The sequence below is a fragment of the Polyodon spathula genome, chromosome 24 (genome assembly GCF_017654505.1).
Source record: "Polyodon spathula isolate WHYD16114869_AA chromosome 24, ASM1765450v1, whole genome shotgun sequence".
Taxonomy (NCBI): Eukaryota; Metazoa; Chordata; class Actinopteri; order Acipenseriformes; family Polyodontidae; genus Polyodon; species Polyodon spathula.
In genome coordinates this window covers 7,008,013-7,078,510 of record NC_054557.1, presented here as the reverse complement: position 1 = coordinate 7,078,510, position 70,498 = coordinate 7,008,013, and the positions used below count along the sequence as shown (strand labels likewise).

The following is a 70,498-nucleotide window of genomic DNA, read 5'->3' as shown; positions in this document are numbered from 1 at the left end:
ATTTCTCTCCTTTTTTTTTTTTTAAAATACAGTATTTCAAGTCTCTATAAAAAGGCAAAAATCTAATTGTGGCCAGCTGTTGTATTAGTCCAGGCACACAGTATATGTTCGTAATGAGATTTACTCTGCCTCGTGAACAGGATGTGGAGATGATGTTAGCACTATCCTCTATCCCTGCCATGGCATTAGAGGAATCAGGAGTACTTGTGGTCTTGTCAATTAAATCAATGGGGCTCAGTCATCTCACAATGCAGGTTCTCAATGTTTTCCCGTAATGTGCTTTGTCAGTTTATCTTAGTGAATCTTGCTCTCTGTTTTGGTTACTAGTTGCTGCTTTGTGTCTTTCTTGTATATCTTGTATGTTTGTTTGCAAATCAATCTTGATTATTATTTCTGTCACACTGTCTTTTTTTAATGGGACTTTTAGTCACACAAAAACATTTGAACTCTGAATTCTGTGCTTCTTTAAAAAATGTATTGTTTTTATATGAATTGGAGCTAAAGCTCCCAATGGAGCTACATATTATACAATATAATGGAAAGAATTTCTGTAGCACTGATTTATAATCCTATGCATAGTATGCATGTATGATAACAGATTCACTATTATTATTGTTGTTGTTATTGCAGTCAAACAAGCTTGCACACACTATAACCTTAATAGGCGATTTTAAAATGGGAAAGTATATCTCTATGTAGTTGTCACTATAGCCTGGTATTGTTTCCTTTGGTTGTTTTCTTATATTGCTACAGTGCCTGGACTCTCTCTTGGCCTCTGCCAACCCCAGCCTGCTTCTCACCCTCGGCTCCAAGCCGCTGAGTGAGGACGGGGATCCCCACCCTGTTCCCCTGCTGTCCTGGACTTCAAAATCCAACGAAGAGGAGGAGGGATCCCCAGCCTCCTACTGACTGGAGCACCCAGCCCCAGCCCCAGCCCCAGCACCAGCACCCATTCCAACTCGAGGTGAGACTATCTGATACCATTAGCTTGTTCTGTGCTAACAGTGAAGGTTGTAGCATACAGCAAATATTGTGACAAAGACAAAAGACCACATTAAAGCACACTACGATTACATAAGCGTATGCGTCTGTTTGTGAGGTATATAACATAGAAGGTGGGGCCGGTAGAGTTGAAAGGTCATTTTGTTATGTGACTTGAATAGAATGAGGAAGGCTGGTCATTGCAGGTTAGTTAGGATCTCCAGCGCAGCTCAAATCAAAGAGGGAAATTTCGATTTGCTAATTCAATATTGGAGCAGCAGAACCTCTTGGGACAATTTGCAAACATCATAATACAACACTATAGATAAACTTCTTCTTCCTGGTTCCTTTTGCTGTAGGTTTCATGGTCTGATTGCCATCAGCTTGAGTTAGAAGTACAGCACATGAAGTGATTAGGCAGTAACTATATGGTCCATAGCATTGTATTAAAATCTGCATACTCCAAATGAAAGAATAAAAAGACAAAAGCGAAAAGCAAACAACCAAAATATTTTTAATACAAGGAAAGGGGGTAGTGAAAATTGAGTTAGTGTTAATAAGAGATTTTAAATCCTTTCATTTAATAAAAATAGACCTTTTTTAAAAAAAAAATGTTAAATTAATTTGGGGGTGGGTGGGGTTGGGTGGGGGTTGTATTTCAACCATGTTTTTTAAATCAAGGCAAATCCAGACCTGTCAAAATTAATTTCATGTAACCCCCACAAAAAGCCATCAGAATGAAATTGCTTTTGATCTATACTCACCACTGCTTCAATCACGGCAGAGATAAAAGGTTCAATATCTGTTCTCATTGCTAATCCCCTAAGCCCCCTCCCCAGTACTTTATTGATTCTCTTCCTGAAACCCTAGAAGGATCTGATTGTGCTGTTTTACAGTAAGGACACTGCAAAAAAGTGACACCGTGTCTCTACAGCGATTTCACACTGGCAGGGCAATTATACAATTATAATTCCATGCTTGGCAATAAAAAAACACTTTTAAAATGGATTTGTCTAATGCTCTTTTGCTTAGACGGTTTTACGTCTCTCTGTTGCTAATCTCAGTGTCTCCATTGAATACACCTATTAGCACATAGCTAATCTTCTTGCACATGCATAACAAGCCACATCGCAATCTGCTGCTAATCTTCATGTGAATACGCTTTCAGGGAAGCTTAGAGTAAACATCTTGCTAGAACTGATGGGGAAATAAAAGCCCTCATGAACATGGCTTAGTGAATGCCTTGGAAGGTCAGATTTTAAATGGTGGTGGAATATTTTATAAGTATACTGACTGGCAAAACAAAATGGGAATGGCCGTAACAGCCCACAATGATCCCAGGGCACTGTTTTAGTGGGTGGGTCTTGTCCAGTGCTGAAGGATTCTGTCATGTGGGCCACTGTACGCAGCACTATGTTGCATTCATGAAAACGATCCATCGTGCCTTGTTTGTGACTGGATCTTCCGGTCTCGGTTTTCAGTAAATGTTGCCGTTCCATTCCAGTGCAGTCACTGTGTTGAGGGACAAGGCAGTTGCACCGACACCCTCTATCATGACCATTGTGAAGCTGCTTTCCTATACAACTGTTGATTATTAGTTGTGGTGGTGGGAGGAGTAAGGGTTGAGATGGCATGGGTAAGGTTTGCCACCTTGGACAGCTCTGAAACTGGATTCCAATGGCAGGGGTTGGTCTGTTTTCTGTCACTTTTTCATATTACAAATTGCCTGCTCACTATATGGCCCTGCTACTGCTTGTGGCAGTTAGAGGTGTATCAATGAATCATGATATTTTCTTTTCATGATATATCGCATTGTAATAGAGGTATATATTGTTTGTCTCATGATACAAGACCTGAAGCTCAGCATCTCTCATGGTAATTCAACTGTATATCGCAACATTGTATCGTATTGTGATATTAGAGCATTGTTACAACCCAAGTAGCAGTATAGTAATACTCAAAGAAAAATGGTAGACATGTGTTTTGACTAGAAATCTTTCTCAATGTCTTGAATGCCTTGAGGAACATGATCATCAAATTGTTTTATGCCTTAGGAAGTAAACCAGAAATTAATTTTCAACATGGGCTTGTAAGATAACTACCTAAATATGTACAAACGAATATAACCATATAGAACAACTTTAAGCAAGGCCTACAGGCCTAAGAAAGATAGCTCAAAATAGCAGACCAGTAAATTAACCTAACCTAATACGTATAACTATGCCCATTTAATTTTTTTTTTTCTGATAAAGACAATGAAATGATTGAATACATTATCCTAGGGTAGTGTTTCTGTAGAAATTACTTAACTCTGTCATTTGTAAAGAGTCAGGACCTGTTGAAACAGTTAACAACAGACCCACGGCTGCTTTCTGTACTGCACTGGCTGTGCACTTGTTCACAGTACCTCCTAGTGGTCAACATTCAACTAAACAACTGCAATGCTCTGAAACTAACAAGCTTTTTCTGTGGCTTGACACAATCTTTGGGACAAAAATTTGACACACTGTATAGAGAACATCAAAGGAGGCATAAGCAAATTAATGATGTTAACTAGATTTCTGAAATCCAATCTATTAAACCCTTTATTTAAGAGTACCATATATTTAGCTGAGTTTACAGGTCTTTCCACACCCCATATGAGTTACTGTTTCCTGTGTTGCAACAAAGACACATTTTAATTATTATTTCATTGTACAGCTGCACAGCGTTCCATGGAACTCCGTAAAGGTCACATGTGTTCCTGTAATGTTATTTTCACACAGTATGTAGACATGGATTAAAGGGGAAGAGAAAAGTGGAACATGGAGGTGCAATGGAAGTCATAGCTGCCCTCTGTTTTACCGGCACCAGAAGCTGTCAGATTTTATGGTTTTGAGATAAAAAAAAAAAAAAAAAACTGTGATGTAGCATGGAGGAAGGGGGTTGGGGGGGGGGGGGGGGGGGGGCACACATTTCACGCTACTGATTCTTTCAAGTACCTGACAGACAAGGTCAGATTAGCTTCTCTCCATTTTCTCTCCTGGGCCTCCATTTGAAATCATGTTTTCCCTCCTGCCCAGAGCGATTTATCAGAGTTATTAAGGAAAGGCTTTTTTTTTTTTTTTTTTTTATGAAATGCCTGGCTCTTTGTAATTTGGAGTTTGGTGCAAGTAATAAACCCTGTAGGCACTGAGAGTCTGGAGCTTCACTCAGTAGCAACAGTCTGAAAAATACAAGGTAAATGTTGCAAGAACTGAAGAACAGAACAAGAACAGAACTGCTCCTTTATTGCAAACCCGCAGCCAGGAATCTCACCATGATATCAGACAGGAGAAACATTGTTAAGGTAACCAAACAACACTACAGCGTGAAGGCACTGAATGAGTTTACTGCAGAAGAATTTTACTTGTGTTATCATTTGTTATTGTGACCGTCATTAAAGTTAAATATTGAGTTTGAACTGGTTGTAGATTAGGAGGTCTGCCCCAGGAAAATGACTGTTATACACAAATTCAACTATAACTAACGCTACAGTACAGTACCTGCCTGTTGGTACAGTACACACCTATGAAGTTGATTAACCTTACACAAGCTATAAGAACACCACAGCTTCTTTATAATGTAAGATGAAGGACTGAAGGTATACTAGAAGAAGGTCTAGTTCAAGAGGCAGTAAAGGGTACATTGTCCATGTTATCAAGAAGTTAATCAACCACCAAGATGTATGAATTTCATGCCTCTCAGTTCTCACCTCTAAACTCAAGGCTCCTTAATCACAGTTATCACTATTTTAGTGCCGTACATTTTTGTCTTGTTTTTTCGACGCCTTCTGTTTTTCACAGATAAGACCTGAAAACAGCAATTAAAAGGGGATGGATTTAGGAACATCGAAGATCCCTCCACGCTTGTTTTATACACTGGTCACCCCAGGGTTTAGATGTTGCAGTGAGGCTGCAGTATCTGTGTGGTGCAGCTGGGTCAGGGAGGGAAGAGGAGAGATTTAAACTACCCTCTGCTGAGTCGACAGCATTCTCTCTCTCTCTCTCTCTCTCTCTCTCTCTCTCTCTCTCTCTCTCTCTCTCTCTCTCTCTCTCTCTCTCGCTCTCTCTTTCTCACCCTGGACTCAGATTAACTGTTTTTCAATAAAGCTAGCAAAGGGTTTAATTCAATTGTCTACTGGTGCTTCTATTAGCTTAGACACCATTTCCACAGCTCTATCTCTGACCAGAAATATATTGGAGGCTGTAAATTGGATCAGAGCCATAAACAGAGATAACAACCCATAGTTAAAGCTTCTTTTTAATTGACTACACACTCCAAACCTACACCAAATAAAGAAAAGGTTATTTTGGGTATATTTGAAGGTCAAATTAATATACAGTTTTGTAAAAGTCCACTAATTTTAATTAAGCAGTAGTGCTTGTCGATTAAGTCTCTACCGTGTGGTCGTTGACCATAATGGGAGTTATGCATCTGGAGCCCAAGGTGAGGATCGAAATTCTAGGTCAACTTCCACACAGAAGAACCTTCATCGAGAGGGCACTACCGCTATTAGAGACTGCTTTTTTCTCATTATTTTCTTTAAAACAACACTTTAAAACCTAGATTTACCTTGAATTATTTGTCAGACACCCTTCCACTAAGAAGTTATAGGAAATTAATACCAAAAATGTTTATAAAGGATCACATATATAATAACGTTATTAAACAAATGACTTTGTATTTTCAGAGTTACTTATATTTGATCTGGACAGTGCAAGATACCTGTAAGGAACATTATTACTGAACTGTCCATGTCTCCGTTTGTTGTTGAAAGACGCTGCGATCCAGTCAAGCTGAAAGACCAATTGTGTCTTTGTTTAGTATTAGCTGTCCAATAGAAGTGAAGGAATATTTCAATACAGCAAGTTAAACTGATAGACAGCACTGGATTGATGCTGTGAATTAGCAGCGGGCGTCTACTGTCTGACAGAAGTCCACTAGAGCTGGAAGCTGATTGGCTGAGAGTTACTGAATCATGTTGGTCACACACCCACAGTTTCAGTTTGCATTTTGTGTGAACGAACATTTTCATAAGTTATTGCCTATAAACAATGATGGCCCCCCTTGCAAAAATGACACAAGCTACACCAGCTTGCTTTTTAATGTAAAGTATGGTGTTGAATAAGAAACTTGTCCAAACATTTGGCTACAAGACTAAGATGTTTCTTTAGCTTTGCCCAGATTAAATGTTGTTTTCATTCACAAAAAAAAAGTGTTCCGGTTACTACAGTCCCTGGAAAAATACAACCTTGTTACTTCCACAGAAACATGTTTAGTGGCTTTTAAAGCTGTTCCATAATCACCAGGAATCAATGGGTTAGCAATGTACAGTACATAATTACAGCTGGCAGCTCAAGTATTTCTTAAATATTGGCACTATGCACTTCTGCAATTGCCTTGGCATATTCTATGGCAGAGGGCAGACAATGCAGTAGCTGTGTGTTGGCTGTCTATTAGATGGACGTAATATACTTGTACAGTTTAGTTCTACATATTCCATTGGTTGGATGACCTTGTTAATGAAGCGGTTGCAGTATCAGTTAAGTTGTCTGCAGGCTTCTTGGTAATGAAATGCATGTGGATTTAAAATTATACCAAGGCAGCCTATTTAAAAAAATGTCACACAGGGTGGATGGGTGTTGTGTGTGTGTGTGTGTGTGTGTGTGTGTGTGTAAAATACTGAGGAAAAAAAACCAATTGGCAAGGAAAAAATGCAAGCGTTTTACTTTGAGAATTATTTTGAAACTCTTGTTACTTGGAAGCATTCTCCCTATAGTATATCCCTTACCTAGTGAGGCTGAATTGAATGTGCGTTCATTTTCTATAGTGGCCCTGCCAGTGAAGACTGAGGTGGAATGGTAGAGCTGGTTTGTGGTCCTGTCATAGCTTTGTGCAGCTCTATGCCTGACTGAGCTGTGAACCCACACTGTTCATTAGCACAATGCAATGATAGATTTGTACGGATTTGTATAGATTTTCATTCAATCATTGCAAGGCACTGAGCAGAAAATTAAATACGGAAAAAGAAAGAAAATTCATAAGCACAATTCAAAACAGAGATGGATTTGTACAGTATAGATTTTCATTAAATCAACTAAGACAAGAAGAAAGAAGAAAGAAATAATTTTAACAAGGTAAACAAAATCAGTTTTTATCCCCTGTAACATGGATGTAGTGGAGGCAGCCAGATGTTTTGCATGTTTTCATCTATCATGTTTTCATTCTGTAAAACCGCTTATTAAATTACTATGGCACTTGGTATTAAGATTGGCAATGTTTGACAGTAGGGATGTAGGAAGTGCCTTGCTATATGTGCATCCATTTTTACATGCCTCTTGAGAACACAAGACGTTATTTCACACACTGTAAATTGCTCCTTTAATTATAAGGGACCATGATACTGACACATCACCTGCTTACCTAATGACATCTAGTTCTTAAATATATTTTTTTAATTAAAATGTGCCTTTCCATTTCTTATGTAATACAATTCTGTTCGTGCCACTGACATACGTCAGAGTTATCACCTTTTTCTCCATACTGGTAGCTCTAGTTTTGAACTAACAGTCATGGAGGGGGAAGGATGTTACTGACTTACTTCTTCAAATCATTTTCTTCAGATTGTATGATTTAGTATTGAGACTATATTTATGCCATTTGGAGTGCTCATATATGAAATTAAATGGAATGAAGGAACAAGTCAAGAGCATGGTTTGATCCTGTGGTCCACTCAGTTTAGAGGTGCTTTCTCTCTTTTACCCTGACCGGAGAGAAGAGGCTGCTGGGAGTTATCTCAATCCCACGGCTCTCAAAGCTACAGTAATACCGCAGTTACGCTACTGATTAGATTTTGCCCTTTTGGGAAAAGCCTGTTTCCTGTAAATAATGTTAACTCAGAAGGGGCTTCTCCTCCTCGGCAGACTAATCAAGCACCCAGACCCCCACCTGCCTGCCAGATTGACACTGTCTGGAGAGTCCAAGCCCAAGCAAGCATAATTTACTGCCGCTATTAGAACCGGAGATTGAAGACCATTCTCTGATTTAAATCCAATTCCCATGGCGCCCCTTCTTAAAATCTAGCTATGAATCAAAACTAGACTATAAATAAGCCCACGCCTCCATCCATCTTCATGCTGCCAAAAGCATACCATCTCCTATTGATATAATGTCCATAATGTACATTTCCATAAAGATTCTTGGGCACGCATTGATTTAAATTCAGTGGTTAAGTGTCACATAATTCATGATGTCCTCAGAGCTGCAGTGTTCTGCAGTTATGTTACGTTTTCCTCTAAAATATCATTCCTTGTTGGTGGTTTACAATATTCTATTAACACTTTTGCCATCAGTGCTGTATCAGAAAGAACATGTATCGCCTATTGGTTTGAGCTATACGGGCACTACTCTATACAGGTTGATAAATTGCATTATTGCAGAACACTTTGTATTTCCACATGCTAGCTTGTGAGTCCATGGCATAATTTGTGCCTGCGCCACTTTACTTCCACAGCGCCCATCCCACTATTGTGTGCATCTGGCAAAGGGCTGAAAACATGGCAGACCTTGGTAGCTTCTGGCTGTGTTTCAGCACTTTTATTACAGAAAATGGTCAAAGAGAAAAGGCATTAATGTATGACATTCTACATAAATGTAATTAATCACAGTTTAAGTTCACTTCACCCCCTTATAATAGAATAAAGAATAGCACTATCGCAATGATTTCCTTAATCCTACTCCCTAATCAAATCACTAGGGCCGTCAATAGTTTTCTGTCCAAATTTGAATTCAAACTGCACTTGGAATTCATTGGCCTTAATCCATGTTTGGCCCCATGGAGCCACCATCTTTTTTTCATGCTTCTAGCAAATGGTTCAGTCCCATTCTCTGTCTGATCTAGCGGGACTCAGTCATGTGTTTCAAGTGCCAGAGCAGTCCCAGTGCTTTCATGTGGAAAGCTGTGTTGCTTTTATTTTATTTTTATTGGCTGGTACTTGCTATTAATGTACTTTTATTTGTTTTGCTTTTAGTAGCTAGAAAGCTGCTCCCAGAAATTCTTGCTGCCAGGCAACTTGGTCTAAATAATTCAAGGGAACAAAGAGCATTTCTGTCTTTTACCACCAATTCAACTTCACATACACCATGGCTTTCATACACAATTCCTATGCACATGTGTGCAAATTAAAACATTTAATTCAGACTGCTATGTTTGTGACTAGGCTTTCAGGGAGGTACTAGGAAAACTAAGGCTGTAAGTCTAGTTTGAACTGATTAAACACTTAAACCTTCAGTGTAAACTTGTGTTTATCGCTTAACCATCATACAAATTTCCTATGAATAAATAACCTTTTGTATTTATGCTCATCTTTATATTTTACTTTTGTATTTATTTCAAATCTCATTGTTTTAGGATTGCTGTTTTTTCGTTTTCGATTAAACTTTTACATCCCTATCAACGCAATTGATTGAAACTATTCTGTAGTGGTTTTTATCGTTTTGTTGCGTTAGCTGATTTGTGCTTCTCTGTGAATTAGCCACAGCACTTTAGTTTACTGTATTTAATGTACACGCTTGCATGTACCTGTAAACATTACTTTTTCCCATGGATTTGTTAGAATGGGCATGTTTTATTATATATATATATATATATATATATATATATATATATATATATATATATATATATATATATATATATAGTAAAAGACTCCGCCACTCACAAGGTTCGTTGCCCCTTTAATTCAGACCCAGGACACAAGAAATGGAGTTTAAGTGCTTACGCGCTATTTTTAATACACGAAATACAAACAAAATAAACAAAACAAAACACCTAGCTCATATTCAGAGCACTAACTAACACAGGACCGGACAGCTAACCTGTTTACCTGTTCACAAAAAGACATATACACACACGCCCACGTACCCTTTCGGCACCACGACAGTTTACGGTCGCTTTGCCGCAACCGGGCTCTTCACTCACAGCAGCCCTGAACAAACTGGTTGCTCTCTATAAATACCCTGCACCTGGGTTTAATTTAACAATAGCAACCAGATGCAGGGGATAATTATTAATAATACAATTAACAAAATGTGCATACGCACATGTTTTCTGCAGGGAGGATATTAACCCCCTCCCTGCTGTATTACAATATATATATATATATATATATATATATATATTTTTTTTTTTTTAAATTAGCCAATAAGAAAATAAGCTGGTTTGGGTCATTTCATTCAGCAGTTTCATTAAATTGTTTCACACTGTTAATGTTTTTGTTACCTGGTATTTTTGAAAAATTAGATGATTTAATTAAACTGTTGGTCCTTTATACAGTAAACATTATCTATTACAGCTTTGACTGTAATCATTTTCCTTTAATAATACATTAAAGTAAAGGGGCTTGTTACCAGGAGGTTCCTGGTTCAATCAAGGTCCAAGTGACTCTGCAGCAGCAGTTGTCATGCATAGTTTGCCCCCTAATCTCTGTAAGTCACTTTGGATAAAAGCATCTGCTAAATTACAAATTATTATTATTATTACTGTATTATTATTAATGTCCTCTCGAAATAGCCCAGGTTCTTTGTTCAGTTTTTGATGTATAGAAGGCTGATGATCACAATAAAGTAGAATATAATAAAACCCTAGATGAGGGGTACTGATTTAATGAGTGTATCGGTAACGCTTTAAATTAAGGTGCTACTTATTAATGTTTTATAAGTATATAATATACACTTAACTATGTTATAGAGTGTTAATGAAGCATTATAGATGGTATATAACCATCTTGGCCCTTGGCCCTGCTGTGTGCAAGGAGTGTCCTTTCTTGCGATCTCTTATCAGACTCGTTTCTGTATTGCGTTGCTTCCAGGGATTTTTGTTTAACTATCTCGACCTCAGGAGTGACACGCTGCCTCTATCCACGCACCTCAGTCAGCCCTAATCGCTGTGCCTATTCTGAGGATTAGTGTCTTTCCCCGAACCCTGGATCACTGGAATATCACTTAATGCTGGGTTCAGTTCTGATGCAGTAGCAAGGTAATGCACAGATGGTGGTGCCCTGTACTTTTTATATATGAGTGTATCATGTAATGTGTAGTCCAATAGACGTTTTTTATATTATTTATATAAATGTAAATACATCACTAAGCCTCTTCTATAATATAACTGATACTATTCACAGTGTGTGTCTTCTTGTGATCTGAGTTCTATATTCTGTTTATGGCAGTCATGTTCTTTTTTGATAACTCTAGAAATTGTATCTAATAAACGAGAAGCATGTCATAAAACAATGGCTAGCTCACCGTGAGAATTGTTTTAACGGAATCTATTTACACTAAACAGAAAGATAGTAATGGAAGTAAACTTATGTTTGTATTTCTGTTGGCTTTAGTAGTAGCACAGGCTCCTTCCATGCAACTTTCTTCCCCAGCTCCTGCCCATCAGTGAGAACCAGGCGGTTGCTAAATTATAGTTAATCATAATGGCTAATCATAAAGTGCGCATGGTATAAATAATAATCCACCATCACTGGCATAGCCCTGGCTGACATCCCTTATTAGATAAATACCTCAGCTAATAGCTTGTAATCAGCTGTCCTATACTTGCAGTATGCTCATATATAGATGTAAAATACCATGAAGAATCTTTGTAAATCAATGGTCCTCAATCTTTTCCATTTGTTTTAGGTGAAAGCCCCTGGTCCATGTAATGCAGCCCATTCTTTAAAAAAAATAATTTAAAAAAATCAGTAATTGCAACAATTTTAAAAAAAAGGGGACAATTCAATTTAAAGCTACCTTTCTGATTTCACAGTCTCTGATTTAACCTTAATCTTTGATATCCTGATGTTGCTTTAGGTGAGGTAGTCTGTCAAATCAGCCGCTAATATTGTAGCAGGTTTAACACATCAGTATGCCGTGTTGGGCATATGTTCAAATTCAAATGAAAAAAGAATTTGTTTTTCAATGTTTTTTGTTTCTTAAATAGAAGCAGACTAAGTACTACGATTCAGAGTTTTTTTCGTGAATAAGGACACAGGTGTGTCTGAGTACAATGCTATACAGCAGCGGCCTTCACACTGTACATGTCCTTCACCAGACTGGCTTGTGTCCTTGTCGCACAAATGTGCGACTGCTAATTCACTCTCAAACTGCTGACAGAGTTTAATTAAAATTATACAGTGACCAGACGGCTTTCCTACGGGGAGCTTTGTAATTAGATAACAGGGATGTTGCATAGCAATTTTAAGCAGGGTCAATGGGTGCAAATTGATTTAGAGCATGTAATGTTATTTCAGTATAATGCAGACACATGAACATTGCAATTGTGAACGATTTGAAAGTAACAATAACCTCAGCTAATGAAGAAGGCAGAGTTACTTAAATGGGGGATACAGCTGAACAGGTCTTGGATGTGATTAGCAAAGACAGTTGAATCACAAAGCAACTCTGAGAATGCATTATATGAATGAAAGCCTCGCCCATCGGCAATGGAAGGTCAAGGGGTTAAGTTCAGATCCCATTTGTGGAAGCCAAAATGTGAAATTGGGTTGGCAGAAATGATTTGAAAAAGAATAATGCTACAATTTAGAATCATTTAATTGTAATGAGGTAGATGCTGGTTTAAAAATCTGGAATTGGGTAGTGGTCCTGAAATACAAATTTCCCAGTTAAGTTTCTGTTAGTATTTCTAATTTCAAACTCAGTTTTGGTAGTCCGTCTTTAAATGATATCTATAATATTGAAAATTATGAACAAGCTCCTTTTAACCAGACCTGCAGCAGAACTTTAAATAACAAAAGGTGACCACTTCTGCAAACTGGCTGTTAAACAGTAGTTGATAGCATCACATTATATTTTCATATATGTTTGTACTGTCCTCTTTCCTGGGTGGTTTTATTGCATTCACTCAAATAAAGTTTTGTTCCATTGTCAGTATGCTCTGAGTTAAGATGTTTGACCTGAATTCAGGATCAGCTCTCCAGCTCCAGCTCCCCAGAATGTCTTTCACCACAGACAGAATCAGCAGTGTGTCCGTATAGCGCCATCTAGTGTACAGGTATTGGGTACAGCAGGGCTACTCAACCCTGGTCCTGGAGGGCCGCTTGTCCATCCTGGTTTTTGTTCTGTGCACTAAATTGATTAATTTGATAAATTGAGCTTTTAGTAAGCACTTACTTGGTCCAATTAAGTCATTTAGGGTACAGTTGGAACAAAAACCAGGAGGGACAGTGGCCCTCCAGGACCAGAATTGAGTAACCCCGGTGTACAGGGTCAGTGTATTGACAGCAATACAAAATGAAACATGGTTTACTAGATGGCGCTGACTCTTAACCCTAAGCTGGAAACGTTGCTGGTGTAGCCTGGGTTGTATACGGTATGTCTAGAGCAAAAGAGAATGTGACCACTAGAATTCATGGAACTTAGGTCAAATAAGCTCATAATGTATAAAAAATAATAATAATATTTGAGTTACTGCAATAAGAACCAATATTGCTTACCCTTTAATAATGTATAACTGGGTTGGAAATTACCATTCCAGCAGTAATATTTATTCAATGATTTTCCAGGCCTCAAACCCTTTAATCTTTAATGCTTCTTTCTGGAATCGCTGCACAGGCATTCGTGTTTGATTCAAGCAACTTCATCTGTAGTAGCTTTCTTTCCTGTGGTAGGACTGCTGTTGTCGTTTGCCTAGCCACTGTACGGCGCACAAATGGGTTTGCTACAGTATAAGGCAGGGATATAGGCTGGCGGCTGGGTCTCGTGTGGAAATGCATTTCTTGCCGTTGCACGCACTTGCTGCTGAGTGAATGGACTGATCAAATCGTACATGTTATGTCTCAGCTCTCCAGCAGTGCGTGTGGATTTCAGCAAGCCTGAGCTCTTCTGAAGTGAATATTCAAACCTGTTTAAGCAGTCAGCAATGGACAGTCCTGTTGAGTACTAGCAATGTCTCTCACTCCTATACTGCCTGTAAAAACTGATACCACCTTGTATAGAACCCCACAGAGGCAGCACGCAAATTGGTCTCATTCATACACATTCTCGAGATATTTTATTTCCTCGATTATCATATATCCTTTTTTATCCTTCACTTTTATACATTGACAGCTATTAAATACAAAATAAAATAGCCATTATACTCGAGTCTAGAGAGCAGCATTCAAAATTACTAAATTTAAAGCGTCAGACTTCGCGCTGCTGCAGCGTCTCTCAGCCTCTCCCATGAAGCAAACTTTCCTCCTGCCACCAAATAAATTTCCTGTAATATATCAGTTACTTTAACAAAATTGTGTCAGCAACACAAATGCACAGAAATAGTATTATCTGTACATATCTGTCTTGATCAGGACCCTCCCGTTTTCAAGACCAATCTCCTAGTCAGAAACTCATGTTCAGTTCAGATCCTCCAATCGCTGTTTTTCTTAAGGCAGGTTTTCAACAAGATGCGTTGAACATGTGAAAGGAGTGCCTGGTAAATGTTTCAGTAATATAAACTAAAAAGTACCTTTAAAATATGTTTCATACAGGAACAAATGGGACCTATAAAGTGATGATTATACATATATAGTAATAATAATAATAATAATTTGTTAGATCTATGTCTAACCATGCAATTAATCCTTTTCTTGGTGGTGAGAGGTCTTTTGACAGGTCAGCTGGCATTGAGCCAAACTTTCATACAAGTTCAAAGATATTCTAAGACACCACCATATTTTCAGTCTGCATCCTGACAGTAAATAGGGGCAACATTCATCCTTAAATTGACCCATCGTTGCACCAAAGCCATCCCTTTCTAGATTGATTCTCGTGAAACAGTGATAGTGTGCTGTCTAGGATACAGAAGAATGTGGCTGCTATTGTGATTTATATTGGCTTGATTGAAATGTCAAAATGCAACATTTTTTTATAATGCATGTCAGGTTGCCATTTGCCAAAAAAAAAAAAAATCACTCTGTGAGATTTGGCTCGTTTATGTGCTACATGTAGCAGGTGTTCTTCTTTTGCTGTGTTAGGTAGAGAGGGAGGCTAGATTGTGATGCTGCATTATACCACATCAGCCTGGCCTAATGGCTTCTAAAGCTTGCTGTCTCAGCCTGTGCTGTCTGCTTGTTTTACAGATAAAACAAGCATCCCACCTCCCCATCCCCTCCCCCCTCCAACTACCTGTACCTTCCATTAGCACCGACTGCCAAGCTACTCTGCTCTTGCAGTTGAGAGCAAGAGAGAAAGAGTGTGGCACAGGGGAGCAGCCCAGTCATGCAGGCTAATTGCAGAGTCCTGTATCGACAGACACTTTCCCATCACTTAACTTGAAAGAGCCCATTTACTCCAGTTTGCTGGCTGTGCACTGAATCTAGATAAGGCTGGAGCAAGGCGCTGTGTGTCGCTCTGCAGCAGTGTCTCTGTACTAGATTGCACACAGGGACAGGAGAGAGAGAGAGAGGAGGGATAGGGGCTAATGGAATGTTAAATAGCTGAAGGCAAAGCAGAATCTCATTCTGCAACTCGAGTAATGAGGTTTTGCACACTGTTTGTTTTGCATGAAGAGGACACTTAGCTGAATGCTCCTCCTGAGGGAGGGAACTGAAAGGAATTAAAATGTGGTAAAAAGGTTGGCCACAATGAGCATTAGGAGTTCATCTTATAAGTCATTTTTATAGACTGAAGACAATTCTGGCATAGTGTTAATTTGGTTTACTCTGCCAATAAAACAAAAATCTGTTCTATTTGTTTAGTAATATTAAGTCCTTCTTTAGGTTAAGAGATAGACATTAGCATTGCGTTAACTTTCTGCCTGACGAAATCCAATTTATTAGGTTTAATAAGTGAAATCAAACTACACATCCACGGTGATTCAGTCAGCGTTCAGGGCTCGGGGCAAAGGTCTCTGTCACTGCACTGGGGTCAAGTGTTTGATCCAGGGAAATCGGATACGCTTCTCCAGTAATGGCATCTAGTTTATTTCCATTAGAGGCGGGACAGAGCATGCCCTGCCAGGGTCCCAGTAGTAGACAGAAGTTCAAAGGTGTTGAAGCATAGGCAGCCTACATTAGTGCTGGGCTGTAGTGTGGGCACAATACTTTCCTAGGAATTAGATCAAGGGGTCGTCTACAAATTCTGAGCTTTTGCAAGCAGAAGGAAGGCATCTACTGCCATAAAATAAAAATGAAAGGGGGGTGGGGGGGAGCACTAGCCATATTTTACTATTCTAGCCTATTATTGTTCTTAAAACCCAGTGCAAATACATGATAGGGTGCTGTACCTTTAAATAACATTGACGGTTCCTTTAGCGCCCCCTGTTGTTGTGTCGAGGAAGGACAGCCTGTTTAACTAGAGGGCTAAATAACAGGAGCACCTGACTCTGTGTCATTTGCATGTTATAGAATGGACCTGAGCTAGGCTGTGTATTGTTTGAATAAATAATGTGCACTATGCATGTAGTTGTCAGAATATACTGTGCCTAATTTATATATATATTATACAGTGTGTTTACTTATTATAAATCACAGAACAGGTCTTGTACTCAGGATCACAGCTGTACGCAAGATAAGATGTACTGGAATGTTTACAGATCCTTAACTGTGATTGGTTGATTTCTCATCCATGATTTATAATGAATAATAATATGCTTAGTACTTGTACACATATAGTGTAGCTTTCAAATATGGTAGACCTCTTCTGAAATAACCAAGATTTGCCATGGCATGTCATAAATCTGGTCTGGGGATATCTATTTCCAAGCTTCTCAAAAGGCTGGTTTTAACTGCTCTGCTATTCAGCAACCACTTTAACTTGATCTAGCAATGCTCAACTCGATCCAGAACTAGATATATAATGCATGGAGATTTTACTTATGGGCCACCCAGTTGCTAAGGGGAGTTTGAGTTGTAGCAACAGCAGCAGACAATACACACAGAACAATGTCTCTTTCTGAGCACTTTACCCAGTCACTTCGCCCAGCAAGTAGAGAAGCTGCAGGAAAGTCTGTAAAATAAAAACAGAATTTCTTTCTGTAGATGCACACTTCTATAAAGAATATTAATCGTCCAGCTACTGCAAAGGTAAGGTCTGTTTGGTTTCAGTTTCTAGACAACCCTCATTAAGTAGTTTTCAGCATGGAGTTTGTTTGTTTAGCCGGGAGCAGCTGTTTGCTTTAGCCAGGGTCAAGTCTTCCATGGTGCTTGGCTATAAGCCCCTGGCAAATGAGTGTGCTGCGAGACAGGACTGCATGGTGTTATATGAAGAGAATATAGGCGACATGTGAGCTGTATGGTTTTCTATAGACTTGTGAATGAGGGTCAGTGAAATAAATGGCTGGTTACTACAGGCCTCACACAACCACAGTAAGTACTTGAAACTGAGGGAAACTATTACAAAAATGACATTTAACAATCTGATTTAAAATAACAGTGACTTGCAGCCTTGCATTTGCAGTATATCAAGTATGTAGGAGATATTTGCACTGAAAAATTCTGTTTTGTTGAAAAAGTTGTTTATCTGATGTGTTTGCAATTAATGGAGAAGCAAAAGTATCGACCTGCCTGTGGTGCTGGATTTCTAGAAACAAGCAACACATTTTTCTTTTTTTTTTAATACCATTATCTTCCTTAGTTTGATATGGGCAGGTTGTGGTTTTATATCTCTTGTGTGCACTCTGAGTGAGCGAGTACCTTGTACAAGAACACACTCATATACCATTGTACATAATAACTTATAAATCATCGAAGTTAAAATGAAAGCAGGAAATATAGATTTTGTTGTTGAATTTAAGACTGTTTTACCATGGCAAAGTAACAAGCAATGTTTGATCAGCTTTTACAGTGCTGTAAAATGGTATAGGTTGCTCCAACTAGCCCCTTAGTCAAGTAGACAAATAATTCAGCTAGTTTCTTCATCAGTGTAATAACAGTCATGTCACATAATTTTTTAGACCATTTTACAGGCTGGGGAATCACAAAAATATCTTGTTATCTCCGGATTAAAAATCCAGGTAGTTTTCCTGCTACTGTAAAATGATATGATAAGAATCCAGCTGTGGATAACGGGTGAGTGTACACAGATGAAGGAACTTGCCAAAAGGCTTGTCTACCTTTTTGAAGTATTTAGAAGTTACGGATGAACCCTATCATTTACACGCCTGACTAACAGGCTGGTTGATTGGCTGGCAGCTCAGATTCACACTCTTTGTTCTCCCCAGTTGCAAAGAGATGAGCTCAACCTTCCCTCCTATGACGCCCTGACAGAGATCCTCCCCGAGTATGAGTACCTGTTCAGGGCACCCATCTCCACCAAGGAGGGGCAAGGCCAGAAGGAAGGGTACAAACCCCACAGACAGGATCGCTCTCTCAAGCAGGATCAGGACCACACAAACAGGCAGGCGCCACATACACAACACAAAGCTCAGGACCCCGATCAAGACCCCCTCTCACCGTTTCACAGCCTCCGCTCTCCACACAAAAAGTGAGCAGCAATTTTCCAGATGTTCCCCACAAAATAGTGCTTACTACATTTCATTGTGTATCTACATACACATTCTTTAATCTTAAACTAAATGTCAAAATGAGAAAAGAAGAGTGTTGCTTATTGTTTCTAGCGTCCGATTGCTATGTGTAATGTTTTTGATAAATACAGTATATGCTGTATATTCCAACGAACATAGGATTCTATATTACAAAAAACTGTAATGCTGTCAGTGTACTTATTAAGGGATGGAAATAAGAATCCCCTTGCATAGCAGTTTAATCTGTTTACACTATGCGTTTAATAAGACAAATCTAAGCTTGTTACCTATACACTGAAATGAAGCTTGTAGTAAAACCTGGAATGGGTGAAACTGCTATGCAATTTGAGTTTTATTTCCATCCCTATTATTGTTGTACCCTATATTGTAGGATGAAAGTGCAGCTTGTTGCTATAAGAAATCAATGCATGTTGAAAAGGAGCCGGAGAGGGTTACCCCAAAGACCTGTGGAAATAACACTCAACACGTATTATGCTTCTGTATTGAACTGCAGAGAAATTTCAAACAGCGTAAAGGTCTCTTAAGTTTATTCCGTGAGGCAGCATCATTTGAAATTCCTTTAGAAGCACAAGAAGTTTAAGATACACATTCATGTCAGTGGTTGTTTTTTTTGTTTTTCAAACTGGTGAGGACCTCATCTCCCAATGCGTCTAATCTAATGTCAATACCATCTGTGTCTTTTCTGTGTGTTGTTACTACCCTCTGTGTCAGTCAATCACTTCTTATTTTAAACATAGAGAAGAATAATTCTACTCTTTCTTCAGGTGGGAAGCAGTTGTAAACAGTGTGAAGTTAAATCAATGTATGCTTGTAGCATGGGCACCACAAATATGAGGGAAAATTATGTATTTTCAGTTAACAAATTCAAATGGCTTGACTTTTACAGTGTGAAACAAACCTTAACTACTCCAGTAAACAAGAGTATATTCATATAGGGTATGTGTCATCACATGGCTTAGAGTAAGAGGCTGTGGCAAAGCAGAGATCTAATGTTTTTGAAACTCACTGCATAATTCAAGTATTTCTAATTCTATTGAGCTCTGGGGATCTGTTTCTGTTTTCTGTTTTGAAGTATATAAAATAAGTCCCATTTTAATCTTTGAAGAGCTGAAAACCCATAGCAAGGGCAATTACAAGAAACAGTAACAAAAAAGGGTTGCCATTGCAGTACAGTAAGTGACTGCTGAGTCTGTGTGCTTCTTCAGCAGAGACCCTATCCGAGACCCTGTCCGAGACCCTGTCCGAGACCCTATCCGAGACCCTGTGTACGACAGTCATGCTGCAGAAGTTACTGAGCATGAAGCCAGGGTGAGTACCCCCTCTTCATGCAAGTCTGGATCCCCCCTGCATATGTAAAGTGTTGCCCTTTACTGAGAGAATGACATTTGCTAAAAGAGTGTATACTATAGTGAGTCTGATATAATGTAATTCATCAATCAGTATTCACTTTTATTTAAAACATTTTTTCTTTTTTAAATAGTTTTTTTTTTTTTTTTTTTTTACAATGTCCTTTACACAACACTGATTGCATGAAATATTTTGCACTGATATGCCATCCTGTTGAGGTTCTGCCCTCCTAGGTGACAGGGATTAGCAGATTGAGCACTGAGCCGATATGGGAAGCAGCTGTTCCACTTTCTAGAGGCTGTTGTCGTTTTGTGGAGAATCTTTGAACCCCCCTTTTCCCTTCTGTATTGGTTCTGCTCACTGATAATCAAATCGCTTTGTATGCATCTCTTGTTGGAAATGTCAGGCCCAGAGCCTGGCTATGAAACTTGTTTTGGTCAAACTGATTATGCAGTGTTTCGAAAGTATAAATGTCAATGAAATGCCTGCAGCAATGAGAGCTGTTATTAAGCCCCTTGAAAAACATGTCACATTGCACTTTGCACGTCGGTCTGATAGTGAGACTGAAGGATTAGTACTTGTAGGAAATGGCGCGGCACATTTTTTACTTTGTAGATTAAATATCATAGTAAACACGTATTCAAATAATTTCAAATAATAATAATCTCAATAAAAATGGTCACTGATGTGAAACTAAAAGGCGAGTCGATTTTATAGCAGCTTTGTCACGGGTTTCAGTTTACGGTAGTCATCCATATTTTGTAATCCAAAAATTGATGTCGTGTCATGCAGTGTTGTTCATAAAGCTGAAAAGGGAATCCCTGTAAATATCTATTGCCCTCACCTATATGACAGATGCACACGTTATGCTAAATGTGTGAGTGTTTTTTTTTTTTTATTTGTAATAATATTTTTTTCATAGCTGTGAGTTTCTATAGATATTTATTTCCTTCACAAGAACTCAAGATAATTGCATTGTAAATTATGCTTCCTTCATATGTCCTGCTGGAGTAGAATCCAGTGAACCAGAAGTGTGGCATCGAAATATCTGCAAGGAACGATCAATACATTTCCTTCACTAATAACTTTGAAAAATAACTCGAATTCACCGAAACCATCATGTTTACAAAGGAACATTTGGAACACAAGAAATAGCAATGCATATAACTATTTCGTTTTTTGTATAATAGCCTCATAATGTACTCTTGGCTACCTTACAAAAGCAATGGTAAGTACCCCATTTTATCTTCATTCCTAGAAAATGTTCAGCTTCACTGGGCTTAATTGGAATTATGATGTAAGACTAAATCAAAAACGAAATCAAGTAAACAGATGTTTCATCTACTGCAGTACGCTGAAGAACTATCCCAAAGTGTCTTTACTTCTCAGAAGTTTTAAGAATTCCTACAAAATGCATTTTGGGGTACCACTGCAATGTGTATTCACGCTCAATAAAAATCATTTTCATATGTTTTAAGAGCAGATGTTTATTCAGGGATAACAAGGTATTTAGTAAGCAAGTGAGATCACATTAGGAATGCTCCTTCATTCCAGCACCACAAACTACCACTGGGTTTTCATTTATTTGCAGGCCAGGGTATGTAAAACAGTATAAAATGGACATTTGGGGGAATAAAGAACTATTATTATTCTAGCTATATCACAAAGACACATCCAGGCACTCCATTGGCAGGGCTGGCCATCTATGCTGAGAGAGTAATAATCCTGGAGCGGCTCTAAAAGCTGTTTGGAGGCCGTTTTCTGTATTAAAATTCATGGCCGAGGCTGGGGTCTGATTTGTGACCCAGATGATTGCACTTTCCTCACTCTGATCAGAAGAGCCCCCCCGCCCCACACACACACACTCTTCCTCCTACAGTTGCGACTCGCTCTTCCATCTCATCTGCAATCATAATTCTTCCCCCTCGTGGAGCATTTGAATTAGGTGCCCAATTTTCTCAGCAGGGCTCCAGAGGCTCTCCACTGGCCTCAATCCCTGTCTTCTAATCACCTGGGCTGCCTGGAGCTCCCAGGGCTGGTGGAGAGTGCAAGAGATAGCTGGTGATGATGGTGTGGAGACTGATAGAGGCATTCTGCCTGCTTTACTCCTACAGAGAACAGCACAAAAGCCAGCTTGTTGGTACATGACACAAAGGAGAGTACAAAGAAGTAATGCGCAGTGCAGTGTGGTGATGTATACTGTAGAGCAATGCTCTACAGTTACTTGATGCATCTTATCTATCTAGCAATACCTGTTGGTTCTTAGTATGTACACTCATTCTGGCTGTAGCACTATTAAAGCTGTCTCAAATTTTGGTTTCATTTTGTACTATCATTTTTGCATGATTGTTTGCTGCATTATTCTGTAGCCTTGTTTACACTCTGCCTCAACTAGCCCTTGTTGCCTATCCAGTTTGTTTACATTACCTAAAGGTAGTTTTGGCTGCTGTCGCCTAAGCTGCCTCCCTCCTTGAAGATGACTTCACTCTGCAGATTAAACAGAAATGCTAATGTTGCATCTGCATCTGCAGACTCCACTAGCTCAGGGAAGAAAATAAATCATTTAAACAAAGAAATAAAAAGGGATCTTTGTTGTGTTATAGTAATTGTGATCAGGATTACTATGCATCAATGGAGCTGATATCTTTAATAAGGGTGTATACCCATATAGGGTAACATTTAAAGAAAAAGCAAAAGTAGGTTAACTGTTATTTCTATTACAGCAGAGAAGGTCACATTTCAATGCACTGTAACCTAGCTGGGATTAGCGATGTGTTAGCCTTGCATTTGAAACAAGGACTCCAAAACAGAAGTCCTTGCAATGGGGGTTGTCTGGCTTCAGCAGGGATTTTAAAAAGAAATGCTGCGCTCATTGTAGTAAATCCCCCCTTTATCTGGCCTGGTGGAACAGAAACATGGTTAGCAGATTCTTTAGTGTCTCGTGTAAAGGCGTGATTACATTGTACACCAAGCCAAAGCTAATCGATTTAAAGGAGAGCACTCAGATACTACAGCTGCTGCAACTTATTCCTGTTTTTAATTATTTTGCTGAACAGATTAGAGGATTTCTGAAGAAATTAATATTAATAAAACAGCCACATAATCATTGAGACGAATTGTTATGACAAATACGGCTTCAGTGGGGATCTGAATTGTAATATGGCTACTCATTATTACAGATGCTCTTCGGGGGCATGATATAATGTGATATTTCTTTTCAGCCTTCGATCCCCCTCTAGATCTTGTAAGGTCTAGTGGTCTACAGTGCCCCCTGATGTTAGAAGCTTGAACTGAAACACACTGCACACTTTGTATTCTATAACAGTAAAGACTTTAAGCAGTGTGCTTTTATGGATGAAGCCCACAGAACTGTAATTTTATCAGATTTATGTTCCAGTTTTTTGGAGTGGTTAATGAATTCTGCTTAACAGGAATGCTTCTCATTGTCGGATGCAGTCATTGCTTTGACCTGAGTTCAAACCCATTAGTGAGTGGTAGGTAGTGATTAGGTAGCACTAGGCTTAAACATCTAATATTTTATTTTAAGTAAAGACACTTTGGGATTGTTCTTCAGGGAAATATGTTTTTGTAGCTGTAGCATCTTATTTACAAGAGTCCTGGTGTGGTGTGTAAAACATAAAGATTATGCAGTCATTTGAAGATACCGTGAAACTTTACATCATACATTGATGAAGTTTACAGGATAATAAAATTTAGTTACTTCAACAGAAATCCTTAGTTACAATATCAACATGAATATTCTTATACAGTAGTATGAAATAGTCTTGCTTTGTTAGTGTACTAAACCATAAGCATACCTTATACAAGCAATACGTCTCTTGTTGCTTATGACAATACTCTGTTAAAATAAGTGTGATTGAAACATGAGAGCATACTGATTATTTTGATTGGCAGGCATTGATTCCTCTTTACAGGGTGTAGGGTCGCATAATGAAGTGCAGAGATGATCAGAGACAATCGATCACACCGATCGTTGCATAAAAGGTTTATTGCAGTGGTCATCAAAATACAGATTGCTCCGGAGAATAACAGTCACTTCATCAGTAACTAATGTATTCTCCCGGGGTAAAGCACATACATGGTTTATATAGTTTCCACATAACATCCCCTGCTCCTATCAGGATTTGGCACGCAGCAGACAATTCATCCATCCCTACCCCCTAAACTCATATACTAGAGGATAGCTGTGGGGCATGATTGCCCCCCCCCCCCTTTACGGTTGTTATGTTCTCTCTAACCTGGAATTTAGGACCTAGCAAGCAAGCAGGCATTGCCCTTCTTCTACCATCCCCCCACAGAGTTTACTCTGGTTTGCCATGTTTTCAGTATGCTTTGTCATACCACATTGTGCTTCAGTGTAAGCCCCTCTCATTGATCTGGGTTGTTAATGTTGGTGCAGGGCAGGGTTGACAGCGGGCACTTTATCACTGTCCTCTGCTAATCTCATAAGAGACAGCTGACTGGATCAAGGTTCCTGTTTTAAATGGGAGGTCCAATGGGTTCAGGGCTGTCTGAGGAACCTGTTGTGGTTTCAAGGTCTCTGTGAAACAGCTGGCTTGGGCTTCTGGTCTGTAAAGACACCCACTACTCGAACTACACTGAGGGGATAGTATTTAAGGCTTTTATTTATTTATTTTTATCACTCAAGTGAATGCTTACTGTGTACAGTATATACAGTTTGCTTTGAGTTTTTAGACTGACCTGTCTGAATAAAAGTCCCTCTCAACTACAATACTGTTTTTGTTTTGTTTTGTTTTTTGCATCTCAACAGTAGTGTTTGAGGGAGCTTTTTTAGTTACACGATATTAATAGATATTTACTCAAAGCAAATTAACAAGCATTGAAATCCAGACCCCTTAGTAAGTAATGTTTTGATTTTTGGCAATCATTTCAATTGAACCTTTGGTAAAAATGACAGCAACCAATAATACTGACTGTAGGGAGACATCTGACTTTCACGCAGTAGTATCTACAATGATACAAAACCTATTAAAGAGTTGTGCCATCAATCAGTTCTGTTCACCAGAATGACCATGTCCAGCTGTACCAGCAAGCAATCCATGAAAGCTTCCATTGGGTTGAAAGTGTGGAGGTTTGATGGCCCTTTTCCTCTGTGTGTGTCAGGAGCTGGAGAACTATCGCACAGCCATGCGCAAAATGGCGGAGGACATCATTGCACTGCGGCGACATTTGGGCAATCTGGAGTCAGACAACAGCAAGCTGCGCAGCGAGCTGACCCTGCACCAGGACCTGGGGAAGACACTGCTGGACGATACCGACATCGACGTCATGACCAAGGCTGAGATCACTGACCGCATCGGTACTGCCCCCCCCCCCCTCCTACACACACGCACACACACTCACTGGTTCCACTTCCCAATGTGCCATTCTCATATTTGTTCTTGTTAAGCACCATGCTGTTGAGCCTAGTAACTGTTTCTACTGCCAGCAAGGCTCCACTTGTTAAGTTCACTTAACAATATAAAGAATCAGTTTAATACATAACATACATTAAAACATATATACAGCACTGATGCAAATTATGGAAACAACAAATGATTTACAGCGAGAGTAGGAGTGGGGATTGGATTGACCTCAGATGCCATACTTACAAAATATCTCTGACTACATAGTCGTCTCCTCTTTAAAAATGTGCAAAAGATTTTAATGAGAAGTTTCTAAGTATAACAGTACCCCAAAATGATCTCCTTTTACTTGATGAGGAGTAAAACTAAGGATGAGGAATTTGTTGCTGGATAACTTCCCTTAAGCACGAGACTTCACTCTTCTCTTTTAATATCTGCGAAAGAATGTGCAGTCTGTCCTACAAGTGCCGTCGTTATGTCAGTCATTCATTTGCATAATTTGTGTTGGTACTGTATATGTATTCTTTTACTGTATTAAACGCTGTGTGCTCACTCAACCTGCACTGAGAATGCTTTACTAACTGTTATCCAAACTGACACCTGAATGAACCTGCTTACAGAGGTAGGCATGACAACTGACTGTGGTGTTCAGGACGGGTTTGTAGGCAGTGGAAAAAGATGTAGTTTAAGGGGTTGATTTGATCAGCCTATACAGTACCAGGGAATCCACCTGGATATACCACTTATCCACAGTGCTGTAAAATTGTTGAAATAAATCCAGCTCTAGCCTATCCTAGCTTGATATAGGTTAGTGCCTTCATAGGTGTAATACTAGTTTTAACATAAAAATTTTCACTACTTGACTTTGATCAATTTATACCCCTACTAAATTTAAACTAGTAAAGCAATACCTAGGAATATTAAGTCAACCTATTTATGATGTACATGCAAACAGACCATACAAATTCCACATTGCATGAGCATATTAAAATTAGCCAGGCACAAATTGACCCTGTAACCTTATTTTCTGTAAGAATAGTTCATGTTTTTTCTCAATTTAAGATTTATCTTTGGAAAACGATAAGCCAAGGTTTGGGTGCATTTTAAATGTAAATATTTTTTATTTTATTTGAAGTCCAAGGTTATCCTTGATTCATTTCTAATTGAGTCCTCTGCTTTTTGCAAACATGTTTGTGCCACCTTCAGATAAGCAGCTCATTTTGGTGGAAATGCAACATGATAAACGGCTCTGCGATGAATCTGTTATCTCCTGAAGGACAGATCCTGACCTTGAAATCGTGTTCAGCTGCTTAAAGGACAGTTATGCTTGTGAACGTATCTACCCAACGCTGCTCAAAGACACATTTCACACACTTCATTTTAAAATGCTGCTTTTTCCATCTTTCCAAAGTTTCAGCCTTTCTGATAAACATTCAGACAACCTAGCAAACAAGTTAGTCATTGAAAGCCTCTGTTAATTTTAAATTATTGCTGTAAGAAGCTGCATGTGAAGACATATCCAATGCATTTAATCATTTGGCTATTTTAAATTAGATTTAGTTATGTTTTTTTTTTCCTATATTGACGGTATATAAAGCCATTCTTAGTGGTGGTAACCGTACCCAACAGCCCATTGTAAACACATCGAAAGAATCCAATGATATGATAGTATCAGTAGATGTAGTTGATTGTTCATCATACACTAGCAGACTGTATTGGTTGCGCAAAGCATGTTTTCAAAGAGGTAGCTGTCTCATTCAAACATGTTGTTGCATGTTATATACCCAATCACCCACAAGACCATTACATGAAGAAATCAGCAGTTTTTGGACACCGGTATAATTTATGTGGCTTTCAGATGTGTTTTGAACAAAGATATAAACAAATTAAGCCTCATAAAGTATTTTGGTTCTGTAAAACCTGGATACCCTTGTAAAAAAAAATGTTGGGAACCTACTTTGGCTCAAACCTGCTATGCAATTAGAGTCTGAAACTATGCTGGCTATATCTTAGCACCCACTATAGGCACTAAAAACTAAATAAATCTTGTTATTTTGCAGCCTCTCTGAAACTCAAACTGGCCAGTGGGACGGCAGAGGTGAAAACTCACAAGGATAAAATCCAGCAGCTTCAGAACGAGCTGATTCGGGTGAGTACATTGGCAGACACAGATTTAAAACAGGGCACATACTGTAAACAAAACATATTAGTGAAGTAATTATTTTTAAGGTGTTTTTTAAATAACACAATTTCCTGTGGATTCATTGAACACAGCTGCAGACACACATGTCAGAGTTTTAGTGCAAGTGATTTATAGGCTGTAACTCATGCAAATCAGATGTCTGGAGCCTTTCAAAGTCCAGCCTGTCAGATTATAACATGGAGACAAGGTTATGAAGGCTCCCCCAAAAACTTTGCATAGACATTTGTTATTCCACCAAGTTAATTTCTCTATTATACAACAGCTTTTAATTTATTTATGTGTGCCATGTACTGTTGTCTAAAATATTCAATGTAGTCCACTGAAAGAGTCAATGTTTTGAAAACAGAGCTCAATCAATTATCTGAGGAAGCAGGTGTCATTATCCTAGCCATGTTTTATTTGCCATTCCGTTATTGAGTACAGTAATAACAGAACAACTGGCTTCCATAAAAAACAATAGGAGAGCAGTGTCACTTTTTGTATGATTTTAGTGTCGTTTTCATATTTCTGTTTTCTAGTATAACCTGTTCCCCTGCTGCCCTAAAATGCTCCTGTCACAAAAGAAATAAACAGTGTATATTTCTATCAGTCTACAGAGATGTTGGAAGCTGTGTGCCCCATTTTCTCAGCTCTGCGTTTTACTTTCATCCCTGAAGCACAGTCAGTAGATGTTGAGTGATTGTTCCCTGACAGAAAAACGACCGTGAGAAGGAGCTGCTGTGCTTGCAGAGAGCTCACCAGCAGCAGCAGGCTGCCCTGCAGAGATACCAGGACCGGGCAGGCAAGGTGAAGAGCCTGGAGGCTACCATCAGGCAACAACAGAAGGTAAGCCTCACTCCTTTCATTTTCAATGACTGGCTGGTATATGAAGTCAAGTTGTTCTCTTGCTTGAACAGCAACCTAGCCTTTAAAAAAAATCTGTTCTTGCCTCTCTTTAGCACTCTTCTCCCTTATCATGTTTTTGTGATGCAGGTGAAGCCTCTTTATTATGCTACTACCTTATAAATTCACTTCCTGAGCTGCAGGTATTAGGACACCACCTGACCCACATTTAACAGTCCTTGTTGTATGAGGCTCAGGTGGGACCTTAATATCTGCTGCATAGGAAGTAAATATACGATATGATGGGCTTTGTCAAAACAGGTTACCCCTTTAAGGCAGCAGGGTCCCACAATTATTTTCAGTACTGTATACTTTGATAGAATGTGTTGAAGTTACGGATGATTGTGCAAGAATGTATTAAACACCTAACACTCAGTGATTAATTCATTCTGAGGGGAAAGTCAAATAGACAAAGCGTTGAAGGAACTGGAGGTAAGTAGTACAGGTTTTTGGAGCTGTTGCTATTTATATAATTTAAAAAGACCTCATGTGCTATAGATTTGTATTTCCTTTAGTTCAGGATCTGGTAGTTTAGTACTGGAAAGTAAGACATCCATTGGGTTTGTTGCAGATAATTGAAAAGATGGAAAAGGTGCTGGACACTAAACTGAAAGAAAAGAAGAGAGACCAGACAGCGGCTTTGAAAAAACAAACAGGTGAGGCTGACAGTGCAGGACACCCTTTCATTCCCATTGGCTTCACTTCTGCACTCAGCATATTTACCGCAAGCAAGGCAATGGACAGCGTTTCAAGAATCCTTGCTGGTAGCTACCAACTCAGGAATGTTCTACTAATGTGGAGCTCTCCATCTTCTGTACAACTAGGGGGCAGCAGTGACAACTTGTGGAAAGAGATAGAGTCAGCGCTGGCATCAGAAAACTCCAGACTGAGGGCTGAGTTAGAGAAACTGCGCTACCAGTCAGCACCCTGCCCTTTCCAACAACCCCTGCAGGTGTGTGCTGTGCTTGGACCATCACAGCAAACTCGTCATTTTACAAGTGCTTTCCCCATATAGACAAAATGATACATGGCCATTTTTACTTGTGTCCATTTTACACAACCCACTTTATTGCACTGAAGCCCCTCTGCTGAATACATGACTTCCTTTTCCACAAGGTATAATTGGTACAAAAAACGTATTATTTATATAAGTTTTTCACTTATGTATAATAATGATGCAGTGCAAAAAAAACACCACACTAATACAAGGCATGTATTATGTTGTATTAATCTGCAATAGTCTTAAATGATTATGTTCTGAGAAATGTGTAATTCCATGCTGTTCCCCAGAAACAAGATTCCTTCTCTGACACAGAGAAGATGAGTTTACTGGCCAAGCTGGAGAAGGCACAGGGGCGAATACAGATGCTGGAGACCCAGGTACTGATTCTTCCACTTGTCAAGTAAAAACCTACTATTTGCTTTCTTGCCCACTGTGACTGAAACAGGAAAATGCAGCTTTTATATATTACAGTATATATTTCCAGGGATTCCAAGGGAATTTCATTTACACAAAACAAGTGTGTGGCCTGTACACTGCAGGGTTTTCAATTAAATTATGTTGACGAAAAAATAACTAACAAGTCCCTTAACCACGCTATGGTTTATCCAATTAAAAACCATAACAATTACAGCCACCTTAATGATAAGGATCTTATTAAATTTAAAATAAATAGACAGATGTTTTATTCACGTGTGATTATTGAGGGTTATAATTTAAAAGCCATTTTGCCTGTTCTAAAGGTCGGTTTTATCCCTTGTAGTCATACTCTCTGTATTTATTTTGTGTTGTTTTCCACAGCTGGAGGAGAACGCGCGGAGATGGGGGCGAGAGAAACAGGACATGCTCACGCGGCTCAATGAACAGGAACATGGATTTGCACGGTCATCCACCATGATTCTGCATGACTTCCCTCTGGTCAGTTACTAACACAGTGAAACCAAACGGCCAGTCATCTACCTCAAAGCACAGCAAGCATTGTTTTTAACATTAAAACCTCCTAGTATACAAGCACCTATACCTGGGTGCAAAGAATGATGTTCAACAGATCAGACTACATACTGTCATTTATATAATATATACTGTATAATCAAAGTTAAAAGCTGAATTGCATTGGCCAGCTGTCTTAACTTTCTTTTTTCTTTTAGAAGTCTGATTCCTTGCTAAACAGTAGATACAGAAAGCTGGACCCTCTGACGTAACCTTCCTGCTGCCAGACAATCAACATACTCTCTCTATCTATTTTTTCTATTAAAAAAAGACAAAAAAAACAAACATGTACAGTTTATGCTTTTTCAGATTTATTTTTTAAGTGTTCAAAATAGCAACTATTGATATTTCTATGGTCAAGATAATAAAACAAAGTTGATTGTGAAAGTGTTTCTTTTACCTGTTGAATTTTGGAGGTCGCTAAAGTTTGTTTATTTCTTCTCTCTAGTATTAGAACTTCAACAGTTACAGATGAAGTGTGTCACTGCTGTGGCTCCCCATTCTGAGCCATTTCTTGGGGCAAATTTAATGAAAAAACGTGAATGTTAATTGTTTGTGCCATGTTACTGTTTTGGTCTTAAACATTTCTAAAAAGGGTTAATGTTAATTGTTGCGTAGTCATTTATTTACAGTACATGGGTTGGACTAAGAAGTTCAGTAACAGTATCAAAACAAGTAAACTTAAATCTAAAACTTTTAACAATATCATGAACTCTCTAAGCACTGGCTTAGCTCATTAACCAACACAAAATGAGCTGTTTCGACATGGTTACGTTACTGAAAAAAATGTACACTTCTTATCCAGTTATCACTGTATCATTATTGAAAAATAAAATACATGTTTGGCCACTGTTTGACATCTAGAAATAGCTTTAATAACCTCTAACATACAGTGGCCATATAGATAATTAGTGTTGAACTTTTGTTATGACTGTGTCAAGGTAGAGCAAATACAGAATTGTACAAAGAATATTCTAGTGTTTTTCAAAACATTTAAACCAGAATCAAAGCAACCAGCCTGTACTGTGGAAATCCTGGACCAAAGCCGACCTTACCCTCTGCACAGTAAATAAGAACATGGAGCCTGAGAGCCTTGTCTTGTCATTGACGTTCTTCTCCTAATGCAGAGGACGCAGGGTTAGTAAGATCGGCTTATCTGGAACAATGATCAGTTCAAAGGTGCTCCCGACGTCCACTTGCCTTTGTTTTTCAATTTTGAAGTTTTGGAGGAGCTGAAGTGACAGGAACGTCAGTAGAAATGAACATTAAACCCTCACTCATGTGCAGGTATACAGACATGCAGTTTGCAAGGTTCTTCTTTTCGACCTCTGATCAAAATAATTCTAATTGTCAGAAGTTGCACATCGAAAAGAATATATTTACATTATCGATGGATTTCTCAGGTAGATGTGAGATAATAAATTATTCTGTTCGATCAGCAGTACAAATTTTGACTTTGAGTAAAATATTTGCAAATCTGTATGCAGTAGAATTAAAAAGAAACTCAGTGCAGCAGACTCCCTCCTTGTGATCAAGGCTATTAAAAAAAAAAAAAACAGCTCACCATGAAGACCATTTTACTAAATCCCTTTGATTGTCTCAATACAGATTCACCTTCATTTAGATAAGTCATTATCGGTCATTTTATATGTCAAGATTAATTTTACAAATTAATTGTGTCAAACACCACCTATACTTATGACCATAATAATTGTATCATAAAAATAAAAATGAATGTCACAAAGTTCTAAGCCATCGGAAGAGCTGCAGGACAGTGAACTCACGTGAATGAGGAAGAGCTGCATCTCAATCTCTGCAATCCTGCGTCCCAGACACTGCCGGGGACCGAACCCAAAGCTAAGGCTTTTGAAATAGTGGTTGTCCCCTTTGAGCCAGCGGGAGGGGTTATATTGCAGAGGTCTGGGGAAAATCTGTGGATTTCGTCCCATAGCGTAGAGCCCTAGCTGCACCAGAGTCTTCATGAGAGAGAAGAGAGAATAAACACAGGGCTGGAATAAAGTTCCTTAGCATGGCATGCATCCCCATGCTGTGGTTTACCCAGTCAAATAGGGCATATTGTTGGAGCTGGCACAGAACAACCCAAAGGAAATACAATGATTCAATAAAAAATGCCCATTGCAATATAAAGCTACACCAACAGCCTGTACAGATACCGTAGAGACTGACAATAATGGCCTTTTTGCTGTACTCTAATTCAGAGCCTTGGTAGGAAAGTGGACAGAACATGCTCACCCCTGATGGAATGTGGTAGTTTTGGATCACAATATCCTCAGTTATATACCTTTGCAAGCTCACAGCAACAGGGTGCAGCCTGAAAAATAAAAAAAGACATTTCTAATGTTATGGGGCTTTTTACATTCCTTTGTTGGAATTTATGGGCTTGGGATTAATTTTTTTTTTTACAGTACTCTTTTCTAAGCAGTTTTGGGCCAGTTATTTTACCACCTGTTTTTCGGCACAATGTAAAATTTCCAGTTACGTTTCCTCACAAGCTCTGGAGAACTGAAGGTCAGCGGGTGTCCTCTGATCCCACCACCAAGCTAATTACTTCTTTTTTTTTTTTTTTTTTTTACTTTAGTCGTCTCCAATTTTTTTACCCCGGTTTTTCTCCCCAGTTTGGTCCTTCGAAACGTGCTCCTGCCAATCCGTCATTTTTTGCACTGCGGATCCACAGCGAGGCCCCCAGACCTATAGTGCCGGAGGACAACACAGATCTGGAGGCTCCACTGCAGAACCACAGGCGCCCTATCGGCCACAGGGGTCGCTGATGCGCGGTGAGCCGTGGAATCCCCTGCCGACCTAAGCCCTCCCTACCCGGGCAGCGCTCAGCTGTGACATAGCCTGGACTCAAACCTGCGATCCCCAGGCTATAGGGCACATCCACGTGCAGTGCCTTTGCTGGATGCGCCACTCGGGAGCGGCAGCTAATTACCTCTTTGACACCCAGGATCTTGACAACATGTCAGCTCTGTACTGTTGGTGTCCACATGAGCTTACCCAGGCCCTGGCCAGTAGGGGCTGGGGCACAGCCGTGAGGCGACTCACACTGAGGACTCACTGACCCACACACTCCCTGTGGAATCCTCAAAAAATATCAGTGACTGTGTTCCTACCTCAGGGTCTCCTTTATGGCTCCTTTAACCAAAGGAATTGACTTTAACATCTTGGTCATGTCCCCCTGTGAAGAGGCCCAGGCATCCTGAACCTCAGCTCGCAGCTGTTCCTGCAGGTCTGGGTATCTGGCAAGTTCATACATGGTCCACAACAGGGTAATGGAAGTCTGCAATAAAACACTGAAAATTATGAACACTGATAAAGGCATAAAGCCTAAACATCTGTCTACTTGACTAAAGTGAGAAATCAACCAATGACTTTTAAGGATGTGTCAAAATTCCAGTACATCTATCTTGTGTACAGATATCATCCTGTGCATATAGCATATGATATAATTCTAAGGTTAAAAAAAAAAAAAACATTGCTTGTTTGTTTAATAATAGTTCCTGAGAAGAAGCTGTTTTTATGACTTATCGTAAGACAATGTTATGTGTAGGGTGTGTCTTACTATAACAGGAATACTTTTGTACAGTTTGATATACTAATGGTTGGGTGGATGCAAAGTCTTTCCAGGGCAGAGTTGAGGCACACTGACTCAAGGTAGGGTCTTTGTGTATAGCAGCTCACACCACAGCTAGCTGTACCAAACCAGTTTAAGGATGGAATGGAACTGATCCACACATAGGATCAAAGCTCTTGCAACCCCCCACTGAATCATTCCACAACCACGGGGAGCTTCAAAGTACATTTTCAACAATGTCACTCAAATTAAAGTAAAGACTTTTTTTAAAAAAAATTAAACTACCTGGTAAAATAGAATGAATTTCATGAAACCTCAAGAAGAACTTGAGATTCATGATACAAGGTCATTGACTATCGTTTTTGACTACCAGATGTTCGATGGGGTCAAAGGCCATGCAGCACAGAATAATTCTGAAAACTGTCGTACTTTTGAAGCACAACCCACTGTGAATACACCTGTAACTGAAATATGTCTTCGCTGTGATAACTGCAATTATTTCCATTATGTACAAACAAAAATGTCATAATATCGAAGGGCACCAGTCCTGGTTGCATATGGTTTTATTTACAGTGTCAACCCCTCCGGCCATTAGCTCAGTCACGCTGGCCTTGATGTCTTCAATGGACAGCTTGTCCAGCATGAGGAGGCTAGCCAGGACTCCAGGGTACTTCCCCTCACTTGCAGGAGACTGACGTAACTTCCTGTAGATGTTCTGAATGCACCGGTCAGCTGAAAAGAGACAGGAGATAGGATGAAATCTAGCCATGGACATGTTAAAGACACAGAAGTGTCCTAAATTTATCTTCCACGCACTACAGTCAAATACAAATTTGCAAATTCTAGACATGCATTTTATGATTTTTCAGAATAGTTTGCTTAGGTAGCAATAGAATTTGCAAAGCTGTGATTAAACACAATGGTGTATTTCAGGGAATCCAGCAACTAGAAATATGTGATAGTTTGAACTACAGTAAATAAACTTATTAACAGTGACAGTTTGCATGGCAGAGACATTTTGTGGAATTATTTTGTCAGCTACAATTACTTTAAGGAGGCCAGCGTGTTTATAAAGACAACGCAGGCGGCTCACCATGACTGAAGATGGCGTCCCAGGCCTCCACGTGGTCTCTCCACACCTTGGCCCCGACTCTGCGCAGTAGGTCAGGGGGAATGTACAGCATGGGTGACGTGGTTTTGAACATCAGGGTAATGCAGTCAATGAACTGCTGGGTATCAGGGTCGATGTGGTCCTGCAGCAATCCCAGACGCTCCCCATACAGCACATGGCTCACCGCTAAGGGGTTGGAGAGGAGAGGGATTTTATAGCAATATTAAAAGAAACTTATAAAAATGTTAGAGTAAAAATTAAAATACATTTAAAAACACAATGTTGGCTAAAAGCAGTATTTGGCGATATAGGGTTAAAGACAAGTCGTCAATTCACTGCCCTGCCTAGTCCTATTGAACAACATGAAGAGCCTCACACTCAAGTGCAAATCTGAAGAGCTCATGTGAAAGATCTGCCGTCCATCTTCCTTTCCCACTCCTCTCAATCTGCCTGTGCACCCGGGAGACAAAGTCCTGCCCCACTTCATCCAGGAGAGGCACAAAGTTCCCCACCACTTGTGGAGAGATCACCTCCTTATTCAGAATGACTCGATTGTATCGCCAATCCTCTCCATTCCTGAGAAAGGCAAGCCGAATGCAGGTTTAGCTCTGTACTGTTCTGAAGGAAAACACCGCAATACACAGCAGTAGGCTGTTCAACCAAATAAACCCACCCAATTCTGAAGGAGCACAGAGGTGAGAACAGCCTTGGAAAGGCAGCCTAAAGTCTTTTTGAATGGATTAAAATCATTAATTATTTTATAAAGTGAAACAAAAACCCACTGAGCGTGCCCAAGAGGACTTGAACTATATAACTTAGTTGTTTGGTTCTAGTTTTGTAAAATTACCAGGTGTTTAACTCTAGTTAGTTAAAAGACTTGAGTAAACTGTTGTGATCTAAATGGGCAATGAATGTCCCATCCTACAATGCACACCTATAAGCAGGTGATTATACATTTTTTTATCAAATCTGGTTAGGGTTTTGGAACATATCTACCTTTGTATCTATGATACACACATTCTAAGATTTTTTTTTTAAAGCTCTAATATTCTGCATTTTTAAATGTAGATGTTGTGATGGGCATTTTAAAAAGTGCTGCAAAGATGAAATAGATATTTTGCATGACTTGTAAAATGGGGACAAGAAACGCATCACCCTGCAAGCCCCTTAGAAATGAGATCACAATGAAAGTTAAAATGACAGCCCTGGCAGACATAAGACACAGCAATGAACCGTATCATATTACTTCAGCAAGACCCCGTATCTCCGGTTCCTGTAGTCTCTGTAGGAGGTCCAGGGCTCCACCGTCAGTCTTTTAGGGTAGCGTCCCTCTGCTTTAAACAAGATGGCAGCATCCTCAGGGTTGATAATATTCACACTCTCATAGTACCCAACCTTCTCCCTGGAAAGACAGTATGTGTTTGAGGGATTTTGTTTGTAAAAGATCTTTTAAAGATTGTATTTACATTGGATGGTCTATGCTTTGTGTATCATCACAGTATCAATCAGAGTCAATTAATTTGGTGCAAATTAAAAGTGCAGTACTGAAAGCAAAAGTTTATCTTGGTAAAATTTGCAAAGTAATTTCAGTTTTACCAAAAATTTCCCATGGTTATGCTACGCAATTACCACTATTGCTTTACCATGCCTCTCTGTGCTTTTAGTATGCATGATTATTATGCATTATTTCACTTGCCTGTGCTTTTTACTATGGGAATATTTAGTCATTAAAACAACCTAATCTCCCCTCCCCTTTGAACTGTACTGTAGTGTTTCTCATGTCTTTCCAATAGGTTATAAATATGTACAAATATGCTTAAAAGTTAAACTTTTTAAATGTTTTTTTTCTTTTTTTTTTTTAATTAGGAAATTAAATTGGGGTCCAGATGACCTGGCTTCTGCTTGCATCGTCCGTATCACAAAATTTAAAAACACAGAACTTCAAACTTCCACGAACCTGTTGCAAAAAGATTGACATAGACATCAGTTAAACAGGCTAGTAGCCATACATGTTGCTATAACCTCCCCTCTCCAGCATTGTTTCCCAAAAATATTTTTCTTGCAATTTAAAACTGTTTACTAACCTATAGTAAATAATTGTAAATAACACTTTAACTTACCTATAAATGGGCCCAAAGGTGTTGAAATTGTCAACCATTATCCGGTGAATGTTCTTAAACCCATTCAATTTCCAGAAAGTATACAGATTGGCCAGGCTGTTCCTCCAGTTGCCTGGAATCTCATCATAGGACCTGACTGTACCGCGGGCAGCAGGAGAGAGGCAGGGGTTGGTGGTGCTGTGGCAGCTACGCACAGGACCTCCTCGCAGATCGGTCCCCTTTCCAGTTACAACTCTGAGGGAATGGAAGTTGGCAAAAGCCATCCAGCGTAAATTTCCCTTCACCATCATGACTGTCTGACAAATGCTCAACAGTGCTGCAGCACCTCAGTCCTGGAACTGTAACAGCCTCTATCAATACAGCCTAACCCTCAAGGTCTAAGAGATCTATTGGAATTGCATTCAGTTAAAAACACAACACACCCACAACCAGAGAGCATACCCTAGACCCATTTGTAATGACGGTGCTATATAAATCACTGGATTTTTTAAATTAACTGTGCTTGCCCCCAATTCTGTGGGCATAAATGTTAATTTAGAAGTTTTCAGTGTATAGAGTGAGAGGTATTTCTGTGTGTAGAGCGTAAGGTTTAACGTTTTCAGTGTATAGCATGCAAGATATTTCAGTGTGTAGAGCGCAAGGTTTGAGATTTCAGTGTATAAAGCGTGAGGTGTTTCCGTGATTATGTCCCTAACGGCGCCTCATATAAAACATTTCATTTTCTGCTTACTTGCAAGAAATATATGAAGGTCATACGGAGAATCCCCCACTCTCGTTCAGCCCCTGATACAGCCCTGTCCGTGGGCTGCCATTTGCTGACCACTGCTCTAGATTTTCCATGAAGTTCAGTCCTGAATACACTTTCAAAAATGCTTTCTCCATCACTATGGTAACTTATCAAGCCACAATCATGAAAACAGATTAGGTTCAATTGTGTAAAAATCTGAAGAAACTAAGTGTTCTCTTCAAGAAGTAGCATTCCCCATTAAGCACTACTGTGACCTGAAACTAGTCATACTGGTAAATAGCTTGGCAGATTATTTTTGACAAAAATTAGTTGAACTAATGCAATGTTTCCTTCAGCATCAGTTTGGGTATGCCATATAAATTGTCAGAATAATGTTTATTTTTGCAAGTCATTCCTTAATATTGACAAAAGCCTGTTATAGGAATTAAATACTGAACTCAACTGAACACTTGGTATGATTTTCAAAGCTGTTTTGTGCGTCTGCAGGTTGTACACCGTCAATCTGTAATGGGCCTGTGTATTGTATTGGAGGTCTGTGGCATGGCCATGTGCATTACAAAATTACAGCGAGGAAATTAATTACATGTGTAAAGAAGCGGTCAGCTGACGGCACACACTTCAGGTAGGCAGCGGTGAGCTGAGCCTAAATAATAATTACCATTTCAAACTGGGAGAAAAATAACAAAAAATAATTGGCAACGACTAAATAAAAAATAAAACAAAAAGACCCAGGACACAAAGACTTGAGATTTTAAAAGCGCCGACACGCTATTTTTAATAAAACAAAAACCTAACTCCGTTTTTGGAGCGCTCACTACACACATCAGGAACCTAACTATAACCGGACAGCTACGCTGTTTACTGGCTACAAAACAAAACAAAAACACAGATTTTAACATGTCACAAAAAGGCTTCACACAATACCTTTTTCTCATACAATTGAGCACTCATTCAGTCAGGCTCCTTCACACAAATGCAGCCTCGAGCAGACTGGCTGCTTGCTTTAAATACCCTACACCTGGCTCTAATTTACAAAAATAGCCAAGTGCAGGTGATAATTAACTAATAAATCATAATTCAACAATAATCAAAATAAACAAACAAATACAAGTTTGTGGCAGGGAGGATATTAACCCTCCTCCCTGCCTTGTTGCACACATCACTGACCTGCATACACCACATGTACATGAAAACATAAAATGTGACATAGGGACAGACAGAAGGTCAGAACACAACCCTGTTCCACATTGCAAACGGTTTAACTGCCATCTACTGATGATAATGAGCCACTACACACACACCATGTGTTATGGAGTGTATAATAAACTGCTTTATAAATAATCCCAAATATATCACAAAAGCAGTACAAAAATCACACAAGACAAGCACTGTATCTTGCCCCAGTGGCAGATTTCTTGATTAGAATTTGTGCTACCAAATTGAACTCAAATTGAGGACCAAGAATCGACAAAGTCTGTAAGTAACATACACAACCCTGATGAAGAGATAAACAACCATTTCAGGACCCACTGATCTGACTCATGCAGAGATTTCTGAAAACAGGCAACTGCTTCCCAGGATATTGTTTCATTAGTTCTGGTAATTTTAGGTATCAGCTGTCATGTAAAAGTAGGGTCTTTATGACATACAGTATAATCAATAACTTTCTGTAGGTAATATTAATGCAAAGTTTAATTCAAGTTGGACAGCTGGTTATTAAGACTTAACCTTCATTTTCACACTAATTAGAGGATAGACTGCAGTCACCATGACCTAGATTCAGAACCCTTAAGAATGTGTGCTTGGGAATACCTAAAAGAGGTTTCAGTGCAATTTGCAGTTCAAAGTATCAGAGTAAAACATGTTCACATGCCTCCACTATAAACCTGTCACCAGGGACAAAACAAAAATACAGAAGAAATTCTTAAATTGAAAAAAACATTTTCAGATAGGGTAGGTAGGAGGACAAAGGACGCACCATCACACACCAGCAAAATGAATGGTCAAGGCAGGATCCAAACCAGGATACCCTTACTCCAAACCCTTTGCTCAAAACACAGTGACAACACAACCCTGTTATTATTCTCCAACCAAATCAGCTCCACCTCAGATACCATCAGTGTGAGAAACTGCTTTACATAGCAGCCAGAAACTGCAATTCTCGATTTCGAAATTGTTTGAAATAATGATGTGGGGTTGCTTTCTTCAGTAATCTGCTCACATCTTGATGAAGGAATCACTGCTGCCTCATCACTTTAATGACTTCCTCAAGCTTCATGGCAGTTTTCAGGTCTCCATGGAGCTTCAGCTGCCCACTGGTATAGGCCCCAAATGGTCGAAGGGTGCCCTCGAACATTGCCAGGAGATCCTCCTCTGTCATTTGAAACACAACATCAGGGTTCTGATCGGGTATTCCATGGCCAGCTTTACCAGCACCTACAGAATGGACAGCAAAATAAATAGAGAACAATAATGACGCATAACATACAGTACTTGCATAACAGTAAAATCTCACTCACAAAACTGAACAGCCACTACAGTATTTGCAAAACTGCAATAAACCTTCGGTCACAAAATTCAACAGTAAGTACACTACAGTACATGCATTATGGCCCACAGTCTTCTATCCCATTGCTAACCATAGCGACAGGAAAGAAGCATACCAATCCCCACCCCCAAGCAAAAGACAATGTGAGAGTGACACCTTTTCTGTTTCAGTTTACTTTTCACTATTATTTTGCAATGAAATTACATATATAATAGAAACTTTGTAGTCACATTAAAAGTTGCGGCAACTATAAAAAGTTGTGGTCTGTGTTAAAAGTTGCAGTTTCCGCAACAAATTCACAGCCCACTGGCCAAATGTTTTTTAAAGAAATAATTTACAAGTAAATACTGACACTACTAACAGTGATATATTTAAGGTTTGACTTCAATTTGTTGTCAATTATCCATAAATGCAAGTAAAAAATTACAAATCAAACCAGAAAGCTTACCCTTGCTTAGGTCAACAAAATATGTCTTGTAAGTTCCGTTGCGAAGAGCGATGTGGAACTGGAAGCACGCTCCCACCTGGCTAACCAGCTTCTCAGAGAGCAGCAGCTCCACAGCAGACAGGAGCTCATCGGCACTCAGGCGTGCCTCAGCCAGCGGGGTAGCAGGAACTTTCTCATTCACCATGGAAACACTGTCTCCTGAAGCAGGAAAAGGAATGACATCAGGAACACGAGAAACACACCAATCTGTTTACTGAGGCCTGTGTCTTGCAAGCATACTGTTTATCCCAGAGTAGTATATCTTTTTTTTCCTTAGTCCCAGTGTTTTAGCTGTAACGTCATCACCCAGTTCATTCCACACATTTATGACTTTGAAATATATGAAGCATATACAAACTGTTATTACGTCGGTTGCTTGGTATTAGTTTTGTGAGCGTATCCAAACCACATCTTCTAAACCATTACAAAATAAAGGATTCAGTTGCCAGTGAAGCAGCTACGGTGTGTCAAGATATATACAACGTATAGCTGTATAGACAGTGACTGTGGACTCTTTGTAAAGTTTGCATGCAGTGCATCTTAAGGACCAAAACACATTTAAGAGGTCTCACAAGTCTCACCTTTGCTATGACAAGTTTCTGAGCTGCTGCCATTGCCGCCACTGCCATTGCCAAGAAAATGCATGGCCAGCTGCTGGATGGGCCCGCTGAGCCCCTCCAATCCGGGGATAGAGGGTGGCATAATCAGGGGCCCAGAGAACGAGTCATCAGGAGGCTTCAACACAGACTCTAAAGTCAGCTCCACACGGTCCACCTCCAGCCCCCAGGGCCGGGTCTTGTCATTGATCTCCACCTACACAAAACAGAGCACAGGGTTAGTTTGATTTAAATAAAACTCTTCAGCAATTGTGTAATGTGGAACACAGACACACATCTGGAATTACAACCTATTTGCTCGGTGAGCTTTTGTCACACTGCCACTAAATAAGTGTTACCCATGGCTCACAATTGTTTTATTTTTTTAAAAACACTTTATTGGCTTGTTCTTAGCATTAGCAATATTATTACTTTTCCTCATATCACTGTGTTTTAAGTGTATCATGGACTACTGAAAATAGACTGCGCTACAGTGCATGTAGTGATTGGAAGCAGGAATGTGCAGTATATCCTTTTAATCTATAGGTATTATATTTATGCAAAAAACAAAGCGAGAAAGAAAGAAAAGATATTCAGCAGAAGAAAATAATATTGCAATGTCCAATAGCAGCATCAAGGCTTTCAAAGCTCAAGCTTTCAAAAAAGTGATCCCAAGTAGAAGAAATTACAGGATAACTTCAAGGTTCTCATCTGAATATTGTTCTTTTCCTCGTCACTGTAATTTGTATCAATAATTCCATCATGAAATACACTGAAGTGTACAGTCCTCTAAAGAGTCTACGACAACTGAATGCTCCCCTGTATCTCCAAATTCAAATGAAATTCTTATGCCTGGCAAAACAATATCTCACCCCTAACTTCTCCCCCAGCCTGTTCTTTTCCATCTGAATCTCTCTCAGGCTTTTTTTAATGAGATTGTGGGTCATGGCATTCTGTGCAGTGAGCCTGGTTGAAGTGTTTATGTCCTGGACTGCCACTACTGACATCACAGGATTCCAGATGCGGAACTGGATATCTGCGCCAATGGAGATCACTCCGCCATCTTTGGTTGTCACCTTTGGAATAAAGATACGAGTCAATTCAACCCACAGTATAGCTGCTGTCATACAGCATTTTTGTGCTTATCCAATATTGTATTCTCTATAAGGTTAAACACTCCAATTAATCACAGCCAAGAACACAGTGACAAGTTGGCCACCGTGACCAAGACCGCAACATGCTTTACAGTCACCTGTGATTTCTTACCTTGCAAGGTGGGATATTGAACGCTTTTGTCCGGAGGTCTACCTTCTGCCACAGATCAATAAATGGCAGGACCAAAACAACTCCAGGTCCCTTTGGGGGGCGAATCCTGCCCAGTCGAAATACAACGATCCTCTCATAATTGGGGACAACCTGAAAAAAGCAGAACGAGAGGGCTGTAATAAAGAGCTGTGATGCAGTCACTGATATATTTAGGCGAATGTCCCCACATAGAAACCTAAATTAAACCAGTACATCAAACCTAAAGTAAACAGAACACAAAACAATAGGAAGAACAAAAACTGAACTGATTAATTGGGCAGACAACAAAATCCAGCTCTTCTAGCAAACACCCCCCCAAAAAATTATATAGGGGCATACCCAAGACTAGAAGTGATTAACTGGTCTTCTGTATAAAGTGGGTTGTTTCTCTTGGACTGCACTAGCAGTCTGCTGTTTTCCTAGACTCCTTTACAGGTCTGCACTCCCTGTGTTAATGGTTAATAGACTGAAGGGAGATCTTCGGATGTCTTCAAAATGAAAAGGAACTGACAAAATGATCTTAAGGGCAAACTGGGCTTAATATAGTCTGTAACTAATGTTTGAAAAATAAGCAAAACAATTCATAGAATGATAATTTTGGATATCTTATGTGCATCAAAGTTGAAGTTTTATAACAGTTGTGTGCCCCCATCCCCCATCATTTGCAAACAAAATGGTGCAATATCACTTTTGAAAAAAGCTAAACCTAATGAACTACTTACCTTGAGTATGAACCAACCTGACACAGGGAAAGTTATGAAGGTAAACAGGAATACAAGAAATATGATGATCATGTGGCACATCCAAGACACCCAGCCTTGTGATCTGTCTGTTTGGAAACAATACTCTTGGTTTTTTGCAATCACTAGTGGCATATTATTGTATTTACAGTGAGACTAGAAACAGTAATAACAGTTTTTTGTTATTATAAATTTTACTGCATGTCAGAAACCAAAAATTAAAGTTTATCACCATCAGGGCTGAACAGAGACACTTATATTGTACTGCCCTTTTTCAGTTTAAAGAAAGGGCAGTTATACTAATATCGTCTGTGCAAATACTGGTAAAATCCTACTGGTAGTAAAATCTGTCTTTTGACGGGTAAGCATATACCATTACATGAAATCAAGTAGAGAAAGGCTTGCGTATTACATTGAAGGCTCAAGCCGAAAAGTTGGTCAACTAAACATCATTTTACCGTAGAACTTATAAATGAAAACACATCATGTGGCACTCAATAGTCATGTCTTTTGTATAAGACATGGAAGGATTTAGCTGATAAGCAGACACATCCTTGACAAAAGCAACTTGCATCACTGAGTATGCATACTGTATAATCACGGGTGTACAACCATCATGTACGCTCTTTCTTACCTGTAAAATCGTTCTCAGTGATTTTTGGGACATAATCGAATGAATGGCCTGCATGGCTGTACTGGATGAAATTCTCAGCAGATACATAAAGCCCGGCGTTAGACTGAAACACGCTGTCGCGCTGTGGCAGAGCCTGGTAGCCAGACGGTTTCCCGAACATGGTCCTGATGCAAACAAAGACTCTTCTCTTCACGGGAAATAAAACGTGCTGGAAAACTATACACGTTATCTACTGTATTGTACTAACCTGCCAACAATTACACCTTTGGTTCCAATGCGAACAGTTTAAACACACCGACTGTACATCCCGTGCAATGTATACATTATCATTATTATGTTTTGTATTCGGTATATTGTATCAGTTACCGGTAGTGTCTGACAGCATATATCCTGTGTCCTACTGGGAGTTCTAAATTCCAAAAAACATGGTTTCAATATAAAAACGTTTAATTGCAAATATTTACTGTAATATTGTATAATGTGGATACAACCATTACACAGAAAACTGAAAGTCGAATTGCTAAACTGTCACGTTACGTGTTTCACTTAATATCTAACCTCGTCATTTTGCTTTGTTTGTGCAGTGCAGCAGTTTGACACTCCACGTCTGCCGTCTGACGAATGCGTCTGTTTCAGTACCCTTTCTTCTGTTTTCAGTGATTACTCTTTTAAATATATCATACTTATGCTTAATTAAACCAGTCCTGTCATTTGTACTTTTCCTTGTCTTGACACATAAAAAAGCGCTTCCTTGTTTACATATATTAAACCAAGGTAACTCGTAAGTCTCGCTAGACGAAACAGAAAGGTTCCCCACACTTTCAGGTGTGTTACAATTGAAAAGTTCGCCGCCTGCAGGTTGGAGGCTTTAGGTCACAAGATTTATACTGTAGTTGGTCAGATGTGTTAGTATTGTTGTTGTTGGTGTCGTTAGTAATTGATTAATTGTTTGTGTTTTCCACTTCAGTGTCATAGTAAATGTCAAGTACTATAAAGCAGCAAAACATCTTAATGATAGAACAAACAGAAGATTTGTTTAAATCGTTTTCTTATGATTTGTGTGTTTCTATTCTCTAGTAATATATACTAATGCCTTTATTTCTCTAAAGCAATAGCATTGTCTTTATTATTGTATAGAAACCAATGAGAATGTATTTTATTCTATAGGTCTATATAATTCTATAGTTGACTTTTTTTTATAGAACTCTAGTCTAAAAAAATAGCTATAGATATAGTTTACAGCCTATAGATTCCCTTTCAATTCGAAGACGACCACCAATGACATTATGTATGGGATATGCCTGACCATTGGGTAGGTACGCTGAGCTCTCTATACCAGAGCTGCCGATAGGCCCCTTCCTGGGATGATGCACTCGGTCCCGCCCACCGAGGGGTTAAAACTATCATCCAAAGCAAGCCATTTCTCTTTTTCCTTCTCAAGACGGTATGGTAAGACCTCTGTGTTGAGCTGAGCGTGTTGACAGAAAAGAGCTTCTCGAATCGAATCGAATCGATTGTATTTCCCTTGCATTCGAGCTGGCTCGCTGCTTTCCCGGAATCAACGACTTTGAAAAAGACAGAGCCTTTTTGCCTTTCTGTCTTTCAGCGCCCACCTCGCTTGCATGGTAGGCCGCTCTTTGTACTGTATCTGTCTGTCATGTGTGAGCGACTGCCTGTGCAGTGATCCGCGAGTGGTTGTCTATTCTTCCTGAGAGTACACAGTTCCTCCACGGGGCTAGGCCTTGCCACATCCCTGCTGTTGAGTGACTCTTCCAGCCGCGCTCTCCTCCGTGGGGCTAGGCCTTGCCACATCCCTGCTGTCAAGTAGACCCTGCCAACTGTGTAGGCCCACCCACCTCTGTGAGTCGGGCCTTGTAAACAAACAGTGTACTCTCCCCTATACTGTCTTTCTACCATGTTTTTGCTGTCAGCTTCAACTCGCCCACAATGTAAGGTGATGGAAACGCATCTCAAGCGGGCTTATGCAGCAGAGGCGCAGGCAACTTGCCTGTCTAATACAACGAGTGTGCTTACTGCTTACATGGACTGGGTACTTCACGAGGCCCCGCTCCCTAAGCCAGTGGCCACGGAGTTACATCTCCTGTCCAGCACACTGCTGCAGATCTCCGGAATCGAAGGGCAAGCTCTTGGCTGGAGCCTGGCTAGCTTGGTCGTTGCTCGTAAAACAAGCCAGAGTTCTTGATGCAGATAAGGCCGCAATACGTGACACGCCTATATCCCCAGGACATACCTTTGGAACAGCTGTGGAGGAGATCTTACAGATAACCCACCAGGAACGCGACGCGTCCCGGCAGGTGGCCGCGTTGCTTTCTCCCCGTGCCTCTGCATGGGGCAGGTCAAGACGCTGGCAAGCTCCTCAAACGCGGACTGTCACTAGAACAGTTCCAGTCCCTATGGCTTCGTTGGGTGAGCTAAGGCATTGCCTATAGGGCACACCAGCAGGAAGCAACAGAGCCCAACTGGCTGGCAGAGGGAATGCAGCCCTATGCTGATGGAGGACTACCTTTCACCTATGTGAAGGTGTGCGAATGGGAGTAGTGTCGAACCACCAAGTGGTGATGACAGACGCCTCCAACTTGGGATGGGGAATGGTCTGGGAAGGCAGAGGAGTATGCAGATCCTGGTCAGACTGCTGGACATCCCAGCACATAAACATACTGGAGTTGCAAGCTGTATCCCTTGCTCTCCACCACTTTCTGCCAGTGCTGAGCAGTACGCATGTGTTGATCTGTATGGACAACATGACAGTGGTGGCATATATCAACCACCAGGGTGGCCTACGGTCCCCAGAGTTGCATCGCAAGGTCTTCAGGCTGTTAACATGGGCACAGTGGAACTTGCTGTCCCTACGGGCGATGCACATTCCCGGAGCAGTGAACTGGGCAGCGGACCTCCTCTCCAGGAGCGGTCCACATCCGTCTGGCAACTCCACCCTCAGATAGTGGAGTGCATTTGGGAACGGTTCGGGAAGGTGCAGGTCAATCTGCCCCCTATGGTAATCCCTCCACCGCTTAGGCAGTCCACTCGGCATAGACACCCTAGTGCACGAATGGCCGAATGCATTTTCATACGCTTTCCTGCATTGAGATGTTACGTGCGTAGGACAAGAGCTCTGCGTCAATCTGACCAGCTCTTTGTCAAGGGACACAGACCCTAGGACAGCCCCTCCCTAAGCAGCGTCTGTCACATTGGATTGTGGATACAGTCTCAACTGCATATAATAGTGCTGGCTTGCCCCCACCTGGTAGGGTAGCCGTACACTCCACTAGAGGGTTGGCTACATCTTGGGCCCTCTTCAGAGGTGCCTCGATGTCTGATATTTGTACTGCGGCCAGCTGGGCTGCACTGCATACCTTCTCCAGGTTCTACCGTCTTAATGTGGTAGGCCCTGCCTTGCCTTCTGTAGGCACAAGGGTCCTTGAGGATGTAAGTTCACACCACTAACCTAAGAGGTAGAAATTGCTTGTGCGTCCCTCATATGCTGCCATTCCTTCTCCTTGCGACGGCTCTGGTATACATGATCCCATACGTAATGTCATTAGTGATCATCTTCGAATTGAAAGGGAATGTTAGGTTACTTACCATAACCCTGGTTCCCTGAAAGAGAAGACGACCATCAACCGCAAGGTCGCATCGGTCGCCCTCACAGGTTAGATGGAAAATGAGAAATGACATAAATTAATGTTTTGGTGGTTGTCTTCTCTTTCAGGGAACCAGGGTTACCATAAGTAACCTAACGTTTCTATAATCTACAGATTTCAATGTCGACATTTTTCTCTTTTAATATCTGATTTCTCTTTAAATATATTTTATAATATAACGATTCCTAAAATATAATTAATGTAAAGTGTATAAAACAAGCCGAGAAACCAAATTTCTTCAGCATCATGTGTTACACATGCAGACCAACATGTCGACAACGCCCACCCTCAAATGAGCCAATGCAATTATTCGGGATGTCATCTGCAAGGTACCTGGACAGAAACGTAAGCAATTGCAATTGACGTCCGTCTTTTTAACACCTTTAAACGGTACCTGTTTCTGTGTATGCATTATTTTAATTTATTGTGTTATAACTGCATTTTTGTAGTCATACGTATATTCTTAGATGTATTGTGGTGTTACATCAAATTATTTGTTGTTTGACGCAATCCCCAATCGAATGGATTTCATTATCATCGTGTTTTTTGTACACTGAAATAATCTTTATAATGTAATGACAAAAATAAGCAGTACTTTTTACAATTCATGCATCCTATGCATAGATAGGATAGGACAGGATTTCACAGAAATCGAAACAGAAATCAATTTCGTTTAACCGCCATCGCATGGAAAAAAAGTACTATTCTTTATTATATTATATTGAGAATTACAGTTTTACAATCAAATATTTTGATAATAAACTGTAGCTTTTAATGATAAAACTATAGTAATATGCGTGATAGTTGAAAAACGTAAAAAAGTATTTTTTATAGTACATGTATAATTGTAAAGGATAGTGTAAAAATAAATATTATAAAGTTGTAAATACTACAATAACCTAGTTTTTTTCTGAAATTCTGATGAAATTAATAAAACTATATTGAACTGCATATGAAAACAGTTGCTTTAAAGTAAATGCTTGTGAATTAAATGAAGGTCTTTTGCAATGAGTGCTTTCATAATGGTGAACTGAATGGGAAGCTGGTCCCTTTCTTTTGTATCTTTTCCCCTTTCAGACCCTACGGTCCAGGATCAGAAATGCAGTCATATTTGGTAAGACATTTCACGTTTGTGAGCTTTTGTAATATGAATTCCTTTATGTATTTAGTTCTTTTTTTTTTCTAAATATAATGTACAGATTTGATACTAAGACTAAAATTGGTCACATTCTAAACTAAACAGCACTGTCGGTGAAACATCACTTCATAAATGGAATCCTGAAGGAAGTGAAAGCACATTTCATGGTCATTCTGGTTTACAGTACAAAATGGTATCCACTGTCTGAAATCCTGTAACTAAATACTAAAAAAAATAAAAAAAATACTACCAAGAGGCCATCACACACAATGAAAAATAAGCATTCAGACAATGGATCATTACATAGCTAAAACATTAACATTGGCAAGAAATGTTATACAAATAACAATAAAATTAACTGGTAAAATAAATAACTTACTGAATTTAATAGCATTTTTAGGTATACAATGCATATTCTAGATTGCCTTCTCGAATTTAAAACTTACATTTATTTATAATAAGCAAATCCAGTGGTGAAGTGGGTGGGGGCATCCTTGTTGGTAGGCTGGGCAGTAGCATGGCAGATACTAAGGGGGGGGGAGGTGCAGGCGGAGATGCCCATGCATGTCAGTTGTGGAGGTCATGCAGAATTCTGGGTTAAAGGTTAATCGAAAGAGATTGTGCCCATCATTAATGTGCCCGAGTCACTTTATATAATATATTGGATTTGCCTTTTCTTAACTCTTGATATAGCAAGGCTTTGCTTACCAGAAGGGGAGTAAGTGTGAGTAAACACTTTATTCCCAGTGGGTGAACTCAGTTGAACCGCATTTACCCTCAACTGCACTACTGAGCTATTCTGAAGAAGTGACACACCCCTACTTTTTGTCATGTTTGTGGCACTTAAGGGTAATCAAGGTAGGAAACATTGCTAGTCTTAACACAATTTCTTTGTTCTTGCCCAAAGAGCTCTGTTGTGCAGGAGGGTGCAGGCATGTCTTGTGATCAGACAGAAAACTACACTCTTTGAACTAGAGACCACCAGATGTTTGTAAATAAAGCCAGTAAATCAAAAAGACATAAAAGCAATACTTGTCATGTTTATTATGAGGTAAGAAAATCTTATACATTATGTAATCAAATATAATTAACTTCATTAATTGCCTTTTACACAGATGTGGCATCTTGTGACATTATCCAAGTGTGTGCAATCAGTGGGGAGAAGACCTTCAATGTCTACGTTTGTCCTCGCCAGCAGATCTCTGAGGAGGCCTCTTCTGTCAATGGATTCACTGTTATGAACCAAACACTCTTTCTAGATGGTATTCCCATGCAGACAAAGAGCCACGAAGAGGCCTTGACAGACTTCCTGGCCTATACTACAAGGAGCTTATGGTATTTGGTGGCATCTACTTGAAGTACTGCATTAAAATACAATGACCATACTCAACTACTTTAACCTCCTTGAAGAGAAATACTAAAACCACTGCATTCACTGTGAACACTGCAGGATGCAATAACTAACTTGGAACATGCATATATTAGACTATCATACAAACTGGCCTACTGTACAAACTGAGTCATGCTACAATGAAAAGCATACTGCCAAACTTCAATGTCACAATTATATTCTGTGTGTAACACATTCATGAGAATGTTGCTTACAAGTGAAGCTCAAAAATGAAATTGTTCAATGGAAGTTGTTTAATGTTTATTGGAACAACCATAGGGTGTATTATTTTCCGTTCAGTGCTAATCTGAAAAGGGCTGTACTTACGTATTAGTATTTACTATAAATTATTATGCAGTGGAAATATTCTCCTTTCAAAGAGGTTTTAGTGGCCTGTGGCTTAATAAGAATGTATGAACAGCAAATTACTACTGGAAATGGTAGTAAAACCATTTTTTTTCTGTACTAATTTGCATATTCTGAAAACACTCCATTAAGTGATACAAATGATAACACTACCACTAATTCAAAACACTGTAACAGTTTATTTTATAGACAAAACATGTATAGACATGTTGCACTTTTTTGGGGGGAAGGGGGTGGGGGGGTTATACTACCATAGAATCAATCTGCTTTAATCATAGAATCAACCCACGCCATCTATAGAACGTCATGTCAGGAATACATTTGAAATATTTTATATAAATTGTTGTCATAACATTGACATATATTGTAACTCCTGAATATGTCTAATATATCGTGGTGGTTTAAATAGCAACTGGGACTTTCTGATATTTTTGGAATTAATACTCAGGGTACCCATACAAAGAACAAAGCCCAAATGGTAAGGAACACATAATACATAAAAACAATAAAATACATGTCCTCATAGGACATGTGTCAAATACCCTATGCTGTACGTTTTGTGAATGATACTGCAAAAAATACTGTATTAAAGTGATTTATATTTCATATAATTCACTGCAGTAAATACTATAGTAAAGAACGAGTACATATTGTAGTATCACGTACAGCATCATAGTAACATGTAATTGAAGAAGACAATATTTTTACTTCATACAGGGGGACCTAGGGGAAATCTAAGACAATTGGTGAAATTGATATTAGTAAGGGAGACCACATCCTATATGATCGCTTTCGACAACGCCCCTGCTTACTCATAATGTTAATGGTTGTGCGTAAAGAACGAGGAGGACATTCTAGCTTTCCAGTCTTCTGTCAACATCTGTCCGACAAACGTCTATTCACCGGTAACAGGTAAGTGTTTTGTATTTTTAATTATCTTGTTAATTAAACCAATTTTAAATCTTTGATTAGAACTATTTTCGTCTTCAGTAAACTGTACCGGTAATAACTACCAACATGTGTTTCCCCTTAGACTAGTAGAGTACATTCAATCCCCACCCAGTCTAATTAATTTACAAAAGCACTCCAGTAGAATACAGCACTGTAATTTTCTGCAACGTTTTGATTTTGATTATACGATACTAGTTGTGAAAATACCAATTGTGTATGTTTTAGTAACTTTTCTCTGTCGTAACGTTTGTTGTGGTAAATTTGCTCTGTGATTTCACAATTTACCTACTGTAATATTTTATTCCCACCGCTAATCATTTGCCATGGTTAACAATGCGCTCTGTCAGTTTTTTTTTTGCTTGCTTGTTTTTTGTTTTTAATGTCACCTGTCGCTGCAGTTATAGGGTACCGTTTTACAGTTACTTTAGGGGATATTATTCAACGAACAGGAAGTTAGGAAATGAAAGCTGTGAGTTGGAAACTTTAATTCCGGAATGCCCTAAACCGAAACTGATATAACTTCACTACGTGTGCAGACGTGTCTACTCCCCGCCCCACAGTGGGGATTAGTATTAATAATTCTGTTACAATTATAATATTTAAAGTTTTGTTTTGTTTTGTTTTGTTTTTTTTTTTTTTTGGGGGGGGGGGGGGGGGGGGGGGGGGCGGGTGGGTCTGATAATGCACTTTATTGGTAATAATAGCAGTATAACTGTACAATGTACTATATTAAAACAGTTTTTAAGTATACTTACAGTAAACCACGCTGGAAAATGGAAATTCTATTTACATTTAAATAGACTCAAATGTCACATCCTTCCATAAGGGCTTTCAAAACACTGAAAGTTAAACAACTGACCACTTTTTCCCTTTTAGACCTTGTGAAATACAAAGTCCAGAATCAGAAATGCAGTCGAGTTGGGTAAGAAAGCATCATGGTTTTGTGTCTCTTTTGTTTTTGTTTGTTTAACAGATTGCAACAGGAATGTACAGATACCACCTGGGTTTTTGTTTTTCAATGTTTATTTTTAGACATGTTCCCTCTGTTTTTACATGAATGAAATGAAGTGTTTATCAAAGCATTTACTGGTTCTTTCTGCTGTTGCCCAAAAGTACTGTTATGGAGTTTTTATGTGGTGAGACATTCTGTAAACTGCCCAAATCAAGTAACAGCACGGCTGATGAGCACAGTGTGCACTGTACTGTACCTCTATTGCAACAAACACAATAAAGAGCGTCATGAATGTGCTAAGTGGACACAAAGCAGGTACAATTTCCAGTGATAAATCAAAAGAGAATACAAATAAACCAGCGTGTTTTAACAGTGTTCATCTGTTAGAACTTAAAAAACTAGGAACCCTAGATAAATTACTAAGTGAGCAAACATGCCTTCTTAATGTGTTTGAAATAATGTCTTAAATTTGAAAATAGTGATTAGAAGAATCTAAACTAAACAGTACTGTGTGTGATTTTTAACAAAACCTTGAAATAAATTAAAAACACACATTACAGTACCATGTTGGTTCATTCTGCTAACAGGGATTAACCAAAAAAACACTTTGCATGCCCAGCATGAAGTCTGATAGCATTAATGAAAGAAAAGACTTATAGGCTAATTTGTGGTACATGTAGGGGTTAATCAAGGTAGGAAACATTGCTACTCTTAACACAACTTGTCTGTTCTTGCCCAAAGAGCTCTGTTGCGCAGAAGGGTGCAGGCATGTCCTGTGATCAGACAGAAGACTACACCCTTGTGTTCTTTGACTTGGAGACCACTGGACTGGGTAATTTTTCTTGCTTTATTGAATTTCAAAGTTGTTGTGTTACAATTATCTACTCAGGTGATGCCCAATTATCCTGCCTTGGCAGTATAGTAGTAGGTTCCCTCTCACCATACACTTCCTGTGTTACAGGTAATAGGATGCAAGTGTAAGGCTCAGGTGAGTTTCTACCAGCATCACTACATAGTAACGTGGCAGTTCTTGTATTTTAGCTACAGAACTGGAAAAAGTCAAACAACATAATCAGACAGCTGCATTATTTGCTTTTTACACAGATATATTTCATTGTGATATTATCCAAGTTTCTGCAATCAGTGGGGATAAGACCTTCAATGTCTACACGTATCCTCGCCAGCAGATCTCTGAGGAGGCCTCTGCTGTGACTGGATTAACTGTCGCAAACCAAAAACTATTCCTGCATGGTGTTCCCATAGAGACAAAGACCCATGAAGAGGCCTTCACAGACTTCCTGGCCTTCCTTGGCACCTTACACCGGCCTGTGCTCGCAGGTCACAATATCAGGGGGTTTGACTGGCCCATTATGGCTAGGATTTTGCTTGAATTACACCTGATAAACAATTTCAATAAAGTGTTGTCAGGATTCCTGGACACACTTCCCTTGGCCAGAGACCTCCTACGGAACTCTGGTGTCAAGAATTTTAAGCAGCAAACTCTGGTGAAGGCGATTCTGAAGAAATCTTACAACGCCCACGATGCAGTGGAAGATGTTAAATCTCTGCAGGAGCTCTACTATGCTTTAAATCCTACCCCAGCGCAAATGGCCAGACACCATATAAGTCATGGGAAGATGACCCAGCACATAAATTATGGTTTGTAAACCAAAAAGGGAGGAATACTGTTTATGACTCAGGGAAAGCTGACATGAGTTTGTAGGAAGCACAGTACCACACTTGATTTTTATAAAGGTATAAAAACAAATATGAAATAATAAATGCTTGGGCGATATACTTCAAAATTGCTTCTCAAAATGAATAATATTTAGAGCTGTAGCTTGCTGATGGCAAGAATATATTAATTATGGTGCATCTGTGTTTTTAAAATCAACCTTTGTAGCTGTACTTCTGAATCTGTTTTGAAAAGGGAAGTTTCCTCCTACAAGTGTTTTCAGATTAAAGTTTGATTGTGTGTGAATGTATGTTCAATTCAGATAAAGCCAGTAAATCCCTGTTAGCAGAATGAACCAACATGGTACTGTAATGTGTGTTTTTAATTTATTTCAAGGTTTTGTTAAAAATCACACACAGTACTGTTTAGTTTAGATTCTTCTAATCACTATTTTCAAATTTAAGACATTATTTCAAACACATTAAGGGGGATCCGTAGCGGGTATATATATATATATATATATATATATATATATATATATATATATATATACTTTTAAACTGATTTTCATAAGTGATCACAGTGATCAGTTTTCAAAGAATTTAGCTGAATCCTGCATCATTCGTGAGTGCGCTAGACACCTGCATTGGGTTTGGTTTGCCTGCTAACGTTTGGATTGGTGGGGGGAGATCAGCCTCTGGTAGATTCTTTGAGGATTGCCACCAAATTATGTCTGAAAAAAAGATCAAGAACGTACCAGTCTGGCGCGAAGAAGCGTAAAAAGAGAAAAAAACCGAAGAAGGAAAACAATGAGAGAAAGGTATTGTGTTATTTGATTTTTCTTCGTTTTTATTGCTGTAGCTTGCTTGCATACTGGCTGTGCCCAGGCGCGTAGCGTCCATTGAGGCAGCCGAGGCCCTCGGTAAAAAATCGGCGCAATTCATAATTGTGAAGACCAAAATAATAATAATAATAAAGTACCCACTTTATTTTTTAAGAGTGTAAAATTGATTTTATATATAAAATATTATTTTTAATGTCTTCACATTACTTTGATCTCATTTTCCCAAGTTACTCTGTACTCCTGGTTTACAGTGCAGCACTAACTTGAAACGGTGAAAAAAAGCCAACCAATTACACATTTCTTTCTGAAGAAGCCAACTCTTGGTTAGAATCAATGTTAAGTGGATTTATCATTTTATATTGTTGTTTTTCCCCTGCGCAATGTGATGTTTAGCTGCAATACGTTTTGATAAATCTTTTTTTTTTTCATGTAGAATGTTTTGACGCCAGCACAGAAAAAATCCAAGTACCAGTTTTTATGATGACATTAAATGTGTAGCTAAAACGGGATAGCTGGCTGTATGATTTTATTAAATTTTTTTCTCGTCACTTTAACTGGAGAGTCAGCTCGTATCACCCTACCTCTACTTGCCCTAGCGTAGCGTTTTATTATAGCGCAGTGGCTGTGTATTTGCATCTATAGAGACCCGGCCTGATGTTATATTCGTGTCCTTTTTAAAATCACATATTTCTGACAGTGTGAATATGGTCATTTTAGGTTGCTGTGGTTTTGCAGGGAGACCATTAGTTTTAATCTTTGAAATAATGTGGGTCATCAGATTTTAACATTAACAAGTGGAGTGGGCTACAGTGAGGGGGTGGGGGGTCCAAATCAAATCCTTCTTAGGGCCCCCAAAAGGCTAGAAGAAACGGCCCTGTTATATAAGCAATGTATGTGCATCTCCACTTAAAATAATTATCATTGTAAACACCCTTGAGTTTTGTTTACCATGTTAAAAGCATAGCAAACATAGTAATGCACATGAGATAAATGGGTTCAGAGGCTGTATTGCTTGGTTATAGTTGGGGCTGTAGGCTGCATTTAATGTTTTCAGTGTTCGTGTACCAAGCCCAGGTTAATATATCCTAACACTGTTATTTATATTTTCCCCCCTCAATTCGCTTTCTTATCTCTTGCTCACAGGTCTCAGGCATTGTGGAGAACAAAGAGAATATCGGGGATTCATTAAACAGCAAGGCGAGTGATAAAGGCACACCATTGTTAGAGTGTGCTGGCTGTCTCCCAAGCCCAGCTCCTGCAGCAGACCAGCACATCCATGTAGAAGATCACTCCATTGTCTTCTTTGACTTGGAAGCCACTGGACTAGGTAAAGGTGGCTCTTTTTTTTGTCCATTTGTTTGTGTCAGGCTTTGCGTTCGATTTTGAGAAACTGATAAGCCAATCATTTAAAAAATCTTGAACATACTGTACACTAAGGGTGTGCAGAAACTCGTACTTGGAATTGCCTTTCAGTACCAGTTAATTGAGTGTTTTAAAAGCGGATTGGAACAATATTTTTCCTCTCATTCAAGGCACTGACATTTCTACTGCTGTATTGGTGTTTCAAGACCCTAAACTGACTTACTGCCTTGGTATACCAGTGCGGCAGTAAATATGACAATTGCCTAGATTGGTACTCAATTGCAAACATGAGGGAAGTGGCTTTGTTTGTCTTGAAATCAACAGATTTGTTGAATACCTGCCGATAAATACTTAAAGATAATTCTGAGTTACACTGTTTTTGGTTCTTTTGTAGTTTGTAACATTACAGGAGCTGCTGTTCTTGGTGAATTAGTGCCTTCTATATTATTCCTATCGCTTGTCTTTGCGATTTCTTTAGATCGCCTGAAGTGTAACAGATATTCACTGTACAGCGTAGTTATGTACTGTAACAGGTTATTTATAATGTATTTCAAATCAATAGCGGCAATCAAAGTAAAAATGACAGAACCAAAAGATTCTCTGCATAAGGCATGAATAATGTTAATAAAGCTCAGACATAAGAACTGGTTCACACTCCTTTAAGTGTAACTCAAGCGTTTTAAGTGTTCAGATGTAAATACTGCTTCCATCGCTTTCCATACAGTGTCAAAGTGATGACATTATCCAGCTGTCGGCATACAAAAGACCTTCGATGTCTACGTGGTTCCCAGAACGCTGATCGCGAAGGGGGCGTCTGCTGTCACTGGATTCACCGTCAGGAGACACAAGCTGTATCTGCATCGCCGTCCTGTGCATACGAAGACCCGCAGGGACTGTTTGATGTCATTCCTGGCCTAGCATTGTATTTGTACCTCTTTTCATTGCCTACTAGAAAGGAGAAATGTGTTTTATTTTAAATAAGTTTTAAGTTTCAGTTTGTAAAGATACCTACTGTATATTTGGTATGTTAATTATGAATAAATAAAGCTACATTTTAAGTGTTCTTTTTTTGACTACACACAAACACTCCAGCCCTGGATTGAGTTCTTAAAGGGCCAGGGCAGAGTCTGGTGTGAATTGACTAGACCCCCCCAGCACACATGTTTATGTAATGTTTTGGTCACATAGCAACAGCTGCAGGTGAAAGTTTCAAAGTGGGTAGCTGATTTTATAGCTGGAACATACTTCCATAAGCTTGGAAGAAACTCTGTTTTTAATAGTTGACTTAACCAATGTAATGAAATAACTTTTAATGTAACTAGACCCACCACGATTCACCACAACATAAAGATAGGGCTTGTCTTTATTCATATCAATGATGACAGATACCTGGGCTGTAATTTAAGTTAATAGATTAAAGGAAACTGAATTAGCTCCCTCCACCACCTAGCCCTAACTTATATTTTAATTATGCAAATAATGTGATAAGCGAGATCTGCTCAGCTAGCTCTGTTCAAGATCTGTATGTTAATAAACTCGTAGCCAAATATAATTTTATACAGTTTCTCCTCAAATATTATTTAAAAATGTTATTCATGGGTTAGTTTTTACTCCACAATTCCACAGTTTACCATTATTTGCCTATTCGCCAATGGAGTATATATGAACGTGGGTTTATGTAACCAGCAGCCTATGAACACATATATGAGAAAATATTATGAAATCGCAGTAGCTACCATGAAGGGTCTATACAGAGTTTAACTATGTACAAAGAAAACGCTGGCTGCATGTTTGTAGGGTGAATGTTTCCTCTGAAAAGGCACATGATTTTATTGTGACGTACCATTCACTAAATCGAAACTGAAGTCTTGATAAAACAGGTCAGCAAAAGAGGCCGTAATCATTCGGCTTGAAAAAAACAACACCTTTGTTAATCAAATTTGGTAAGTTCGTGTTTCTGTTATTGTTGTTCAGGCTACTACAAAGCTAAAACTCAAGATCTTGTTCTCCATTTAAAGACGTCGATCTCAAGATATGTATTTTAAGTAAGCAATGATGTAGCGTTTTCATATGCAATACATGTAAACTCACAAAGGTTTTAGAGAAACGGTTCTCAATGTACTCCACTGCGGTACTGTATGTTGTATTGAATTTAATATTCCACTGCACAAAATGAAAAATAAAGACTAAAGAGCTGGCTGTAATCGATTAAAGTGATTGAACTGAGTTACTGTAGGTAGGCTGTAAATAATGATAACTGATATTGATGGGGAAATCTTTTCTTGCTATCAAAAAACTAGGGGGCAATTCTTGATATTTGTAATAATTCAGTTTTATTGTATACATGGAAGCTATATCTGAACATACAGATATACGTTAGTCACAGCAGAATGAATCTGTTTGATAACTCGTATTTATTTTCCATGATATCCATTTTGTTTACAGTTCTACTTTTCCCCTTTAAAAAAAAAAAACGCTACCAAGAAATCAAATGTATCAATAGTCAATTGGTGGTTTTGATATTTATCTCATCATATGAAATGAAATGTATAAGAAACGTTAATAGGTCCGGTTCAGTTTTATTCACAGCATGCCTTACTTTTAGTTGCTGTTGCCAGACATTGAGATGCAGACAGTATTTCAGTTTCAGATGGCCATGGAATACAGTGTGTTTGTTCAACAGAAGTTTAGGCAATTGTCATTGCCACTAAATAAGCATTTCAGACAGCACTTGTGTATATTTCAGGCTCTACTTTCAATTTGATAATTATATTACTGCCATTCTTGTTAATTGTGTAGTCTAAACATTACCCAAGAGTTTAATGCTTACAACTTTGCTTAAACAATGTCAGAAATAAGCAGGCCAAATATAGGTGTTAGCCTTAGTGTTTACATAATAGTATGTGTACAGTGTGTGCTAAATGTTTTGTGCACATTATGTAATCTTTTCCATTTACAATGAAGTCTTGCACACAGAAACAATTAATTTATTACTTTTTTATTATTAATTATAGAATCATGTCCCTCAGTTCAGACACATTGCAAAGTTACAGCCAGTTCCTGCAGTGTGGTGCCTGCTCTTGTAGCATCACCTCCCCCAAGCTGCTCTCCTGCCTGCACAGCTTCTGTCAGACATGTTTGAAAGATCAAGACGGGTCTCGCGTTGTCACCTGCCCCACCTGCCACCAGCCCACCGAGAAGGCTGAGGTGAAGGACAACAAGCTTTTATCGGACCTGCAAAGCAAACTGGACATCCTGAGGCAGATAGGAAGGGGCGGTGACCTGTCCTGCTCTTGCTGTAATGCCTCAGCGGGGTCCATGTGCTTCGAGTGCGAGAAGTTTCTGTGCCAGAAGTGTTTTGAAGCCCACCAGGTGTTCACTGCGAAAGACAGTCACTCAGTGGAGAGCTTGGAGTCCCTGAAACAGATGGGCTTCCAGGAATTCCTGGCCACTGCTCGGAAGACGAGGCTGCCCTACTGCCCCGACCACGACAAACAGACGATCAGGTAATTGAGCTCTTCTTTTCTAGGTTATAGTCGATACTTTATGTGCATTTAGAGAACCGCTTGTCCAATTGTGTTGCATAAGTTATTTAATGTATCATTATCTGAGGGTCAAAGGATAATGTCTCTCTGTATTTTACCAATATCTATAGAACCTCTTATTGACATGATAGTATCTGGGGGGGGAGCGGTATGGAGGCGCCATGTTCTCCACATGTACATATAATATCCAGAGAAGTGCTTATTCCTGGCTGTGAAACTTGAAAACAACATGGGACCGAGCACCTAACTGGCTCTGTTTTTTCGTCACAGCATCTTTTGCCGATCGTGTTCCAAATCCATTTGCTGCACATGCACAGTCCTGGCACACAAGCTACATGATTATGCTGACATCAAGTTGGAGGCCCAGCTGCAGAAACAGGACCTTACCCAAATGTCCACCACTCTCTTGGAAAAAGACAAAGAATTCACCAAAATCTGCCAGGACCTCATGTCTCTACAGGACCGCAGTCGGCACCATAAGAAGGAGCTGGTAGAACAGATCAAAGTGTCGGTGAAAGAAGCCTTGAGGAAGGTGGAGCAGAAGGGAGACACCCTCTTGGAAGAGCTGGAGAGCCTTTATGCAGTCAAGGAGGTTGAGATCAAGCGCAGGATCGTTCAGATGGAGAATGTTCTGAGGAGAATCGAAGCCAGCAGGGGTCTGGTTGACAACATGATCACCTACGCAGCTTGGAAAGAAGTGATGGAGATGCAGGATTTTGTGAAGTCGGCTCTGCAGCAGCTCCAGAGTGAACAACCCTTAAACTTGGACTCAGAAGAAACCACAGTGCGATTTATCCAAACCACCAAGGAACCAAGTGAATTATTGGGCAGTTTGGTAGTGAGTAACTGTGAGTGTTGAACTTCATCATTTGCTTTGTTAGGGAAGGTGAATCAAACCAGTACGCTGTACATGAACTGTGTTTCCACTGCTACAAACCCGTTCTGAACATCATTCTCAATCAGCATGCTGCTCCAGTGATTGCCCTCCTCTCCCTCTGCAGACTCATGTCTCAGTGAAAGTGGATAGTAAAGCATTACAAGTTAAGTGAGCCCACATAACTCAAAACAGGAAGGGGTCAAAATCTGAAATATTCTTTTGAAAAGCTGAAATGTCAAAATTTTATCTCATGCAGTAATGAAGGACCAATATGAAGTTTTTAACAAACAGAAAAAGCTTATTAATTTATTTTTACCATAATATGTATATTACTGATTCGTTATATTTTTAAGTAACTAATAGTATAATGAGAAGTATTCTTGGCACAGATTTGTAATGCATGAACAAGTCTTTCTGTCCATGTAAAGATAACTAGGCTCAAGAGCTTGCGAACAGTATTGTTAGGCAATGGAAATGTAGCTTTGGGGTCTTCACGATTCAGACACAAAGCAAGGATGGGCCTGGTTAGTACTTAGATGAGGAACCTCCGTGAAAAATCAGATGGTGCAAAACATGCTGTTAGTGGCACAGTAGGAAGCGCTCTTCTGTCTGATTTCTGCTCCAGTGTTAGGGGATACTGTTCTGTATCTATGTTACATGCATTGTGTTAATTATTTTTCCAATTTGGCTGCACTTGCTCCTTGGTACTGAACAATAGCACTGCCATTGTAGTGTTGCTGTGACACCACTGAAGGTCATTTGGCAATTAGATTGTTTTTAACATTGTATTTATGTATTAATTTTTTTTAGGCAGATCTGCAGAAACAGAAGTGGAAGCTCCCTGTGAATCGGTAGCACCATTTTTATGTTATTATGTTCTGCTGTCTTCTGTATAGCTTGTGTTTGTCACGGATGCAGATTTTCAATATTTCATTAACAAAATGAACAGTTTGGATGGGTTTCATAAATGGTGCCAAATCACACAAAAGCAGCATTAATAACATTTCTCAATATTATAACTGTTTTTAATGTTGCATGTTTGAATAAATAGCCTTGTTCCATGTTGTACATGTATCCCTCCTGGGCGGTGTTGTGTTACTGACATACTTTGTTCATTTCTGATGATTGTGAAGTCTGCCATTCCGATAGCTTGTAAAAGGGAGAGGGAGGAGGAATGGGATCCAGAACAAGATACAGAACCCTGGATCAGCATGGAAACCAGTCTGGATGCATGGTCCAGCAGGTCCCATAGAGAAGGGTCTGCTGCTAGCACAGCCCTGGCTTCTCCAGTGGACCACGAAGAGTCCAATACAGAACCTCTTGGGCACGACAGAGGGAAGAAGGGTAAGCTGTGAATTAAAAATCAGAGGTATCACTAGGACAAAAGAGGATGAGCATTAAATAAATCAATAGCGTGTAAACAGAATGAAAATAAGCAATGGCACAGGTCGTTGACAGTTGGATTAGTGGTATTTAATTCTTGTCATTAGGTAAGCAAATGAGATGTTTGCATCCTGATAAAGTGTGTTTAAATGACTGATTTACAATATTGTGTTCTCAAGATGCATGTAAGTGTAAGTCTGTCATACAGACAGACGGATGTGCAGGAAGACACCTCCATATATCCCCCCCAAAATGATGCTCCCAGTAACCTATGCTAAATAATATGTGGCAGTCAAAAGGGTTAAAGAGAACAATGCAACTTTTTTTTATAGGCACTTCACTTGAGGAGCCCATCTTGATATCATCTAATGAATCAGATGATGACTATTCCTCGGTAAGAATTGTCAATAAGGAGTGTTAAACAATATGCTCACTGTACTGTAGTAGCAGTTGCATAACAATGTTTTTGAAAACCACAGTTTCTCTGATAAACCAACACCCCAAAGGGCATTTTACAGTACCAGGGAATCCAAATGGATGTCATCAACCACTTATTTTTCTGAGCAATACCAAGATGCAATGCATGGTGTTTAACCAGTTCTTAAAAAGCTCTAAAAAATCCACTTTAGCAACATACAGACATTCAGAGATGTATTTTTTCATGTACAATAATCTCATGGTTCAATGTTCAACTGATAGATATTAATATTGATTTTAGGGTATTACCAAACAAAACATATGCCGGAAACTGTGTCATTATAATTACAAAAAGGAGAACAATTGCTAATTAAGTGGTGATATTGAGCAGAGAGAGGTGAAGAGGTGAAAATTTTGAATATTTTAAACATACAAAGACTGCATGTTTGTATAACTACGTTCATAGTGAGCATCATTTGTTACCTGTGTTTTGTCTACAGGTAAGAGCGCTAGTGCAGAACAAAAAGAGAACAAGAAAACACAAAACACCGAAAAAAAGACCTGAATCCGATGGAACGAGAAAAACAGTTCCAAACAAGCTAAAACTGATCGTCAAGCCGTGTTGTTCTAACATGTCTGAATGTGTTACAGACCCTATTTCTCCATAAACAGTGGAACACTTTCCTGCTGAAACCAATTTGATATAAAATTCTTGACTATTGGTTTAGTTTGTTTACCAGTTTTGATTTTCCATGTGCAATAAAACAAAAAAAATTGGTATTATTAATGGGGTTTTCAAAATATCATCCATTTGGGAGTGGATGGCATGCACTGAACTTTGTGTTCTTTCTTTTCACTTTTTACAAACCTTTACTGATATACAGACAGAAAGTACCGTACACAATTATGACCACTTGCCAAATAAAAAGCCCAAAATGGCAACCAGTCAGTCACATTTGATTAGATCCTCAGAAATTCGTTCAGCTAGTTTGGGTGTATCGACCTCAAAGACGGTTTCCAGACCGGTGTATGCAAACTAAAAGAATAACCATGTACTGTTCATTTATTATAATCAATTAAATTAGTAAATAAGTTTCCAAACTTATTCCAACTTCTGGTCAAACACTTTCTATACCAATAACACAGGGCGACAAGGCATTAACGGATTTTTTTATCTATTAGCAATATAATTGGTTTAATACTGTTACACTTTCTTTTATGGATTAAGACTAATTGTTCAGTTAACTTTAAAGGACAAACTGTAGAGCTAACAAAATAATTTGGGTATACCTAATATTAACTGTAGGTCTCACATATTCCGCTATCAAAGGCACACACAACATGGGGGATGTGTATTTGATTTTTTAATGTAATTTTCTATTAATTTCTCCATACTGTGAATGTCATAGGATAAGCAGAGATTGATGACTGAGAACAAGAGCCAGACTCTCAGCTTTTCCTACATGTTTTAATTTCCTCTGCGTTCATCATGTTCACTCGTGCAGCACTGAAAATGAAACAAATAGATGGGCAGCATTTAGTTCATTAATTGCTACAAAATAAATCTTTACCATAACATGTGTGCCTCTCATGTAGGAAAACAAATCTGGTCCTCGGGATCTCATGGTCTTGTACTCTAAATTACCTTGATGAACCAAGGTAACCACCTTCAGTTAATTATTGAATAATACCAATGAAACCTGAAGAACTCCAGACCTTGTTAAATAAATAAATCATTAAGAGATACCACACTGAAATTTCACACATGTAGTATTTCAATATATCCACTTAGGGCAATATGTTGCAAGGGTGCACATTAATGGTTACACACAGGTGTACCAGTTGTACTTAGAGATTAGACATGATTCTGAGAGTTTTATTTCGCTGCCACATGCTCTTTACATGTCTGAGTTTTAGTCACCAGGATGTGGTGACTGAAATAAAAAATAATACAAAGTGAAAATCAATGCAAGCTGTTGAATCTGAAGGGTGACCATCAGTCCCAAAAGATTTGTCAATAATAACAAATGACAGCAACCATTCTAGTTTAGCAAATAAGAAATGTATTCTGTTTGTCACCTAATGCTGTTTAAAAAAAAAAAATAGCAGAAAAGTACTGTTGATCAAGCTTGCATATATCTGCTACCTTAGGTCACCTTAACACAGACTATATGAACCCCTCTTCAGAACCAACCTCAAAATAGCAGGCTGCACCCTTGTGTTTTTTTTTTTTTACTTAGAGACCACTGAGTACAGTACTTAATAAAAATGAGAACATCCCTTGACTTGTATAACATTCTTCCTACATAGTGTTTGTCTCCTGGTTTTACCCTACATGGTTTACTATAAAAGGCTATCAGTAATATAAAAACCTGGTTTGTTGAAAAGCAAACACAAGAGGAAGGGGGTGTGTGCAAAAAAACACATTTACAGGCACAGTCCAGGCGTAGACTGCCAGGCTGGGCCCTTCCCTTGAGGCAGGGCTTAGAAGCTTGGCTGCAGCCCTTGCTTAGGTTTGGTAGGTGAAAAGATGTGATTGGCTCGAAGGCGTGAGTTGACGTTCAAAACTCAACATTTCAAATTAGGTACCGGATAAAACGGTTTCCATTTGAACTAAATACATACAGGGTTCAGTCCATGAGCAGTTAATCATTCACTTGATGTAGGCTTACTTACAATCTATTGGGGAATGGCAGAGCCTTTCTGAAGAATTAAAACTTAAAACTTTTTAGGAAAGAAAGATTTCTTCATTGAGACAGTTCCTGATTATAATCCTCAAATAAATCTCATAATAACATATAACATAAACCCAAGATCTGGTAAGTCTATCTTATTCTTAATTTATTACTTTAGTTTATTAATAAACTAATGTGGAGTAGAAGGCTAAGCTGTAAGAAAAATGATGTTTTAGGGGGCTGATAATATAATGCAGTTTAATTTTAAATGATTTAATACAATTAAAAGCTGTTTTTGTGAACGTATCAAATCTCTATAGCCTTATCGTACCCAGCTCCTTTCATCTTTTCCCCTGGGGCTATTACTATGGAACACAAAGTCCTCTACTTAAGGCACAGGAAAAAAATGGTCTTCCAAAAAAAACTAATGCTTGTTATGAATGTTGCTCTGCTAATGTCAGGGCATTGTTTTCCAAAAAGAAAAGAAATAACTTTTAAAAAGTTACCAACAAGAAGAGGCCCTTGGGTCCACACTGCTTGTCCTGTTTCTCACAGCTAATTGATCCCGTAACTTTGTCTAGGTGTCTCACAAAGCATCCCAGTGATTCAGTGGCACCAACTTAACTTACTAGCCATGCCACACATTCAGCTCTCTGTAGAAAAATCCTACCTTCTGTACTAGGCCTGTCTGCTCATTTTCCAACTGTGTCCTGGTCTCTGAACTGGCTTGAAATAGTAACTAAGGTTAACTTTGTCAACTTGTAATGATCCCTTAAAGAATTGCCAAATCAAATAAAGTGAGAAAATACTCCAGTGATAACATACAGATTTAGACAAGAAATGTGTAGCAGTTTATGACTTTAGCAGATAAAATTGCTTAATTGCACGGTGTGCATCTGGTCCTATTTTTTAGCGCATCATTTTCTATGTTTGTATGATACGGATAAATGGATAACTCGCTTAATTGCATGAAGCTGCACGTCCATTTTACATTGCATTTAACAAAATAATAATTCAGAAATAGCAGTGACGTAGAGCGCATAGCAACGGCATGGGCTGAAAAAGCTTTCGAATTTCTGCATCCCCCGCCCTTCAGGTCTCTGTGGCACACATATTTAAAAAGCATTAAATTACCTTATGGCAAGTAGATTCATTATTGATCATGTAAAACATGCTTACTCCAAGATTTATCTGGGGAGTTGTTTATTTGTTTGTTTTATGTAATATATGTGAAAAAAGCAATGTATACTAGAAAATACTTCATTAAAATCCGGTGGTGATTTTGAGGCGCAGATAGCAATTCTGAGCTCTGCCTGTTCCGCCTCCTATGTAGAATAGCTAAATTTCGTGTTTTTTGTTTTTTTTTGTTGTTGTTGTTGTTTTTTTCTCACTTGGCCCTAGGGATCTTCCGTAGCTGGTCGTGTACGTAGAGTGAAGAGAGGAAGGAGGCGTTCCGAAGAGACACGAAGGGCGGGGAATACAGAAATTCACAACAGGGGCTAGAAAGACACAGAAAATGGCAAAGCGAATCTGCAAAACACTCGCGCTTGCAGAACGTGTTGAAGTGCTAAAAAAATTAGACAATAAAGAAAGTCAGACATCAATTGCTTTAAGTTTTGGCGTGAATCAAAGCGCCATTTCAAGGATCCAGAAAAACAAAGAGAAGATCTTGGAAGAATGGCAGAATAACGGGAATCCCCACAGGAAGCGCAACAGGGCAGGGAAAGCTGGAGATGTTGAAGCAGCGCTTCTGCAGTGGTTTATTCAAGCGGAAACCAGACAGATTCCTGTAAGCGGCCCGTTACTGATGGAGAAAGCCAATCGGCTAGCACAAGGGCTCGGGCTGTTGGACTTCAAAGCCACAAGCGGGTGGCTAGAAAGGTGGAAAGAGCGCAATTCCATCAGGTTTAAAAAGCAGCGCGGGGAGAAGCAAGAAGCAGGCGTCTTCACTGCGGAGCGACGAGTCGTGGAGCTGCTTCCCGACATTATCAAAGACTACAACCCAGCAGACATTTTTAATGCAGATGAAACTGGGTTGCACTGGAGAGCCATTCCAGATGGAAAGAGGTCAGAAGCGGCAGGAGCGAAAATGGCAAAAGACCGCGTCACTTTACTGCTTGCGTGTAACATGGATGGAAGCGAGAAATTGCAGCCCTTAGTTATCGGTAAGAGTAAGAATCCACCCTGCTTTAAGAATGTAAAGAGACTGCCAGTGGCCTATGAAGCCAATATGAATGCGTGTATGACAGGAGAAATTTGGGAAGAGTGGCTTAAAAAAATAGACAATATCATGAGAGCCAAGAAACGAATGATTCTGATGCTATGTGGCAATTGTGCTGCACACGTCAATTACGTTAGATTAACAAACATCAAACTCGTTTTCCTTCCTCCAAACAATACGTCTCTTATCCAACCAATGGATCAAGGCATTATCGCCAACTTCAAGAAGCAGTACAGGTCACTTTTCCTTCGGCAGCTCGTGAACACTATCGATAGCACAGAATCCGACGCAACAGCAGTACAAGAAGCCGGAAAACTCACCCTCTTGGACTCTTTGCATCTGCAGAGAGAAGCCTGGAACAAAATCACTGAGTTGACCATAGCCAACTGCTACCGACGAGCCAGTTTCATTAAACAGTTATACCAAGCAGAGCTGCCAGTGATCGATGGTGAGGACAATTCAGATGTCTTTGTGCCAGCAGGAATGGAGTTAGAAGACTTCAGTCGCTACGTCGCTATAGACAACGACCTAGCCACTGATGAAGAGAAATCTGACACTGACATGTGTGCTTACGCCCAGCAATCGCCAGAGACAGCAGACTTGGAGCCTGACGATAGCGAGGAAGCAGCTAAAGAAACAACTGGCCCAAGTTTCTCAGCAGCCCTGCAGAGCCTCCGCACGCTGCGAGCCTTCATGGAGGCAAATGGTTGTCAGTCTTATGACAGTTTTTACAGTTTACAGTCAGTTGTTTATCAGCTCAATCGGCCGAATACTGTGCAGACTTCCATCAAAGATGTTTTAGCTAGGTTGTAGTCACAACCTAGCTGTATTATTGTATTACAATAACTGACTTTTATACTGTACATTATTTTACTTGTCATATCGTGCGTTGCCAGAGAATAAGTTGTTTGCATTGAGCGTGTAACGTATTTCAAGTTGGCTTTTTTTATAACATGTTCAGTATTTTAAGTTACTTGTTAAAATATAAGAATAAAATAGTTATTAATCTGATCAAAAACGAGTCGTATATACAGACCTATTGTCATTGTATCCCTGTGTATTCCTTCACTACGATTATTATTAATAATAATAATAATAATAATAATAATAATAATAATAATAATAATAATAATTAGTATTTATTCCTTAGGAGACGGAGACTTACAGTTATTACAGAAAATCACATTGTAGAATATCACATTACAGTTAAGAGCAGTTATACAGTACAATAAAATCAGTAGAAAATAAGGTCAAATTCAAATAATAGCAAAATAAATAATACAGTAAATAATTACATTTAAGAGCGAGTTTGACTAAGAACAGTTAACTTCTAGTTCAAAACTATTTGCTTATACCAGTATAGTCCATTAAGAGCACATAGTAAGTACAATACATGGATAAGAACAATTTCAAATAAGAACAGTTACCAAAAATGTGAATACAGATATCAAGTACAAGATAGAGGGAATAGTTATAATTAAGAGCAGTAATAGAGTACAGCAAGCTATGGAGCAGTTCGATGCGAGTACAGTTGGGTGCCATATAGTCCAGTATAGTGGAGAGTTGTGAGGTTTACAGATGCTGTATGAACAGGTGTGTCTTGAGGAGGCACCGGAAGGTGGTCAGGGACTGAGCAGTTCTGATATCCGTGGGTAGGTCGTTCCACCACTGAGGGACAAGGAAAGAGAAGGAGCGGGCTCTGGAGGCGGGGGAGCAGAGGGGGTGAAGCTGATCTGCCTGTGAGGGAAGAGCAGAGGGGGCAAGTGGGGGTGTAGGGAGAAATAGTAGTCTGGTGTATGGCCTCACACCAGTCCCGAGGCCATGCAGAGTCAACTGCATATACCAAATTACAGTTTGAATGGTTTTTATACAGTTTTATAAGTTATACTTAGATATTTTCTTCAGTAAATTGTTGGAAAATAACATCGAATTAGGCTGCTAATAGACAGACAAGAAAATATAGGAGATTGTTTGAAGTGTTTTTGTCCTGTTTCATTGATTTTTTTTCATTTTATGTTATTTCTTACAAAAACATTTGAAGCTGATGGAGCCAACAGAGGTAGCCTTGCTGTTCTGTCATTGGAGTTTCCATAGCAGTCCAGACTTTACTACATCATGCCTTTGTGTGGAGTTGCTATGAGGCAGGGATTTGGGTATGACCAGACATGTTAAATAAAAAAATCAGGACAAGAAACAAATTAATTACTCAATAGATATTTATTAAGGTTTTTACAAACATAAACATCCATACACAATTTGTTTGACAAACAAACCCATGCTGGTATACATATCGGTTCAATGGACCTGTCCATCTTCCATTCCTAATAGTTATAATAAAATGCGTTTTCAGACTTGCCTACAGCAATATACACAAGGTATCCCTGTGGTTTCGATTATTCAACCATGTAGCTGTCTGACTAGTTTATTAAATACAGAAGTCTTAGCATTAGTCACAAATAAACAATAATATGTTTAGTAATGGAAAGTCTTTATCTTAAGTATACTGATATCCATTCAGTGAATCTTACAATTTGGTATAACCTTTGGATTTATCACAGCTTCTAGACAACCTTTTACACTTGTTTGAGGATCACGCCATGCTTATGAACCTAATCAAGCAATGGTCAATTTGACTATTCCCAAGGGAATTCTATTACAGGTATTACATGGTGCTAATATAAATTTATACTACACTGTATATTCGATTGATTTTCATAACCTTGGTACACAAAAAGCCCTCTATAATGATCTAAATAGTAGAGCCAGTTGGATCCACCATTGTTTAGATCGAGTACAGTACATTACAGTACAATGCAAT

General features: G+C 39.2%; 6 protein-coding genes across 9 annotated transcripts; 4 read left to right on the top strand and 2 right to left on the bottom strand.

The window, feature by feature from the left end:
• The first annotated feature begins 16,938 nt into the window (after positions 1–16,938).
• Positions 16,939–30,725, top strand: ccdc33 (coiled-coil domain containing 33). Of its 2 annotated transcripts, none has more exons than XM_041226003.1 (11): positions 16,939–17,069; positions 18,206–18,468; positions 19,738–19,837; positions 25,022–25,217; positions 27,324–27,412; positions 28,160–28,291; positions 28,920–29,004; positions 29,173–29,300; positions 29,639–29,728; positions 30,150–30,266; positions 30,497–30,725. In XM_041226003.1, exons 1-11 carry the CDS (start codon positions 17,025–17,027, stop codon positions 30,548–30,550), a joined length of 1,299 nt encoding a protein of 432 aa, XP_041081937.1. In that variant the 5' UTR covers positions 16,939–17,024; the 3' UTR covers positions 30,551–30,725. The 2 variants fall into 2 exon arrangements, with proteins under 2 accessions (XP_041081937.1, XP_041081936.1); XM_041226002.1 differs by having other exon boundaries at positions 19,735–19,837.
• Positions 30,726–30,813: 88 nt separating this feature from the next.
• Positions 30,814–38,149, bottom strand: LOC121298788 (cholesterol side-chain cleavage enzyme, mitochondrial-like). Its single transcript, XM_041226004.1, has 9 exons — positions 37,165–38,149; positions 36,291–36,446; positions 35,421–35,620; positions 35,027–35,230; positions 34,505–34,665; positions 33,473–33,639; positions 32,592–32,670; positions 32,123–32,314; positions 30,814–31,570 (listed from the first exon to the last, which is right to left on the bottom strand). The coding sequence occupies exons 1-9, from the start codon at positions 37,452–37,454 to the stop codon at positions 31,457–31,459; spliced, it is 1,563 nt and encodes a 520-aa protein (XP_041081938.1). The 5' UTR covers positions 37,455–38,149; the 3' UTR covers positions 30,814–31,456.
• A 506-nt stretch (positions 38,150–38,655) lies between these two features.
• Positions 38,656–45,030, bottom strand: stoml1 (stomatin (EPB72)-like 1). The gene is made up of 8 exons (XM_041227019.1): positions 44,781–45,030; positions 44,223–44,386; positions 43,571–43,677; positions 42,810–42,959; positions 42,416–42,619; positions 41,529–41,760; positions 40,909–41,106; positions 38,656–40,348 (listed from the first exon to the last, which is right to left on the bottom strand). The coding sequence occupies exons 1-8, from the start codon at positions 44,786–44,788 to the stop codon at positions 40,149–40,151; spliced, it is 1,263 nt and encodes a 420-aa protein (XP_041082953.1). The 5' UTR covers positions 44,789–45,030; the 3' UTR covers positions 38,656–40,148.
• Positions 45,031–51,479: 6,449 nt separating this feature from the next.
• LOC121299273 (protein PML-like) lies at positions 51,480–57,697 on the top strand. Of its 3 annotated transcripts, none has more exons than XM_041226943.1 (4): positions 51,480–51,690; positions 52,606–52,651; positions 53,423–53,513; positions 53,643–53,778. In XM_041226943.1, the coding sequence occupies exons 1-4, from the start codon at positions 51,596–51,598 to the stop codon at positions 53,660–53,662; spliced, it is 252 nt and encodes an 83-aa protein (XP_041082877.1). In that variant the 5' UTR covers positions 51,480–51,595; the 3' UTR covers positions 53,663–53,778. The 3 variants fall into 3 exon arrangements, with proteins under 3 accessions (XP_041082877.1, XP_041082876.1, XP_041082875.1); XM_041226942.1 differs by lacking the exons at positions 53,423–53,513; positions 53,643–53,778 and adding exons at positions 56,344–56,527; positions 57,287–57,697 and having other exon boundaries at positions 51,517–51,690; XM_041226941.1 differs by lacking the exon at positions 53,643–53,778 and adding an exon at positions 53,786–54,660 and having other exon boundaries at positions 51,586–51,690.
• Positions 57,698–58,390: 693 nt separating this feature from the next.
• On the top strand, positions 58,391–63,564 carry LOC121299280 (protein PML-like). The gene is made up of 7 exons (XM_041226954.1): positions 58,391–58,505; positions 59,577–60,068; positions 60,378–60,955; positions 61,795–61,835; positions 62,118–62,328; positions 62,700–62,761; positions 63,285–63,564. Exons 2-7 carry the CDS (start codon positions 59,581–59,583, stop codon positions 63,450–63,452), a joined length of 1,548 nt encoding a protein of 515 aa, XP_041082888.1. The 5' UTR covers positions 58,391–58,505; positions 59,577–59,580; the 3' UTR covers positions 63,453–63,564.
• Positions 63,565–65,431: 1,867 nt separating this feature from the next.
• LOC121299286 (tigger transposable element-derived protein 4) lies at positions 65,432–68,731 on the top strand. Its single transcript, XM_041226959.1, has 2 exons — positions 65,432–65,603; positions 66,861–68,731. The coding sequence occupies exon 2, from the start codon at positions 66,976–66,978 to the stop codon at positions 68,491–68,493; it is 1,518 nt and encodes a 505-aa protein (XP_041082893.1). The 5' UTR covers positions 65,432–65,603; positions 66,861–66,975; the 3' UTR covers positions 68,494–68,731.
• Positions 68,732–70,498: the final 1,767 nt, after the last annotated feature.

Excerpts from the sequence above, each read along its gene's own strand:
- LOC121299273 (XM_041226941.1), top strand. The coding sequence starts at position 51,596 with ATGTTAATGGTTGTGCGTAAAGAACGAGGAGGACATTCTAGCTTTCCA. Across the intron at positions 51,691-52,605 it reads CGTCTATTCACCGGTAACAG|ACCTTGTGAAATACAAAGTC; the intron begins GTAAGTGTTTTG and ends TTTCCCTTTTAG. Across the intron at positions 52,652-53,422 it reads CAGAAATGCAGTCGAGTTGG|AGCTCTGTTGCGCAGAAGGG; the intron begins GTAAGAAAGCAT and ends TCTTGCCCAAAG.
- LOC121299280 (XM_041226954.1), top strand. The coding sequence starts at position 59,581 with ATGTCCCTCAGTTCAGACACATTGCAAAGTTACAGCCAGTTCCTGCAG. Across the intron at positions 60,069-60,377 it reads CACGACAAACAGACGATCAG|CATCTTTTGCCGATCGTGTT; the intron begins GTAATTGAGCTC and ends TTTTCGTCACAG. Across the intron at positions 62,762-63,284 it reads CAGATGATGACTATTCCTCG|GTAAGAGCGCTAGTGCAGAA; the intron begins GTAAGAATTGTC and ends TTTTGTCTACAG.
- LOC121299286 (XM_041226959.1), top strand. The coding sequence starts at position 66,976 with ATGGCAAAGCGAATCTGCAAAACACTCGCGCTTGCAGAACGTGTTGAA.
- ccdc33 (XM_041226002.1), top strand. The coding sequence starts at position 17,025 with ATGCACACTTCTATAAAGAATATTAATCGTCCAGCTACTGCAAAG. Across the intron at positions 28,292-28,919 it reads CCATCAGGCAACAACAGAAG|ATAATTGAAAAGATGGAAAA; the intron begins GTAAGCCTCACT and ends GGTTTGTTGCAG. Across the intron at positions 29,301-29,638 it reads CTTTCCAACAACCCCTGCAG|AAACAAGATTCCTTCTCTGA; the intron begins GTGTGTGCTGTG and ends GCTGTTCCCCAG.
- LOC121298788 (XM_041226004.1), bottom strand. The coding sequence starts at position 37,454 with ATGATGGTGAAGGGAAATTTACGCTGGATGGCTTTTGCCAACTTCCAT. Across the intron at positions 35,231-35,420 it reads CTTCAGATTTGCACTTGAGT|CGGTGAGCCATGTGCTGTAT; the intron begins GTGAGGCTCTTC and ends CCAACCCCTTAG. Across the intron at positions 34,666-35,026 it reads GGACGCCATCTTCAGTCATG|CTGACCGGTGCATTCAGAAC; the intron begins GTGAGCCGCCTG and ends GTCTCTTTTCAG.
- stoml1 (XM_041227019.1), bottom strand. Across the intron at positions 43,678-44,222 it reads CACTGAGAACGATTTTACAG|ACAGATCACAAGGCTGGGTG; the intron begins GTAAGAAAGAGC and ends GTTTCCAAACAG. Across the intron at positions 42,960-43,570 it reads CAGGTTGGTTCATACTCAAG|GTTGTCCCCAATTATGAGAG; the intron begins GTAAGTAGTTCA and ends TGCTTTTTTCAG.